At 35.3% G+C, this 71,727-nt stretch overlaps 5 protein-coding genes across 9 annotated transcripts in view; 2 read left to right on the top strand and 3 right to left on the bottom strand.

The window, feature by feature from the left end:
- Positions 1-15,749, bottom strand: part of rnf20 (ring finger protein 20, E3 ubiquitin protein ligase) — a 23,563-nt gene extending 7,814 nt beyond the window's left edge. The window contains exons 1-14 of the mRNA XM_051127930.1: positions 15,629-15,749; positions 14,541-14,725; positions 14,155-14,223; positions 13,609-13,707; positions 13,351-13,498; positions 10,864-11,049; positions 10,633-10,748; positions 10,408-10,554; positions 7,750-7,824; positions 7,234-7,353; positions 3,176-3,355; positions 2,947-3,082; positions 2,748-2,869; positions 2,506-2,662 (exon numbers count right to left, since the gene is read on the bottom strand). Coding sequence (XP_050983887.1) covers positions 2,506-2,662; positions 2,748-2,869; positions 2,947-3,082; positions 3,176-3,355; positions 7,234-7,353; positions 7,750-7,824; positions 10,408-10,554; positions 10,633-10,748; positions 10,864-11,049; positions 13,351-13,498; positions 13,609-13,707; positions 14,155-14,223; positions 14,541-14,702 — 1,717 coding nt within the window. The 5' untranslated portion in view covers positions 14,703-14,725; positions 15,629-15,749. The remainder of the gene's footprint in view (positions 1-2,505; positions 2,663-2,747; positions 2,870-2,946; positions 3,083-3,175; positions 3,356-7,233; positions 7,354-7,749; positions 7,825-10,407; positions 10,555-10,632; positions 10,749-10,863; positions 11,050-13,350; positions 13,499-13,608; positions 13,708-14,154; positions 14,224-14,540; positions 14,726-15,628) is intronic.
- A 4,705-nt stretch (positions 15,750-20,454) lies between these two features.
- aldob (aldolase b, fructose-bisphosphate) lies at positions 20,455-24,159 on the top strand. Its single transcript, XM_051127285.1, has 9 exons — positions 20,455-20,620; positions 21,313-21,425; positions 21,650-21,861; positions 22,015-22,069; positions 22,766-22,926; positions 23,083-23,166; positions 23,252-23,426; positions 23,511-23,710; positions 23,833-24,159. Exons 2-9 carry the CDS (start codon positions 21,314-21,316, stop codon positions 23,926-23,928), a joined length of 1,095 nt encoding a protein of 364 aa, XP_050983242.1. The 5' UTR covers positions 20,455-20,620; position 21,313; the 3' UTR covers positions 23,929-24,159.
- Positions 24,160-24,310: 151 nt separating this feature from the next.
- Positions 24,311-27,495, bottom strand: si:dkey-74k8.4 (L-asparaginase). The gene is made up of 6 exons (XM_051127004.1): positions 27,416-27,495; positions 25,761-25,906; positions 25,585-25,680; positions 25,315-25,475; positions 24,911-25,073; positions 24,311-24,406 (listed from the first exon to the last, which is right to left on the bottom strand). Exons 1-6 carry the CDS (start codon positions 27,420-27,422, stop codon positions 24,311-24,313), a joined length of 669 nt encoding a protein of 222 aa, XP_050982961.1. The 5' UTR covers positions 27,423-27,495.
- Positions 27,496-28,136: 641 nt separating this feature from the next.
- Positions 28,137-38,243, bottom strand: maea (macrophage erythroblast attacher, E3 ubiquitin ligase). 3 transcript variants are annotated; one of them, XM_051127282.1, is made up of 9 exons: positions 38,105-38,243; positions 33,361-33,543; positions 33,071-33,274; positions 32,875-32,997; positions 32,575-32,651; positions 32,341-32,449; positions 31,683-31,816; positions 31,282-31,477; positions 28,137-29,758 (listed from the first exon to the last, which is right to left on the bottom strand). In XM_051127282.1, exons 1-9 carry the CDS (start codon positions 38,171-38,173, stop codon positions 29,663-29,665), a joined length of 1,191 nt encoding a protein of 396 aa, XP_050983239.1. In that variant the 5' UTR covers positions 38,174-38,243; the 3' UTR covers positions 28,137-29,662. The 3 variants fall into 3 exon arrangements, with proteins under 3 accessions (XP_050983239.1, XP_050983240.1, XP_050983241.1); XM_051127283.1 differs by lacking the exon at positions 38,105-38,243 and adding an exon at positions 37,585-38,026; XM_051127284.1 differs by lacking the exon at positions 38,105-38,243 and adding an exon at positions 36,244-36,843.
- Positions 38,244-40,750: 2,507 nt separating this feature from the next.
- LOC127175938 (C-terminal binding protein 1) lies at positions 40,751-71,142 on the top strand. 3 transcript variants are annotated; one of them, XM_051127280.1, is made up of 9 exons: positions 40,751-40,815; positions 54,180-54,334; positions 60,986-61,130; positions 61,229-61,435; positions 63,308-63,522; positions 63,610-63,740; positions 67,279-67,406; positions 67,608-67,722; positions 69,920-71,142. In XM_051127280.1, the coding sequence occupies exons 1-9, from the start codon at positions 40,809-40,811 to the stop codon at positions 70,104-70,106; spliced, it is 1,290 nt and encodes a 429-aa protein (XP_050983237.1). In that variant the 5' UTR covers positions 40,751-40,808; the 3' UTR covers positions 70,107-71,142. The 3 variants fall into 3 exon arrangements, with proteins under 3 accessions (XP_050983237.1, XP_050983236.1, XP_050983235.1); XM_051127279.1 differs by lacking the exon at positions 40,751-40,815 and adding an exon at positions 48,135-48,530; XM_051127278.1 differs by lacking the exon at positions 40,751-40,815 and adding an exon at positions 48,562-49,973.
- Positions 71,143-71,727: the final 585 nt, after the last annotated feature.

Here is a 71,727-nt window from a genome sequence, read left to right as displayed (position 1 = left end):
AACAAATATAGCTTCAAGCTGCGATTACGGGGACAAGCACTAGGCAAGCAAGGCAGCAAGCATCAGAGCAACTGAAGCAATGACTAATTGAAGCCATTTTAAGATGATTTTAGTCAAAATGGGTGAAAAATCATAAAAACAACCACTGGTATTATGATTTAATGGGTTACCACTTTTGACTAATAGATAGCACTGTTATATCGATGTGTGTGTTCAATGTGAGGTGACAAGGTCACACAAAGTTTGCTGTCAATGTAAAAACTTTGCAAAGATAAAGCCACATTTTGGCATCATGGCACAAATTTGTTGCATTTTGTCCATTAACACAAAATCCGTAACTTTGTGTCAGCACAGTCTGAATATGATCTGAATCAGTTTTGGTGAAAATCAGACCAACGGTCTTGGAGGAGTTTGAAAAAGTAGGTTTTCAAAATAAATCAAAATGGCGGACAAGTTGTTTGGCCAAGTATGGCATAATTAGTAGGTATGTTGTTGGCATGACCCAAGGAATATTTTGAGACCAGTTTCATTACAATATGCAAAAGTTATTAGCATTTTTGGAAATTTCACTATTAATGAATGGCTTATCACTCTTGACCAATAGGTGGTGCTATTACCAAATTCATGTGGTGTGGTCAGTGTGAGGTGACAAAGGCACATACAAAGTTTGATATAAATATGTCAAAGCTTTGCACCCAAAATCGCTGACATGGGAATACTGGGTATGGTTCGACTCTTTCGCTCTTCCAAATCTAAAGAGATCAATTTTGTGATTTTTAGCCAAATCATTCAAAAGTTATAAGGAAAAATAACCATTTTTTAAATTTCCTGACCAATAGGTGGCAATGTGCAGAAACTGTGCAGGTAGCCTTAGGTCATGCTTGTTATAACACGCACCAAGTTTGGTCTCAATATGCCAAACTGTTGCAGAAATACAGCCTCATATTCATTTTTGCGTGCTCTTCGTAGAATTCGTTCACACGTTTTCCTTTTAGACCTTATGGTTCAAAAGTTATTAGCATAAACATAAGTGAAACTTTGAACAAGTGGTGGCGCTAGACAGTTTATGTTAATGTTAACGGTTAATGTTGATACTATCCTCTATCAATGTGCCAAATTTAATAATTTTCCCGTAAGCGGTTTATGTGCTGCCATAGACTCCCAGAGCGGAAGAAGAATAATAATAATAATAGGGACATCAACAGATACAATAGGTGCCATTGCACCTTCGGTGCTTGGCCCCTAATAACAACTCTATAATGTAAAACAATATAGCACGTCATTAATGTTGCACCATATGGGAAAATATATACATATATATTTTTTGTTTTTACTTTTTGCTGTCTTTTGCAATATGAAAAATGCAGGAATTTTCTCAAGATGTCTTGATAATGATTAGAGTGATTTTGTTAAAGAGTGCATCTTCATAGAAAATAAAAATCAACTGAAAAAATCTGAAACATGACTCTGAAGGCTTTATTGAAGAACCTACCAGGGTTAAAAACTTGCAATGATATTATGCAGAGCCTGAAAGTGACCGATACTAAGTTTGTGTAGATGCAGAGTTGCAGACGACAGAGTTGACAGCTGCATAATATCATTGCGACTGCTGCACCCATGGTACGGCAGCAAAGTTCCTTGATTATTACGCCCAAATGAGAGTATAGCTCCTAGCCATATCGACCTAGAAAACTGCAACTTTTCATTTTTCGTCCATCTTTGTACATGATGCAACTACACAAGTGTCAAGTTTTAAAGAGGAAAAATACTCTTTGGTTGTTTTTGAGCGAGATGCCAAAAGAGCCTATTTTCAAAAGAAAGTGGAGTGTTCCTTTAATGTGGGGACACATTTCAAGTGAGAACAAGGATACGTCGTGTTACCTTGTAAGATACATCACGTTTCAACGATTTCAGCCTATTTTAGCAATGTTTTACGGTGTGTCTGTGAAACGTTGAGTAATCAACGTAGTAGTTTTGTGCACTTGTGAGCATCAATGTACAACACAAAGTACCTCATGCAGGAAACACTTAACGCGTTAATGCGCGTAACTAACAGAAATCCAGAAAGTTGGTATGCATAGGCCACAAAGTGTTGGCGAAATAACACATTAGTGGACCGGAGAGAATATGGAACTTTTTCCAGAAAACTTCTTATTCAAGAACTTTCAATGACCTGTATTTATGCATGGTTATTTTCAAAAACTTTCCAGGGTCTTGAAATTTTTTTTTTTCAGATTCACAAACTTTCAAGGATTTCAAGGACCTGTGGGAACCCTAAGAGTTTAACAAAAGAAAAATCACTTTCCACTAAGTTTTTACAGGCAACACTCTCACTGTTGTCAAAACATATTACGTATTTTAAACATATAAATTGCTCACATCTGTAACACACATGGTGGAGGATGGAATACGCACATAAGTTTAATACCCTGCAGTTTGTTCACATCCCTAAGCCACAGTAATACCTTAGCAAATGCCATTAGGCAAAGAAAAACAACTGAGTACCAGTGGTGCTGGGTGTGGCGGATCCGCTCTCTGGCTCTGACTTCACAGTAACGTCACCCGTCGGGGCAGGTGTATGTGGGGAGGCGGTCTCTTCCTTCACATCCATCTCTGTACTGGACTGTGATTGGATAGCAGCATTACCTTTGGCAGCACGGAGCTGTGAGAGACAGAAATTTCAGCAACCCCTTATTGTTTGTTGTGTTTAACAACATATTTTAGAGTCTGTAAGTTTGTGCTCTAACCTGGTTGAGCTCTTGCTGAGACTCTCTCAGTCTGAGTTTATATTTAACCACCTCTCCCTTCAGCTGCTGGTTATGAGTCTGCAGTGTACTGATCAAATGTCTCATCTCACGGTTTATTGGGCCTGAGAAAGAACCAAAGAGGCATTTCAAAAGCTAAAAAGAGACTAACACCATTATAAAGAGAGCAGAGGAAAATTACCTGCTTGTTCATTAGCAGCTAATGTCTGCTCAAATTCGATCCTGAGCATCTCGTACTCCTTGCGCACCTGTGCTAACGTGTCTTCCAACTGAATCACTTCAGTACGGACCTTACGCTGCAAGGACACCTCGTCATTCTGAAATAAACACATAAATTATCATTTGACACTTACTATAATGATACTCACGTGATTTAATTCACTGTTCATTGACATTATCATTCCATGTACCTCCATGTGGTCCAGCTGCCGCAGCCGGGCGGTCCTGGTCGTGTTGAGTCGCGCTTTGGTCTCGTCCAGCTGAGATTTCAGCACCAGTGATTCATTATAGAGCACAGAGAACTGAGACTGCAGACAGCGATACTCAGCGCTGTCTCTGGCCACCTCCTCAGCCCTGGACAAAAGCTCCACCTGACAGAGATGACAATGCTTGTTAGTAAATTTGAAAGATTCTAATTCCATTATTTATGTAAAGTGCACTACGATTCAAAATATTTGAGGTCAGTATTTTTTTTTTTTCACAAAGAAGTCTCTTACAGATGCGTTAATATGAGCAAAAATACAGTAAAAACAGTGATATTGTGAAATAATATTACATTTTAAAATAACAGTTTTGCATTTGTTAAATTATGCAGTTTTGTGACATAAAGCTGAATTTTTCAGCATCATTATTTTAGTCTTCAGTGTCACATGGTCCTTCAGAAAGCATTTGAATATGCTGATTTGCGGCTCAAATAACATTATTATTATTAATGTTTAAAACAGCTGTGCTGCTTTATTATTTTGTGTGGAAACCACGATCCTGTTTTCAGGATTATCTGAAGAATAGAAAATCTGAATTTGAAATAGAAATCTTAACATTATAAACATTATAAATGTCTACATTTAATGCATCCTTGCTGAATAAAAGCATTCAAATCTTTAACATTTACTGACCCGAAACATTAACTTTTAAACAGTTTATATGTTTTGGTGGCCTTAAAGTTATAATCCAAGAATGCTCAGAAAAACAGAACACAGAAACCTGTGATATAGGCCATGTCATTATTTTATTACTGCTACCACACCATTTTATAGTATTTTTTAACATTACTGCATTCTTGTTCATTCAACTGCCATTCATTCATTCGAACTGTTTTGATTTATTTTTTAATAATGCTTTGTTATTAATATTCTATGAAAGTCATTCTGTCTCAAAGCAATTTCTCCAACTTTAATTTTTGATTTTGCTAATATTTTTCCTGGAGATAGACATATATAGTGATGAAAGCATCATAATGTTATTTTTACACAGAGATTGGTAGGTCTATTAGTAAAATCTGCTTACTTTAGCTATCTTTGTTGCACTGTGTGCCAATAGTGACCATTCAAAAACGGGGAAATTTTTCCTCCAAAGTTTGCATGCCTGTAACTCAAGAAGTATTAAAGAAATCTTATTACTCTTTAGATATTGGGTCTTAAACTTTCCTTTTGGCATCTTCATTTTTAAGGCCCTATGTGGTTCAGCTCCAATCATTTTGATAGAGGGAAACAAGACGCATTCCTAGTTTCAACTTTACATATTCTTCAGTCATTCTGCTTTAAATAAAATAAGTATCAGCTGTATACAAAGTGACAAACATTTGGTTTTCGACTACTGAAAATGGATAATATTCAATAATCTCGACATGAAGCCTCATTGAGATCCCCATATCTCTGAGACTGAATGATGTAAGGCCTTGAAAATAAAGATTTCAAAAGGAATGTTTATTAAGAGCTAGAATCTAAAATCATATAGTGATATCTGTAGAATATTTATAGCACTCAGACTGGTACGTTCAATGCAGCTGTTTTGACAGAAGGAAACAAGATACATTTCTAGTTTCAACATTATTTGTTCTTCAAACATTCCTCTTTAAAAGAAAGAAGTATCATATTTTTGCAAACGGGCACACATTTGGTTTCTGACCACTGAAAATGTGTACATTTTAATGATTTACTGCTTGAGCCGTATTGAAATTACAACATCTCTGGGACTAAACTATACAGGGCCTTTAAAATGAAGATGCCAAAAGGAAAGTTTGTTTCCCCAATATCTAAAGGGCATTAAGATATCTTAAATACTTCTTGAGTTACAGACATGAAGTGCTGTTTTCCCATTTTTGAACAATCACCACTGGCACATAATGCAACAAAGATTGCTAAAGTCAACAGTTTTTACTAACAGATCTACCAATCTCTGTGTAAAAATAACATGATGCTGCCATCTTTCTGAAGTCATTTTTACCTCCTTGTAACTTGACTCAGAATTTCAGGTGAAAACTGCCATTTTACTACCTCTACAAAATAGTGGATTACTCAGTGAATATTCATCCATGAAATTTAATATTTTGGCTTTCATCACTGTACACATGGGCAACATTAGGGGGGGAGAAGGATGGTTAGTCATCCCCATTGTCAGCCACACTGCTATTGGAGCGGTTAGCCATGCCCATGCCTGGCTGTACGGAGGTACTAGACGGTGCTAAATACCCTCAAACGAAAGCAAAAGCAATTGAAGATTTGGCAAACTATTCTCGGCCCTAGCCCGTCTTTTTTCCCCCATCTCCCAAAACAGCTTAAACTACTATTTCAGCTATTAAAATAGTTTAGTTTTGCATGCAGTGGCAAAGTGATTATATTTTGTTTTTATCAAGTTAATTTAGAAAAAACTTTTTGAAGCTTTTTTTTTTTTTTAATAAGTTTTTTTTTTTAAAGTAATGACAAAGCGGCCAGCAGAAGACTGATTATAGTCTGTTTGATAATTTTTTGCCTTCTCATATCATCACAATGTTAAACCTAGATGTCTCCCATTAGGCACATCTCCAATCGTTTGTGCGGAGAGTGGAAGCTAAAGCCGCTTTGCAGGACATGGAGGCGCCAGCACGATCACTTGCAATTTTTTTCAGTGGAAACAATTTAAAATATTCCGTCATATTTGCTGATGAAGGTAAGAGTAATACATCATTCAGAACTGTAAATGTTCTACTTTTATTTGTGTGCACTCACAATATCAACAAAACGTTGCTAACGGTGCTTCTATAAAAGAAAGAAAACAAACATGATTCACTTTCTGTCGTCTCAAAAGGAGCGCTTCACAAAAATGAACCGAAACTCAGCGAATACATACCTCACAGACATGACAAATGTATCTATAGAAAGCTTTAAATTCTAACTTAATGAAATAAAGCAAATCGAAAACAAAAACTCTTTCATTATGTAATCTGTAAAGATGCATTTCTCTTTAAAGGCGCATCCAAAGAGGTGGCGAGTCAGGATCGGCAACTTCATCCTTGCGACACTGACTCAGAAAACACTAGTTTATTAATAAATAATGCAAAAATCTCCTTTCTATTTCAACCCGACACATTCATGGTAATAACTTTCGCCGGTGCTTTGCGGCAAGCTTTAGCCTATTGCTATCGCTGCTGCTATCAGAGACAAAACGCCATCCGAGCCGGTCTCGAAAGTGAAAGCAATTGTTTCCGCCAACACAGGATTTTTTTTTTTCATCACCGTAATTGGTGGACGTCTAAAATATAGGCTAAAAATAGGGAGAAGCCTAAAACAGGCCCGAAGCCCTGCACGCTTCAGAATTATGATGTGAAAATTGGCCCGAAGCCCGGCCCTATAGGGGCATTAAAATGTCGAGGCCCGTTGGGCTCGGCCTGAAATGCAGAGCTGTACCAGGACATATCAATTTTATTGCCAGTAATGGACGGTAAAATTCTAAAGTTATTCTTGACTGCACTGTATTGCTTTCGTGCGTGGCAATACAGTAGGGCATTGTTTTGATGCTTATCCGAAAAATATTTTTTCTTTCGCTTTTTTTTTTTACCCATTTTTTTTCTTGGCCCCCCTGACTCAAGAGTCAAATGTCGCCCATGACTATACATGTCCATTTCTTCAGAAAAAAAAATAGCAAAATCATTAGCAAAATTTGAGCCAGGAAACTTCAACATTTTGTTGATTTGACACAGAATGACCCATCATTATTTTTTCATTTAGGAAAGTGGCAGTAAATTCCACTCATATTAAAGGAGTGTTTTACTCTGTTCCAGAGTATCTGCGTTTTCAAGGTTAAACTGATAAGGAGCTTTCTTTCAAGGACAAGATATGAGTGTGTGGGGTTTGTAATTTTCCACTCCAAAGAGCTGAACAGTTCACTGCCTCTAAATATCAGATTTAATCTGGTATTGCCTGAACATGAAGCAATGCTCACAATAAACATAAGATGGATCTAATGGTGTATGTGGTCTCATGGGCTTTACCTTCATGTTATTGTTCTCCTGGTAAACTGTCTGCAGGTCCTGCTGGAGTTTCTGGAGCTCACTAAGCCGATTCTCCGCCAGCTCCCTGTTCTCCTCCAACTCACTGTTCATCTCCTCAAACTAACAAGAGACGAAAAATGATTTAATGGTTTATTATGATTCAATGTTAAGTGTTCAGGTACCTTTATATGACAAATAAAAAATATTCTGTAACAGAATCATTTTACCAAGGCTTTACCAATATATGTGTAAGCAGGCTAGCAAATATTAAACACACTAACATTACCATTCATACATGTGGGTTAAAGATACTAATTTATTTATTGACAGAAATTAACACTTTTGTTCAAGAAGGATGCACTAAATTAATCAAAGGAGACAGAAAAGACAAAAAGTGTTCAACTGAAAGATTCTATAGTGTGCAAATAGCTGCTTGCTTCATGTTTCATTCCTTCAAGATTCATTGACACCAAGTGCAAATATTGACACAAAATTTTAATATGACTGGTCATTTACCTTTCTTTTGTTGATTGTGATGGTTCCACATACACTGCTTGCTTCACCATACACCTTATAACCTTTACTGTTCACCTGGTTATGATAGAAGAGGAGGCAAAAGTTCTGCCACATTGTAAAACAATAAAAAATACTACATCTCAAGTTTACTATTACAAATGTCTGTCAGAGTCAACATAAAGCAGAATACAAGTTCATCCTCAAGAGCATCTTGATATATGGCAGTGGCTTTTTTTTAATCCACTGTCATTTGCTATTATTGCAGTAACCTACAATAATGGTAACTGACAATAAATTACCAGTTACTAAAGAAAGCCTGCATTACCCATAACAGACATTCACTATTACTGACTATTATCCATAATCATCCACTGCAACGCCACTCTCTCGTGAACACTAGAGACGCACCGATCAATCAGCCAGGGTTTGGAATTAGCAGGTTTTACATATGATCGATCCAGACAGGTGACCGGCCGGTCAGTCTGCCGATGTGGAGCTGATCCGTTTTGACGTCACACTTACGCCGACTAATAATGTATTTATGTTGTGACAGATGAAGCTTGCACGGCTTAAAATGAGTATGTGAGAGAGACTCGTGCAGAAATCAAAACAATTGAGCACAGCAGAACTGTTGCATGTCTCCGAGCAACACAGCGGTGTTTTGTTAATGAATCCATGTTTTTGAATGATTCAGAAACCCATTCATAAAGACTAAATAACTGACTCACTCATTGAAACAGTCTTTTGCCACCACCTACTGGTGGTTTGGTTTCATATTTAACAGTATAATTGCATTTTTCACATTTCTTATTTGCAAGTTTAAAAAATATTTAAAGGCGAAGTCCAAAACAAAGATTCACATATAATGTACTTACCCCCTTGTCATCCAAGACGTTCATATTATTGTTTCTTCAGTCGTAAAGAAATTATGTTTTTGGGGAAAACCTCTCAGGATTTTTCTCCATATAATGGACTGATATGGTGCCCCAATTGTGAGCTTCCAAAAGGCAGTTTTAGAAAGAAGGGTCTTATCTAGCGAAACGATTGGTTATTGTAAGAAAAATAATACAATTTATGTACTTTTTAATGCCAAACGCTCGTCTTGTCTTACTCTGCCTGGGCTGTTTTTGTTCCGGTTCATGACAGTTAGGGTTTGTCGAAAAACTCCCATCTCATGTTCTCCCTCAACTTCAAAATCATCCTATATCGTTGTTTTACCATTTTTGTTAAGGTTGCTTGATGATCTTTGCATGTTCACTTTGCAAAGACTGTGTCCGTACTTCTGCAGTGATGTAGGATGATTTTGAAATGATTTTTAAAGTTGAGAGAGAAAATACGATTGGAGTTTTTCAACATAACTGTCTTGAGCCAGAATACACAGAGAGAAAGGCAAGACGAGCGTTTGAGATTAAGAAGTATTTAAACTGTATTTTTAAAAGGAAAACAATATATCGTTACGCTAGATAAGACCCTTCTTCCTCGCCTGGGATTGTTTACATCTGCATTTGGGATCGTTTAAAGGCGCATTTAAACTGCACTTTGGAAGTTCAAAATCGGGGCACCATGTCAGTCCATTATATGGAGAAAAATGCTGAAATGTTTTCCTTTATGACTGAAGAAAGAAAGACATGAACATCTTGGATGACAAGGGGGTGAGTACATTATATGTCAACCTTTGTTCTGGAAGTGGACTTCTCCTTTAAAACATGAATTTTATAAAATTATTTATGCATTTGAAATTTTGCAGTGTAAATGCATTTTTTAGAGAATATCTGTAATTTCGTCCAGATCGGGGGGAATTTTAATGGTTATTTTTTTATGATGTAAATTTTTTGCCATTGGGAAAAACAATATATTTTTATATTTTTTTCAATTATACTTTTTAGAAAGAAAATCGGAATCAGCAAAAATTGCTATCGGCAGGTCATGCTTACAAAAAAAAAATCGGCCAAGAAAATTGCAATCGGTGCATTTCTAAGAAAACACACGTATGACAGTTAGCAGAAGCTTGAGATTACACTTGATAAAGTTTTAAATATTAATATTTTTCTTATATAAATGCATCAATTCACTTCAGAAGGCCTGAATTAACCCCCTGGAAGCATGTGGAGTATCTTTTATGATGAATGGACAATGTTTTTTGGGCTTCAAAATCTCAACACCCATTTACTGCCATTATAAAGAAAATTTACATTGCTCACGTCGCTGCACCAAATCTGGTCGTAGCCACTCTAGCTTATGTTTATACCAGCCATGCCGCGCACGTTTCAGAAGAGGCTCTCAACAGTCCAATTATGTAAAGATACAAGCATATGCCTCGTTTGATTAAATATGATCAAATATAAAATCAAAATCAAAAGTCGAATCACACCAAAACCCGTTGCCACGAAAAAATAATGTTTAGTCGCATAACACTGGTTAATGGAAATGCCATCATTTTGCAATACTTTTTTTTTTAAATAGACAGCGATATAGGCGATAATTTATAACTAATCTGTAATTAAAACATGCCTGTATATACCTAGGATGACTTGAGGGTGAGTATATTATGGGGTAATTTTCATTTTTGGATGAACTACTCCTATAACACTCACTTAAAGATGCTAAAAAGGGTATATTATAATTTTACATTGACTTCGTAAGGCAAAAACCGCTTACCCTTTCCAGCACTTCTACAAGGTGCGCGTTGAGACGATTCTCTCTTCGTCTGATTTTCTCCATGTCCCACTGCAGCTCCTCAATGAGACTTTGCAGCTCACTGATTCTGTTATCAGCACGATTAGCCGCACGGCCCAGCGATCGAGACTAAACACACGCATACATTGTGAGCACTCAATAACGACAAGGTTACCAGATAAACATGTCAACAAATCAACCACCAACCTCGCTGGTCATGTGACTATGCTTCTGCTGGAGGCTGTCGGTCAGCTGGCGGAGGCGTTCGTTCTCATTGGTCAGGAGGGTGTTGAGGCTGACAGCGACATCCCAGAGGCTGCCATCTGAACGAAGTTACAAGAACATACATATTAAATGCTAAATGAACTGAAATCTAAAACATGTTTTGTTTTTTAGTTTATTTGATGGATTGACCCACTTGAGTAGCGTTTGTCTCACCTGTTCCAGACTCTGTATCTTTCTTTAGCTGGTCTACTGTGTTCTTCAGGTTGTCGTAGATTTCTACCACACGTTTGGCCTGCTTGCAGCTGGACTCCAATCGCTCCTGCAGATCTGCGTCTATCTCCTCACTGCTGCTGCTGGCCAACATGGCCAGAAAAGAGCTTGCTCCCTCCCCCTGTTGACCTGTATGAAACATGACAACAATGAACATATTTCTATCTGGGTTAGAGGCCAGATTAAACCCATACCGAGACCAAAAAGACCTGAGAGATCTGAGACAAAGAATAAATCCTGAATTTATTAAAGCATTCAAACACTGTGAGACTTTACTGGGTATCTGCAGTTTCTAAAACAGGGTTTCTGCAGATATGAACGAGTAAAATGTAACACTTTTTAAGACCTTTTTAATACCACCGTATATGAAATTTCAGACCTAAACATGTAATGGAAATGCACATTATATTACATACATATATGTAATATTAAATGTGCTTAATGTAAAAAGTAAATTGTAAATTTTCATCGCTGTCATAGATTATATTTATTACTACGATATACAGCAAACTTTTCATATCAGCAGATGATATTCCACACAAAATATCCGCATTACCACATCACTGAGATTTTTGGTGGTGTAAACAATTTATTCTGAAGCAATATTTTCATTATTGTTCTATCAGCTTTTACATACTTAAATCTGCATATTTTTATTTCCCTTTTAAAGGCCTATTTTTTTAACTTTTGAAATGTATGCATCACCTTTCACGTCAAATTATTAAAATTTATCAATAAATACTATAGGGCTGTTCCCGGTCAGATTAAATAATTAAGAAATGTTGGGGGGAAAATGCATACTTTTAAACATATTAAACTACCAGTAGGTGGCGGTGAGTTACTTAATGAGTGAGTCATTGAGTTATTTAAACTGATTAGTTCAAAACACTGAATCATTTAGTAGCAAAACACCACCGAGTGCTGCTTGGAGAATGTGCCATACTTCTGCTGTGATCCTTGTTTGAAACTATTTTCGTTGGTGAAACAGAACAAAACGGTAAATATTGTGTCTAAAATGTCTAAAACCTAATAACTACTTGACTACTTTGTTTACTCTGAAATATGTCACAATACGTAAGTCAGCCATAACTTATGTTACATGACTTTAAGTTTGCTAAGCAGATTAGGGCACAGATTATGAGATGTTGTGAAATCAAAAATCAAAATGGCAAGATCCAATAGAGGTTTGCTTTTCATACATTTCAACTGACATTGCGTTTTTTCTAGTTGTAAATGTTAAAAACAGGGGTGCCCAAACTCGGTCCTGGTCCTTGGTTTAGCTCCAACTTGCCTCAACACACCTGCCAGAGGGTTTCTAGTATGCCTAGTAAAAGCTTGATTAGCTGGTTCAGGTGTGTCTAATTGGGGCTGGAGCTAAACAGGCCCTCCATGACCGAGTTTGGGCACCCCTGGGTTAAAACAATGTTAAGATACTGACAAACAGTAGTGTTTCCTTGGACTCGGACTTGCCTCGGACTCGACTTATGTGGACTCGAATGCAACACTAACAATGTAATTGAAAGCTAACAATTTGAACATTTATTAGACTTTAAAAAAAAATAACAATTTCTAATTTAAGTGAACTTAAAACAATCTACACATCAACCCATTATAATAAATGTCATATTTAGCTACCTGTGCCCTTCGGCAAGTAGGAAATATACAGAAACTGAAAGTTATCAAACACTAAATACTAAATATAGATGAATCCTTAAAGCTATAAAAGTTATTGATTCCCTATTTTTTCTTTTGTTCTTTAATTAATAGACATCACACCAGCTGGGTTATTAGATTGGCCTGCTATTGCTTTAAAAGCTGCCGCTGCTGAACATGATGCAGATTTGACACACGTAATATTCTCTCACAACTCTCTTTACCTTTTCTGACTCACTCCACGTCTGAAAGTCTCTACTAATGAACTGACGAGTTGAACCAGGTGTGTTAGATGAGGGAGACAGTGCTGGGGTGCTTCAGGACAGTTTTGAAAACCATTTCAGAGACATGTTCTGAAATGTGACTCATATATAAGAAATATGACATGCATGGACAGTTTTAAGGCAGCTTTAAACGTCTTTTTGGTAACTTCATGACTTCACTGATGACATAACTATGATAATGCACGTACGTAGTTTGTTTCGCACTTTGATATGAAATGATACAGGCTACAGCTTATTTGTGCATGCAATTGAAGCGCACACGCTACAAGCACAGTACATTTCCCGCACTCGTTTGACGAGTTAACTTCGTCAGTTTTTAACTTCGTTAAATATATTTAATGCCGCTAAACTGGAAAAATTAATTGCCTGCATTAACCCGCTAATTTTAACAGCACTAGTTTTGAGACATTGAGCTTTTTTTCTCCAAAATAGTAAGAAGCGTCTTACAGATTTGCAGAATCCAATGATTTCCAACTACAACAGTTTTTGGTACCTCTGTCTTTTGCTCTCTCCTGGTTTGAGTCTCCATCTGGTTCTGGTGTTCCAGGTTTTAAGCTGCGTCCTTCGGGAGGTTGGCTTTCCACAGGCTCACTGCCTGACTGGTCATAGCGGTGCACGATTAATCGCACATTTTCATCAAACTGGAAAAGAACAGTGAGATAAAAAACATCAGGATTAAAAATGGTAAAATTTGAGAGAAAAGTAACATCAATGTATATAGATTGTGAATACACGAAATGAAAAAATTTACCTGGTTCCAGTATCTGTTTAGAATCAACAAACTTGCATCATCTGTCGCTTGACGAGTCTCCAACCTCTCAACTCTCTCCCTCAGTTCATCCTCAATCACCTACAGCAACACAACAACAACAGTCTGTTGTATCAGTGTTTCCTGTACCAATTTTTAGTGGAAAATCACCATGTATTGCAATAATAGCATAATGAAATATTATATATATCGGTGGGGGTGATAAGATTTCTGAGAAAAAAAACGTAGAAATCTCTTTCGCTCAGAAAGGCTGCATTTATTTGACCAAAAATATAGCAAAAAGTAATATTATGAAATATTATTACGATTTAAAATAACTGTTTTCTACTTGAATTTATTTAAAAATGCAGTTAATTCCTGTGATTGTAAAGCTGAATTTTCAGCAGAATTAAAAAAGCAACAGTTTTCACTTTCAACATGCTGATTTGCTGCTCAAAAAAAAACTTTTCCTATTATCAACTCTTAAAAAAAAACAAACAAACTTTCATAATATTATACATAAATATAAATACAAAGGCGTGTATCTACCTGTCTTTGGTCAAGGGATTCTCCAAGTTTCCTGTTTTTGATCTGCAGAGCTTTAATATCTTGTTCTTCCTGCAAGAGCGAAACACAGTGTCAGTGGGAACCAAATGATAAGGGTCCAGATTCAGAAATCAGTTAAGATAGTTAAGATTCAAAATTCAGAAATGAAAAGACTTAGAAATCATTTTATCATAATATCACACATTCATACAACAGAAACACACAAAACGATTAACAAAGACAGGCTCAGGACATCAGCAGTGCAATCAACATATCTGAACATAAAATGTAAGATGTTAGACATTATATCAAAACAAACAAAAAACATTGGGGCAACACAAACAACAGAAAGCTCAAATCACACATAAAGATCTCAGAAAGCATCTGACCTGGTTTGACCCTCCTCCCAGTTTAATGACCGTTTCTACAGCAGTGCTTCCTCCAGATCCAGTGCTCATACCCTCTCCATCCTCACCGCCCTTCTTCTTCTCTGGAGGAGCGCCGAGGGTGCCAGAGCTGCTGGGATCACTGGGGCGCTTCTGACCTGACATCTCAAACCAGAGACAGGACCTCACTGTGGAAGAGGGTGAGAGCCAGACACCATCACAGTCAATACAAAATCATAAATCATCACAAAAGTACTGAATGATTATAAAGTGCATCTGTATCGTTACTAAATTTTGTTAAAATAAATCGCCTTTACATAGTCAACGTAAACTCCCTAATAATTACGAGAATCTTGGAATCAGGGGATAATTCCTTAGAGAAATGCTCACATCCTTAAGTTAATAATAGCTAATAAAATAATAATAATTATATCAATGTTGTTTTTTTTTATTATTATTCATGTTGCATAACAAATATAACAGTTGTTCAGTTATTATTGTAATCAATAGCAACAAAAACAATATTTTAACCCCCTAAGTTAATATTATTAATATGTTTAACCCTAATATTTACAATTAAATACGCCTGATAAAAGGAGCTACACATTTCAGATTTTAGTTTGACGTTTTTTCTTTGTGTGCTAATAACAATAAACACTTTTCATTATTATGTTTTGTAGTAGTAGTGATAGAACAGAACTAAACATTTCACTAAACCTAAACAGATTGGTACAGAAGTACTAGTAGCATGGTATACTGATCATATGATCATGGTATCATATGGTAATACCATGGTACTGAATGGTATACATATACCACGGTATTAGCATGGCATTCCAGGGTATTTTAGAGAATATTATTGTTAGTGGACACATTAACACACTTGTAGCCGTTATAAATACATTATACAGTTATGCGAACGTAAGGAAATATATTAATAGTCAAACTGCGGCGAGCCGGTGTATTCCCGATCACTACATTGATCTATGAAAACATTGCGAAATACGACGCCTCTCAACCCTGAAAACTTACTGTGCATTATTTAACAACGCTCTAACAATGTATGCTTTGCACTTGTGTTATTTTCTTACCTAATTTTGATTTTTATTGATTCTGAAATGGTTTTGTGGATGTAGCTGTTGCGCTTCATCCATCGGCCGAGCCTCCTCCCGGAAACACAGCGCTGCTTCTCTTCTACTGCTGATGGTGTCATCAGAACTGCAGCGCCACCCCGCGGCGGTAGGACTGACAACAGGTGTTTTTTTTTTGTTGTTGTTGTTTTTTTATTAAAACACACTTATTTACAAAACACAATTTACAAACTCTCTCGTTAGGAGACTTCTGTGCAGAACATAGTTAAACATACTTGAATGGAACAAATTTTACTAAAAAAAAACAAACAAAAAAAACAACGTAAAATAAATAAAGTAAGCAAAGGCACTTCAGTCCATAAGGCAAGTCAAAGTTGTTCACATAAATATATTGTCCTCAATCGTCATATATTCTTAAAATAAAGTTACATGGAAGCTTAACAAGTTACAATAACAAATATTTTGAGACATCTTCACATAGAGAGTAAATGTTGTCACTGGAGTCTTTCAGAAGTTTCAAAGAAGCAAAGTATTCCCTCAGTTCAGTTTTAAACACCATTAGTGAAGGATTTTTGTTTTGCCATTTACATTTATGAATATGGTATTTACCCATAATTGTTATGATATTGTACATTCTAAAAAGTTCCTTCGGAAGGTTTTCATTACCAAAAAGAATTTGCTCTAACTTTAATTGTGTAATTCTCTCCATTTTTATTTCCAACCAACTCATGACATCTGACAACAGGTGTAGCGCTTGCAAAAACTGCACAATACAAATCAACAACTTCCTTTCCTTTTTTTAGCTCTTAAGTTGTCTTTAACAACTTAACTCTATATGGTATTTTAGCGATTACATTTTGAGGCATACAAAATATATAGAGATATGGCTTGCAGTTGCAGTGTAGTATAAGTTGTGTTCATAACCAGAGTTGAGGAAAGTTACTTTTAAAAGTAATGCATTACAATTTTGCGTTACTCCCTGAAAAAGTAATTACGTTAATTAGTTACTTTTTATGGAAAGCAATGCGTTACGTTTCTTTTGCGTTACTTTTTATATCTGGGCAGGGCTTGCTTCTTTGTTTATAATATGAAACAATTCTAATATAAAAGTCCTTTTACACCAAAAGTGAAATGAATTCACCTCAGGCTGAAAGAAAAGTACATTTATGAGGGAGATCACTCTTCAGCTATAAAAAAAAATGAAGCACAAATGTTAGTTTATCTAAAGTAATTTTTGCTTATTAGTATGGTTGAATTGCATCATCGAAGGTCAGCAGTAAAGACACTGGTTAATAAAATAGGATTAAATACATAAAAGATATTTGTTTTATTTAACATTTAATTATTGCAAGGTTGCGTCATATTCTGAGTTTGCATTTCACTCAGAAATTTGTATTCATTTTGAGGAATACTGAATCTGTTTTTAGTGAGTGAGATGAATTAATGCATGTTCACGTTTAGTCTAGAATACAGTAACATCATGTTTACTCCCAAATTTCCAGACAGGAGACTTGTCAATCAATAAATGGGGGAAAAAAGTAACTGGCATTACTTATTTGAAGAAGTAACCCAGATATGTTCTTAGAAATTCAAAAGTAATGCGTTACTTTACTAGTTACTTGAAAAAAGTAATATTATTATTATTACTTGTAATGCGTTACTCCCAACACTGTTCATAACTACTGCAACAAAGTAGTTCAAACAGCAAACATCAATATTCCTTGATAAACTGTTTCCAAAAAAAAAAAAAAAAAAAAAAGTCACAAAGCCAACCTCCACGAAAGAGCTGTGCTAAAACTTTAATCACTGATATCAGTGCTAAAATGCCAATATGGTGTCATGCTCATAAAACCTGTACAACTGGCGCAGAGTGAGAATCTCCTTTAAAATCTCTAAAACAACTGGCAAATTTTCTGATAGACAGCATTCGAATGGAGGAATTTAAAAGCTATTTACTGAGAGTCTACATTATTTGGCCCAAACTCTATTTTTAAAAACTGTAAATCAATCAACAAAGTAATTATTATTGTATTTAACCGAAAGAAGTTGATCGAGTGTTTTGTTGGATATTTATGTGTTTAATCACTTGACACAGGTAAATATGACACACTGTATTGTTTTTTATTTACTGTAGCAGCCTTTTCTTAATGTTTGTTTGTGTGTTTGCCCGTTTGACCTACATTATGTAACCAAAAATGTAAGAAATCCTGATAACATTTACTGAAAATATAAAATAGCAGAAAGGTTTCCAGGAGGACTGGGAGATAGACAATATCATTAGCTCAATATAAAAACCATAAAGTCAATAGAAACTCTTGATAATGTAGGGCTACCCTTATTTGTGTGTGTGTGTGTTTTGAATCAAAGACTTACTTTAGTGCAGGTATTATGTGTGCCACGCTCTGTGCACGAACTATTATTTGGACTCTGTCCTTGAGCGTGCATTTGACACTCTTGCCTTTGAATACAGAGTTCATGTTGTGAAATCCCTTGATTTTTGTTCTCCTGGTTCAAAGTGTCTGTGCATCAGTGCACGTCTTTGTCTTCATCATGCAGTAACTTTGTCAATGGCCTGACCCAATGCTCAAACCCTTTTATCAGACCGTGTCTGTCTGCCAAAATGATTTCATCAACTGCCGTTGACGTAATTCTCCCCCACCAGCACTCACTCTCTGTGCTCGTGATTGATATCAATGGCAATCAGACAAGTTTGTTAAGTACACTCATTCAGCACACAAACACCACATGCACACTGGTTTCTGTTTTCCGAGGCATAATTGTTTTTATACTGTACAAACTGTATTTTCTATTCCCTGACCCTACATCTATCCCTCACATAAAACTTTCAGCATTCTTAGATTTACAAAAACTTAACTCTGTATGATTTATAAGCTGTTTTCCTCATAAGAACTTGCAGAATTTGCCAAATGTCAATTAAAAGATGTTTACATATAGTCCACAAGAGAAAATAATAGTTGAATTTATAAAAATGACCATGTTCAAAAATTTACATACACTTGATTCTTAATACCGTGTTGTTACCTGAATGATCCACAGCTGTGTGTGTGCGTTTTTTCAGGGCTGGCAAACGATTAATCGCAATTAATCGCAAAATAAATGTTTGAGTTTGCCTAATATATGTGTGTGTACTGTGTGTAATTATTATGCATATATAAATACAAGCACATTCATGTATATATTTAAGAAATATTTACAAGTACATGTACTTACTATACTTTTTATAGAATTTATATTATATATAAATAAAAATATTTTGTACATAACATATTTCTCCTAAATATATACATTAATTTGTGTGTATGTATATACACATAATAATTACACACAGTGCACACATATATATTAGGCAAACTCAAACTTTTATTTTGTATGCGATTAATCACGATTAATCGTTTGACAGCCCTAGTTTTTTTGTTTAGTGATAGTTATTCATGAGTTCCTTGTTTGTCCTGAACAGTTAAACTGCTGCTGTTCTTCAGAAAAATCCTTGAGGAACAACTGAGGGACTCATATGCAGCTATTACAGAAGGTTTAAACACTCACTGATGCTCCAGAAGGAAACACGATGCATTAACAGCCGGGGGGTGAAAACTTTATTAATTTGAAGATCAGAGTGAATTTAACTTATTTTGTCTTCTGGGAAACATGTAAATATCTTCTGTAGCTTCTGAAGGGCAGTACTAAATGAAAACAAAATGACATTTAGGTAAAATACGAAAAATGTACACATCTTCAGTCTGTTCAAAAGTTTACACCCCCGGCTCTTAATGCATTGTGTTTCCTTCTGGACCATCAGTGAACGTTTAAACCTTCTGTAATAGTTGCATATGAGTGCCTCAGTTGTCCTCAGTGTGAAAAGATGGATCTCAAAATCATACAGTCATTGTTGGAAAGGGTTCAAATACACAAAAATGCTAAAAAAAACAAAAAACAAAGAATTTGAACAACTACCACTAAAAAACAAACAAACAAATAGCTGTGGATCATTCAGGTAACAACACAGTATCAGAATCAAGTGCATGTAAACTTTTGAACATGGTAATTTTTATAAATTCAGCTATTTTCTCTTGTGGACTATATGTAAACGTCTTTATGTGAAATATCTTATTTAGGTAAGTACTAAACGAAAAATAATATGCATTTTGTATGATCTCTCTTTTCTTGGTAAAATAATTAACATTTTGCAGATTGTGGAAGGTGTAGGCCTATGTAAATGTGTGATCTCAACTGTATGTTAAAACAAAACAAAATGCATTTTATAGTTTAAAAGCGTCACATGAAAGATTTCACCTATATTCCCCACTGCAGGCTTCTTTGCACATCCAAACACAGTTAATAGAACACCCTGTGTCAACCTCACAACTGTTGGCCTTGTATGTTGTCACATCTCTGTCGTCAGGATCTACAATAGCTAATTTTTTCATAAGAAGAATTATTGTCACTGTGCTTTCTTTCACGTTCATGTATCACATTGCAATAGGGAATTACACCTCTCGTACCAGACTATACAACACATAGTGTGGCTTTCACAGAAAGCTGGCAGACAGGACATACTTGAGTGGGACAATGCGGAAACTTAAGAAACCTGAAAATCAACTCTGTTATCTAAGATATCACGCTTCCAGCTTAGATCTGCAAACTCGATTCGTTGTTTTTCAAAGATTTTTTGAAGTAATTTTAAATAAGTGTAACACTGAGTTCAGTATTATGGGACTTTTGGAGTTAAAACTCTTCATCCAAAGTCCACATACGCAGATATTCTCACACACCCGTACAATATCCCAGCCAATGACGATCCCGGAGGTTAAGCACGCCCGTTCGCATCACTGTTGTCCAACCTCTGCGCTCGAATAAATACCGACTTGTTCGAATCGCTCGGTCCCGATTCACAAAAACCCATCGGCGTCATTGAGGAGAAAGCCACCTCATCTATACTGTATACATAGTGCTACTCGCCTTCAGACCATTCAAGTAAGCATGGCTGTTCAAGTTTTTCATTGTTTTTCATTATTTCATTATCATCGCATTTACCAAAGTAATATTAATATCTGTTTCATTTTTAAGTCAATGTAGTATAAGTGTAGACTAATGCATAAACGTAAGTGTTTAAAAACGTGAACACGCAGCTGAATTCATAAACTGCAGATGCGTGCAATGATATAGCTAAATATTCAGGTCCTGCTCTTTAATGCAAATCATAAATCACTGTAAGAATATTCCAAAGATTTCTTTAAAACTTCTTAAGAACTGCTTGGTTGTTTGTTTTTATATTGCATTTTGCAAATTGTATAGGGGATGAGCAGGCACTTCATTTAGCAGTTTTTATATACGTAGGCAAATGGCATTTTCGTTTACTGCGGGAAAAAAGTAGAGAGGCAGCCTTCTTTCATAAATACACGATGCAGAAAAGACACTTCTGTACAGTTCTTAACGATATTGTACGAATGTGTTAAAGATTTTGCACATAATCGTAAGGAAAACAGCAAAATGCTCATATCTAGCAGTTGCATGAACCCTGGACTTGTTTGTTCAGTGGGAGGAGCCAGTGTGTTTCTAGACTAAAGTTCAACAGTCAGGCCAAATATTTACAGATAGCAGTGAATAACCCAGTGATCCGAATAATAAAAGTTCTGCAAATAATTTGATTTCTGCTCTTTTCCCAGCATGACACATCAGTTTCCAGCTCTCTCTACGGAGCAGAAGAAGGAGCTTGCCACAATTGCCCAGCGCATTGTGGCTACAGGAAAAGGCATTTTGGCTGCAGATGAGTCCACAGGTAAGAATGTGTGGTGTGTTGCATGGGATAACAAGATAACAATATGAACAATAAGCAATGAAAATGCCTCAGATGTTGTGGAATAGCTACTATAAATGTTTTAACAGTCTTGTCTTATTGTTACCTCTATCAGCTTTATGGTTGTAGTAATAATTAATTGTATTTTCGAAGATGTGACGTAAGCTGCATTCCAGATGTTCTTAAATGTGTACTTCCTATTCTAGGCACCATGGCAAAGCGCTTTCAGAAGATAAATGTGGAGAACATTGAAGAGAACCGTCGCAGCTATCGTGACATCATCTTCTCTGTAGACAATTCGGTCTCTGAATATATTGGTGGCGTCATCTTTTTCCATGAAACACTGTACCAGAAATCAGACCAGGGAGTTCTGTTTCCAAAAGTCATCAAGGACAAGGGCATCGTAGTTGGTATCAAGGTGAGGTTTCAGTGAACTCTTTAAAATTTTTTCTATAACTTAATATAAATATGATTATGCATTTATTTGCTTGATATAGCCCTATAGAAGACCAAAGGACTGCTATAATATGATTTAAAAAAAAAAGTATTAATTGTGCTTTTATGTCTGAAGGTGGACAAAGGCACAGCAGGACTGGCTGGTACAGATGGAGAGACAACCACACAAGGTAAATTTTTTAACTCAAATATGTCTTAAAGGGATAATTCAGCCAAAAATGAAAATTCTGTCATTAATTACTCATTCTCATGTCGTTCCAAACCTGTAAGACTACCTGTAGATTTCATCTTTGGAACACAGATGAATATATTTTAGATGAAATCCGAGAGCTTTCTGACCCTGCATGGACAGCAAGGGTTCTACCACTATTGAGGTCCAGAAAGGTACCAAGAACATCGACAAAATAGTCCATGTGACATCAGTGGTTCAACCGTATTTTTATGAAGCTACGAGAATACTTTCTGTGCACAAAAACACTAAAACAACTCTATTAAACAATTCTTCTCCTCTGTGTCACCCTAGCACCATGTTGGAGGGTAGTTTATTTTAGTTTTAATATTACTGTTATAGGTTTTTTTGAGCAACAAAAAGTATTCTTGTAGCTTCATAACATTTTGGCAGAACCTCTGACGTCACATGGACTATTGTCGATGTTCTTGGTACCTTCTGGAAGGCTGTCAGATTTCATAAAAAAATATCTTAATTTGTGGCCTCAGGACAAATAAAAGTCTTGCGGGTTTAGAATGACATGAGGGTGAGTAATTAATGACATTTTTTTTTTTTTATCCCTTTAACATGACAGTAATCTATCCGGTCTTGTATCCATTTTAAAAGAAGCTATTTTTGCCTAATCCATTTCACTCAGGATTGGACGGTCTGTCTGAACGCTGTGCCCAGTACAAGAAGGATGGTTGTGACTTTGCCAAGTGGCGTTGCGTGCTTAAGATCTCTGACAGCTGCCCCTCTTCTCTCGCAATTGCTGAAAACGCCAATGTTCTTGCCAGATATGCCAGCATTTGTCAACAGGTATGTCTTGGTTCATGCCACCCTATTAATTGTCTATAAACAGCTTTTCACATGACTCTAAACAGTTAATAGCATGCCAGTAATTATTTGTTCTTCTTCACAAACTGCCTACAAAATCCATTTTTTTTTCTCATTAACTCTTCCTCATTCCTGTAGAATGGCTTGGTGCCTATTGTAGAGCCTGAGATCCTCCCTGATGGCGATCATGATCTGCAACGGTGCCAGTATGCCACTGAGAAGGTAAGCTTCCTCCAGAATAACCAATAAAAGCAGAGCAAAGCCAAATTATCCATCAAAAATAACTCCAAACAAAATGTATCCAAAGGTCCTGGCGGCTGTGTACAAGGCTCTCTCTGACCACCATGTGTATCTGGAGGGAACTCTGCTTAAACCAAACATGGTCACCGCTGGACACTCCTGTACCAAGAAGTACACCCCTCAGGAGGTTGCCATGGCAACAGTTACTGCTCTCAGACGCACCGTGCCAGCTGCCGTACCGGGTAAGAAGTCCTCCGCTGGTCCTCAGAGGACGGTCTCCGTTTGAGTGCTCTTCAAACGTTTAACATCTCTATTCTGATTCTCAGGCATCTGCTTCCTCTCTGGTGGTCAAAGTGAGGAGGAGGCCTCTGTGAATCTGAACGCCATGAACCAGCTACCTCTGCAAAGACCCTGGAAGCTGAGCTTCTCTTATGGCCGAGCTCTCCAGGCCTCGGCTCTTGCTGCATGGAAGGGACAAGCAGCAAACAAGAAGGCAGCACAGGATGCCTTCATGACACGTGCCAAGGTAATCAATGACAATATGACTCAAACTTAAAATACTGCATGCTGGCAGTCAAGTCACAACAGTAGCCTAAAATATTGATTGAGGCTGCATATATTGATAACTTTTGTTTTTTCCCCCTTCAGATCAATAGTCTTGCATCAAAAGGTGAATACAAACCCTCAGGTCAGGCTGACCAAGCATCTACACAGTCCCTCTTTACCGCCAGCTATGTCTATTAAACTCAACAAGAAACGACAGCAACTTGTGCTGGACAGTGCAAAATTTTCATGCAAAGAATATTCAAGATGACATGACAACATGTTCATGTGTATACATGTTAATTGTACAAATTATGTATATTCATCATGCAGTTCTACCAAAAATCACTCAACTAGACCGAAGATTAGTTTCGGTTTTCATGCATGTGAACCATGCTTTTCATTTTGAAATAAATGTGAAATGCCTACTTATTAGAGTTGATTTCTTGTGTTAACGTTAGGGGTAGAGTTGAGTTTTGTCGACCGATTTGTAGCACCTGTCTTAACTAAGATTTGACTTTATCAAGGTATAAAATTTAAAAGTAATATGCTTTTGTATCTGATATCATCCGTCTGACTGGAGTTACAATAAGGAAGGCTGATGGAAGAGCACCAAAATGTCATGCAGATTTTTCTGTCTTGCTTCATCTTCTGCTGTCCTTCCCCACATATTCTTATTCTGATAGGGACAAGACAAATTATACACATTACAGGATGTCAGTTATGGCTTATTAAACATTCGACGTGTCAATGCAATCAATCAGAAAAGTAAACAGCAGAGTATGTTTTCATAGTAAACAATATGTTGACAAAAATATGACCCTGGACCACAAAACCAATCTTAAGTAGCACAGGTATATTTGTAGCAATAGCCAACAATACATTGTATGGGTCAAAATAATTGTCTTTTCTTTTATGCCAAAAATCATTAGGATATTAAGTAAATATCATGTTCCATGAAGATATTTTGTAAATTTTCTTACCATAAATATATCAAAACTTAATTTTTGATTAATTATATGCATTGCTAAGAACTTTATTTGGACAACTTTAAAGGTGATTTTTGCACCCTCTGATTACTGATTTTCAAATAGTTGTTTCTTGACCAAATATCGTCCTATCATAACAAACAATGACCCTTATTGATTTGTGGTCCAGGGTCACAAATCTCCTTTTATTATACCTCTGGCCTGGTGCCATATTTAAGAAGTTTGGACACCATGTTTTTGTCCCTCTTTTCCACTGCTGCATGTAAAGCGGTCTGTCCATTATAATCACCCTGGTTCATGTTTGCACCAGCTAAGTACCATGCATCCAAAAGTTGACCATCTTTAGTCTGAACCGCCCTAGATTAGAAAGGACAGCTGAATGCAAATGTCCACAACAGACTGACAAGTTAATTTGTAGTTTGAAAGACTAACTTGATGAGTTCTATGCCAATTTGCACAGGATGTAGACTCACAGTGGCTCCCTCCACTATCAAAATCTTGATCACGTCAAAGTGCCTGGCATATGTAAGGCGTATGTTGTAAACAATAAATTACAAATATTCAAACAGGCTAATTAAATCTGCTTAAAATCACTCACTTGTTTTTTATGGCAAGATGCAGAGGTGTGCATCCAAAGCGGTTTGTCAGCTGGCATGTTGCTCCAATAGACAGTAGATATTTAACCATATCAGTTCTACCCTTTTCACAAGCTCTATGCATGACAGTGTTGCCATCATAGTCTCCAGCATTTATATCCATCTGAAGAAAGCATAAGGTATTTAAAGCATGGATTAGGAATTATGTAACTGGCCGCATGAAAGAGAAAAACAGTCAAATGCATTTCACATATATCCATCATCATTCATACCGTGACAAGAATCTCCTGCAAAGACAGAAAGTCGTTGTTGTCTATGCATCTGCAGGCAAAGGAAGGCAGCAACAAGGCCACAGCTGAATTAATGTCCTGGGTAAAAATGTCACATTTGAAGTTGAAACGAAATTTAAAAAAACATAAAATATAGGATGCCAAACTTGTAAGCTTACTTCAGAGGTCTTGTATTTGAGCCAGCTGAGACTGAGCACCTCACCCACGATGTGGAGGAACTTTCGGTCACGTGTTTTAGCGCCCAGTTTCGTTAACGGGAGAAACAATGGGTCGTACTGTTCTTCTCGTTTCTCCTTTGTCTCATCTATTAATGTATAGTTTTACATGAAGGGTTAAAGATTAAAAAAAAACACTGCATCAAAAAAACAGCATCATGACTTTTTAATAGATTCTAACTATAGGATATTTTATATAGTTGCAATCAAAATTATTCAGCCCTCTTGACCTCCAAGATATTTTGCTGCAGAGAACAATTTTTTGTGAAAACAATTCAACAAAGGCATCAGTACAATATTAGAGAAAATGTATTAATACACATTTAAGTAATTCTGAAAATGTAAGTTGATGAACAATAAAAAAAAAATCTAATTGGCTCTAAACGTTCATGTTCAAAATTATTTAAAAAGTCAAATTTGGTGCAGAGTCTTTTAAGCTTTAAAACCACCAATAAACGCTGCTTGGAAGTGCTTAGAAGCTTCTGTCATCTCTGAAATCTTGGCCCATTCCTCACCTGAAAAAGCTTTCAGCCACTGCCACTGATTTCTTCAAATTCAACCAAATATTTTCAATGAGAATTAAATATGGAGACTGAACAGGCCACTTAAGAACATTCTATGACTGATCCCTGAACTAAGCATAAGTAGATTTATATTTTGTATATTTTGGAATGATTGACCTGCAGGAAAGTCCATTGATCATTAGCGTCAGTCTTTGTACCAAAGGCATCACAGTTGTTGGCCTGATACTTCAAAGAATCCATGATGTCAATCATACAGTCAAGATTTTCCCTTCCTGCAACAGTAAAACACCCTTGTAACAAGACTAGTTCACCTCAATGTTTAATGATGGAGATAGTGTTCTTCTATATTTTGCTTTTTTTGCACCAAACATAATGCTGATCTTTAGGTCCAAAAAGTTCCAGTTTGGACACATCAGTCCATAAAACATTCTTCCAGAAAAGAGTTAAATGTTCTTCCGGGTCAAGAGTGGCATTTGGCAAGATGCCTCAAACATGAAATCTTGAAAGTCTTTGGCTGTACATTGCAGGTTTTTCCTCAGCTGTTCTGATAAAACATTTTATAATATTGTGTTTTTTCTTCATCACCCTCAAAGTTTTTTCTGGTACAACACATTTTAAGTTAAGGCTGCCAGTTGTGTCTCTAGTCAGTTTTAATGTCTTGGAAATATTTTTATAGCATTAGACTTTCTAAAGTAGTAAAAGTATTTATTCTCTAAAGCTTTTGTGAGAGCTGTGTTGTGTCATTTTAGCTACTCAAACTATGTATGTGTAACAGCTCAAGCTAATTCTGTTTTCCAATAAAGTTTGTAAAGGTTTAATTTTGTTTTAAGACAATTTTGTTGCCCACCATACAATAATAAACAACAATGTTGAATAGGGGTTGAATAATTACGCTTTTAATCCTAGAGCTAAAACACATTGCATTATATACTGACATTATCTCTAATAAAACAGTAATCTGTTATAGATGCGAAGTCCCGGATCTTTGGAAAAGCTTGTAAAGTACAGTGTTGAATAATTTCGATTGCAACGGTATGTTGGTGATATGTTAAATGGTGATAAATTTTTACTTACAGTACATTTTTTGAAGATATATTTATCTCGTTAAACAACGCCGAAGGGAAATGACCGTTCAAAGTTTCCTTAAAGTTCCCGCTCCTGTGCTGACGCGCGCGTTTAGTTGCGCATGCGCAGGCAGTCACGTCGAGAGACGAATGGCGGCGAAGAAAAGTTTCCAACAATAAGCCACATTTTCAGGTGTTTTTTTTAGAGTTGCAACGTTTTGAAACGGTTTGTTTTGAAAAATACTAAGGTGAGTTGTTGTGCTTTTTTTCAGAATTCCCATTACTTTGTATTTATGTATTTCTTTGTTTACCTGATATTTTTATTATATAGATTTTTTTTCCTATATGTTTATTATTTATTATCCTTATTTAGGTTAAAATTGAGTTTTCCTTTCTCTGGCTGTTATCTTTGTTCTATTTTCTATATCTATTCTATAAATCTTTTTTTGATGTTCTGTTATATTGTATTTAATTCATTAGATTAATAAAGGGGGGAAAATGCTGCATATTATCGTTATTTTTGGAGCATGTTATTTAAATAGTAAGGCTAGTTATATGACAATATATCTGCAAAACCATAAAGCTTCTATATTACTATACTCACCACAGCTTCTCATAAGTAATAAGTAACAGCAATACTTCACGTTTACTAAAATATAAACTTGTAAGAAATCTTCATTTTCTACACTGGGTGTTAAAACCGTATTTTTCAGGCAGACAATGACAATACGTAATCAAATCAATCTTTATTGGCAATTGGACATGAACAACCCATCTACCCTACCAAAATACACATGCATGCGCAGTTTCTAAGCAAGTCTTTCCACAATTACAGTTAAACACATACTTGGAGAATCATTTCCAACAGGAACGGATGTTTGTGTACTTTAAAGTGAAACTAAAAGACCAGAGGGCCTTTCAAAGATCCCACTCATTGGTTACCTGCTGTTGATCCTGTGAAACCTGAGACTTTCTAGTGATGTGTGCATGGGGAACATTATCAAAACGTACTTTAAACAGTTTTCTGCTTTGAAAATTGTGCTCAAAACAACTCTATACACATTACTTACAATGAATTTGGAAATTCTAATAATGTAAAACTAGCCTATATATATGAAAGATCCATATTAATCCATTTTGCAGCAGAACAAAACTCACAGAAGACATTTACATCACAAAATGAGGGTATCAAGGCTGGATAATTACAAATTTAAATGATGGAGGACAAAAAACAAAACTCCAGTCCATGTAATAAAACTGTGAGATTGGAATCTACCCTGAGATCCAAAGCAACAAAAACTACTTTAAGTTTGCTATTGAAACCTTCAGTCACAAAACAGCACTAAATGCAGTATGAAGTTATTAATTACAACATATGATATTGTTTTATATAACACAATATACTATTAGTTTAAAAAAATCCTCCAAATTTAGGCATATCCATCAAAAGTCAGTCTTGCATACTTGTCCTAAAAAGGACTTTGGTCATACACAGAATGTTTTATTTGATGAATGTTGATGATATAAGAAATCTACAATAAGTCAGTATAGTGTTTACTGTTAAAGTGTAAACTAAGTGTAACTAACACCAGCCTGACACCAAAGAACACCTCCATGTTTTTCTAAATCTGCACATCCACAGAGTTGGGATAAAGAGCAGTATTGCTATAAATGCTACAACTTTTAACATGTTGCCTCAAACTGAGGATGTCAGTTTAAAAAAAAAAAAAAAAAAAACTTCAACATAAATGCATGTTGTCGCAGATTTCACAGGTGCAAAAGCAAGGCATCAGAGTGTTCTCTACAACTACCTACTCACAATCTATCTAAAAATAATGACCTAAATGGGTGCCCTTGTTCAAAAAACCAACAATGAATAATTCATTTTGTTAACACACTACAAGGCAGAAGCTCCTTTGAGACTGATATGGAGTCGTGTTGGTTTGTTTTACACTACAGAAAAGAAACCAGTTAAATAAATGCCAAACTATCAACCCTTTTAAAAACATCAACAAAAAAATCCCTCATCACAACAGTCCGTTTAGCGCAGGTCGACTCCATTGTGATTTTTCTACCATCAGTTCAGTGAAGGTCTTGTAGGCCGGTTGAGGGCGAAGACATACTGTTGATGAAATTCACTTGCATGGAACAAGGGCTGAAGGATTGGACGCCCTTTGACAAATGGTGTCAATGTGAGATTCGCCCAGCCTACAGTGGCGCCACAACTTAACGTCCCAAAGCTTATGTGGAGCTCCCATCACATGATGTAAACCTTCTCAGCCTGGGAAAAGTTGAAAACCTCTTTGGTCCTGGGGCATACCACCTTGTCATCTTGACGAATGGACAAGAGAGACTGAAAACCAGAGGCAAGGGAATGTTAATCACTATATATACACAGGAAACATACAGCATTTCAAATGACGTTCACTGGTGGTAGTATACAGTCGAAAGTTTACATAATCTGCAAAATGTTAATTATTTTACCAAAATAAGAAGGATCGTACAAATGTGTTTTTTTTATTTAGTACTTGCCTGAATAAGATATTTTACATAAAGAATGTTCACATACAGTCCACAAAAATAATAGTTGAATTTATAAAAATGACCCCGTTCAAATGTTTACATACACTTGTTTGTTTAATACTATGTTGTTACCTGAATGATCCACAGCTGTTTTTTTTTTGTTTAGTGATAGTTGTTCATGAGTCCCTTGTTTGTCCTGAACAGTTAAACTGCCTGCTGTTCTTCAGAAAAATCCTTCACGTCCTACAAATTCTGTTTTTCAGCATTTTTGTGTATTTGAACCCTTTCCTACAATTACTTAATGATTTTGAGATCCATCTTTTCACACTGAGGGACTCATATGCAACTAAGGTTCAAACACTCACTGATGCTTAAGGAGGAAACACAATGCTTTAAGAGCCAAAGGGTGAACACTTCTGAACAGAATACATGTGTAAATTTTTCTTATTTTGCCTAAATATATTTTTTCATGTAGTACTGCCTTGTAAAAGCTACAAGAGATACTTGTGTTTCCCACAAAACAAAATTAGTTAAATTTACCCTGATCTTCAAATTCAAAATTTTTCACCCCTGGGTCTTAATGCATTATGTTTCCTTTATGTTTCCTCAGTTGTCCTCAGTATGAAAAGATGGATCTCAAAATCATACAGTCATAGCTAAAAAATGGTTCAAATACACAAAAATGCTGGAAAACCAAAGAATTTGTGGGAAGTTTAAAGGAGAAGTTCACTTCCAGAACAAAAGTTTACAGATGTGCTCACCCCCTTGTCATGTCTTTCTTTCTTCAGTCGTAAAGAAATCATGTTTGTTGAGGAAAACATTTCAGGATTTTTCTCCATATAATGGACTGCTATGGTGCCCTGAGATTGAACTTCCAAAATGCAGTTTAAATGCGGCTTCAAACGATCCCAAATGTGGTTGTAAACAATCCCAGCTGAGGAAGAAGGGTCTTATCTAGCGAAACGATGGGTTATTTTCATAAATACAATTTAAATACTTTTTAACCTCAAATGCTTGTCTTGTCGTGCTCTGCCTGAACTCTGTGTATTCTGGTTCAAGACAGTTAGGGTATGTCGAAAAACTCCCATCGTATTTTCTCGCTCAACTTCAAAAATAATTTCAAAATCATCCTACATCACTACAGAAGTACCGACCCAGTCTTGGAATGAACATGCAAAGAAGATCAAACATATGGACTATATGTAAACATCTTTATGTAGTAAAAGTAAATAAAAAATAACATGCACATGATTATTTTGGTAAAATAATGAACATTTTGCAGATTCTGGAAAGTGTATGTAAATCAACCATATGCACTTGAGAGCAGAACACAAAACTAGCTTTGAAACTCACATTGTATCCATAAACATAGCCGTTAGGCAGCATCATGGGTGGGTTGTTCTCATTCATGACCTCACCGGAGATTTTGCACACCAGCCTTGAGTTTGCACAGTGGGCCATGGGAAGAGGTTGAGCCAATTTGTTCAGCGACTTACTGCAGACAGGGCAGTCTGGGTTTTTGGAAGTGCCATCCTCTTTATAACACTGCCTGTAAACTTGGAATTAAGGTCAACATCTTGATTTAAGGACCATTTACAGTCATTTAAAATAATAGCTCTTCTATTGTCTTCCTGGAAAAACATTATGTTGAAATCACCCAATATTATTTAAAACCCTGACTTTCATAAACAATCTGCTGGACATGCAAATTGAAAACCCGAAGGATGATAAATGTTTTTCTGCAGAGAGGATACGGGGTTTTGATGGCAGACAGCCCTGCCTGCAGGGTAATGGTAAACACGGAGTTGTTCCCCAGCTGGTGTAATCTGTAGTTGTCATATCTGAACTGCTGGATCAGCATTTTCCAGCGAGCTGGATCCAAAAGATCCTGCGAGGAAAGACAAGAAATGTTACCGACCACTGAACTTGCACTTGCTGTGACGGCTTATTCAGAAGCAATTAAAGGGTTAGTCCACCCAAAAATAAAAAGTGTGTCATTAGTTACTCACCCTCACGTCATTCCAAATTTGTAATACCGTCGAAACACAAAGTAAGATATCCAAGAACTTTCTGACCCTACATCAACACCTTCATAAGATTACGGCTGACCCACTAATGTCACATGGACTACTTTAACAATGTCCTTACTACCTTTCTGGGCCTTAAAATTGGTAGTTGCATTGCTTTCTATGCAGAGTCAGAAAGCTCTTGGATTTCATCAAAAATATCTTAATTTGCATTCTGAAGATGAACGAAGGTCTTACGGGTTTGGAATGATATGACATTGAGTATTTAATGACAGAATTGTATCTCTTTTTATCCCAATCCCTTTAATGATCAATATCAAAATTCTTGGGAGTGGTTGATTATGCATTTCAGATAATATAGAAATAATACAGAAATGTAATATACCTTATACGGTGAAATGTGCGTGTCTGAAGGAAACGCCAGCATGCCCATCACTTGCCGTACCTCATCCAACTGCCCTCCTTCTGCTTGGCTGAAGTGTTTGCGTGCATGTCTAAAAGACATTTGTTTTGATTTAATAATACCAACTATGATTTGTTTAACAGTAAATTCAAGTTATTCCGATAAACTTGTAACGTCCAGCCATGAAGACCTAGGATTAAAAAAATCATCTCATACCTTACTGCGTCCATTCGTTTGTTTTGTCGAATAAGTTCAATAAATTCCTGGATCCTTAAACTGAACTCCAAACAGCTCTGGGAAGAGACACATATTTCAACATAACTAAATAAACTTTACCTTTCAAATTGCTTAATTCTCAGGCAACATGACAAACTGAAAAATGAAGTGTAAGCCAATGAAAACCCAGACCGCAAGGAATATAACCACAATGTGGCTTCATAATGACAGTTAAAACTCGAGTACATATTTAAATACAACAATTTAGAAAAACAAACCCAGCTAAACCCAGCGCCTTACTTTCATTTTCCGTAAGCGAGACTTGTTATCGTGGCACCAAGCCAGACAGGTAGCCGTTTCCTGACGCTCGAGAGATTCTTCAACTTCTTTTGCAGTAAGAAACATTTCTATGTTGACCAAATCCTACAAAGAAAAAACATCATATGAGAAACAGCGCAAGCATCTTACCTGCTGCACAGAAAAAGCGGAGACGCACCTCAATCCCGCTTTGTCTGGCTAGCTTGACTGCGGTGTTGTAATAGCCGCAGCGTAGTAAATGCTCCACCATCATGCGGTCCATACGCTTCTTCTTCCAAACGTTGACGCTGGCTGGCTGATCACTGCTGTGTTCCTTCAGGTGCTCTATGCGCCGCTTGCATAATTTGGCGCTCTCGTCTTCTGCTTGGATGGACTCAGCTGCCTATCAGATACGAAACCATTTCACTCTTTAGTGCAAGTGGTACAAATGTAGTAATATTTAATCTATTTAAGATGATATTAGCATACCTTTCTCTTGAGGGCGCTGAGCTTCTCAACCACCCCATCCAGGAGAGATACTACGGTATCCACCACTGGAAAGCTACTAAGCGTTTTCTCTAGCTCCGCCACCACCATCGTCACGTGACTGGTCTCCCGGTCTATATTCTTTTGAGCTGCTCGGAAGCGCTTGTTCAAGGTTTCATAAGGAACCTGTTGGGATAAAAACAAATGTGTTTCATTACTAGGCTCAGTTTTGGTTAGCTCAGTAATATCATTCTTCATGGCGTGGGTTCACAAAGCACTTCATCCATCATTACATTCTCTCATGAGTTAGTGCACCCTAAAATGAAAATTTTGTCATTAATTACTCTCACTCATGTCGTTCCAAACCCATAAGACCTTTGTTTTTTTTAATTCTGGAACACAAATTACGATACTTTTGACGAAATTCGAGAGCTCTCGTAGCTTCATAAAATTCTTGGTACCTTTCTGGGCCTTGAACGTGGTAGGACCCTTGCTGTCTATGGAGGGTCAGAGAGCTCTCGGATTTCAACAAAAATATCTTAATTTGCATTCCGCAGATGAACGAAGGTCTTACGGGTTTAAAACAAAAGAAGGGTGACAAACTAATGACAAAATTTTTATTTTTGGGTGAACTATCCCTTTGAAGAATTAGTTCAACCTAAAATAAAAATTCCATCATTTACTAACCTCTCTTTTTTAAAGACATTTGTTCATTTTGAAACATGCATGAAAACATTTTTATGAAACCTGAGATTTCTGTCCATCCACAAAAAGTGCATTCATCCAAAACTTCAACAGTTTCATCCAAGTTTTCTGAAGAGTAGTGATTGCGTTAAACAATAAACAGATTACTCACATATAAATGATGATCAATGCCAATACATAGCTCATCAAATATGGTAAACATTAAAATATAACTGCCTGACGCATGAGAACCAGTGAGGTTTGTTCTTGTGTGTTAAGCAGGTACAGTTAAGCTTCCAATGGTCATATTTGATTTGCTCCATATATGTGAACCTGGCCCACAAAACCAGTTGTAAGTAGCATGGGTATGTTTGTAGCAATAGCCACTGTATGGATCAAAATGATCGATTTTACTTTTATGCCAAAAATCATTAGGATATTAAGTAAAGATGATGTTCCATAAAGATATCTGGTAAATGTCCTACATATCAAAACTTAATTTTTGATTAGTAATATGCATTGCTAAGAACTTAATTTGGACAATTTTAAAGGTGATTTTCTCAATATTTAGATTTTTTTTTGCACCCTCAGATTTCAGATTTTTAAATAGTTGTATCTCAACCAAATACCGTCCTATCCTAACAAACCATACATCAACGGAAAGCGTATTTATAAATCTCAATGTATAAATTGACCCTTATGACTGGTTTTGTGGTCCAGGGTCACATATATGCATTTATCATTGTTTATATATGAATACAAGCCTAAATTAAATCTGCTTATAATAGTGACTGTGTCTCTTCAGAAGACTTGAATTTAACTGATGATTCATATGGATTCGTTTTACCATATCTTTTGGTCATTTTTAACGGATGAAAGTCAAAGACTATAGAATACCCAAGACTTGTCACTCCTATAGTTTTAAATAGGGAAAGATGCAACGCTCATTATGGCCGCAAAGCCCCACCTTTCTTAATAAAACAGCAACAAATCGTTGACTTGTAAAGTCAACGCGCCACTACAGCTGCCGTTATAAGTCCTGGTTGATATATAAACAGTCATCGTTCTGATACGTGCGCTCAGTACTGCGCATACGCACTGGCTAATCTAGCCTGAAAAATAAGCTTTTTTTAACACTTTTGGAGCATAGGAACAATATTTGTGAGGCAGTTCGTGTCAGATTTCATTGGTGATTTCAAATATGAAATCTAATCGTAAGCTTGGTGAACAGTTTTGGAGAATTGAATGTTTCCCCATTCAAAGAGATTGAAGCTGCACTTGCATGCCTGAAAGGCATTTCAAAGATGGTCACTGAGTGAAATGTCTCAAAGGGACTTTGTGAAAGTGTTGTGGATGGACAAAAATGATGTAAGAATATAAAAATACCTTCTTTTTTGGTACAAAGAGGAACGAAAGTTCTGAAAGACATGAGGGTGAGTTAATAATGTTATTTTTCTGTGTACTATGCCTTTAAGCATTCAGAATAAATTAAAAAGTAACTGAAGAGTCACTATTTCAATCTCATTCTAACAGTCCATCACATTACTTATTTCAGTGCCACTGTACTGATTTGTTACAGCATTAATGCCTTCTTGGTGACACTGAACGTAAACATGCCAAAGGCCCAAATGAAATGCATATTTTGCTGATTATTGCTGCTGAAAATGGTCAATTATTGTCATGTTTTGGCCTGTATTAATCAGTCAAACTGGGGAAAACATTTGGAGTACTATAGACTACCAAAAGTTTTAACAAATCAACGAGAAGAGTGCAAAAGACTGTCTGAGGAACAAAAGGCGTTTGTGGTTGCCATACTGAACCAGGATATCCAGGGCAAGAATCTTGACAACATTCATGTTTCTTATCATTTCCAGTCAGGTGGGTAAAATATTAGGCTAATATCTTAATTAAGACTGCTTGTACGTATCTTTACCACCCATTAACTTCAGTCAAAATACTGTGACTTCTCCTACTTACTAACTCCTTCTCCATGTGATTTAGCAGCTTCCACATGTTTTTTTTCCCAGGGTTTAGACAATATAAATTAGCAGAACGACATATTTAGTAGTACATTAACCATGCAATCCATGCTGTTGTTTAAATCCGAGTATAGCCAATATGGCCGCGTATTTGGGTAACTGACCATATCATGATGCAAGTGCAAACCCTCTATTAATTGTAATGTATTGATGTACTACTTACAATTATCAATTACTTCCGTGTTTGACATATTGTCCTCATTCATGTCCTGTGAAACAAGCATTTAAACGTTCAGTGGACCCTCAGTATACAATAATCAAATATTATTGACTAAAGATTCCCCAGTTAGTTTTTATCCTTCAAATAGCGTTAGTAAATAAAGTATGACATTAGTAAGTAGTAAGAGTTCCAGACTTCTGTGTTCTTTTAGGTCATAAAGGTGGACATGATCATTAGGCGAGGACGAGTGGCTGTATCGCAGCTGTGGAAGAGGCAGAGATGCATAAACCTTCAAACTTATCTCTCAGCATCCTGCCAGTTTATTTTGATCAGGCCATCTGTCACCTTGCAACCAGGGCAGATAAGTAGTATCAACATTTGCAATGCTCTATTCACGTACAGATGTTTTAGAGCAGATAAACACCCGGCATCAGTCAATGCTATTATTGCAGCTTTAACCTTTGTTGGATTACAAGGTGCAACCTAATTTGGCAGGGAGAAGTGAAAGGTCCTCAACGCGAGCCAGAATATATGCAAACAACTGAAAAATGCAATGATGCATAGACGAGCAGACGACTAAGCCAAAATCATACTGTATCTAATACTTCTTTTATTATCAATCAATAGAAGATACATTTATATTTATCCATGCCTGTACACATAACTTAAACTTATATTTACATTAGAAAATGTCAAAACCTGACACTAGCTGTACACTGTTAAACAATCTGCTTGTGTAAATAATTGTCAGTTTTAATGATTTATGTCCTTCTAAAATGTTTTTCTTTATAGTTCATTAACCGATACGCTTTAAGATTTTGCACAAAAAGAAAATAGTGACTAGTTTATTTGGTTAGGTCATGATGCAATGATCAAGAAGGTACTGGAAATCATTCCCAATGCTGCAAGACAAGCTGAGATGCAACATGCCCTTGACACAGCAGTGAAGACCATATATTATTGACATTCAGTGTGCGTGTACATAAACAGGCGTCATTTTACAGGAGATCCGTGAGCTAATCAGGTTACAAAGCATGCAACTCATCATCAAACAGTCAAAGCAATCGATTCACGTCAGGATTCGACCAAATCGACGCTAGCAATCGGGAAAAATCTGTGACGCAGAGAACAAAGGTGCTGTATGCCAACCATTAAATAATAAGCCCCTCATCGAGAACCCACACCTGAGCTATAAACGTGCTAACAGCTGCCACTGATCAACACAACATGATGCAATATGATCCTAACATGGTGCATAAAATGCATGCATGCCGAGCTGTGGTCATGTGTGTATTCTTCCAGCATTTATCTAGACACAGGAAAATCATGCTGTCTGGATCATACCTTTAGGCGACAGCGTTCAAAACGAAATCACACCAGTCTAAGCAGAATTCGATTATAAAGTAGCTTTATGTCCGATACGATTCGTGTCACTATCCGCCTCGTTAATGATGCTCGTCAATCTGCCTTAAACTGCATTGCTCGCTGGTTACACTAGTGGACAAACCTGTGATGGGATAAAACAGCGCCTAATAAAACAACACTGTCGGAACGCAAGGGTGACATGCATCGGATTGACGTTATTCGACTTATTGCTCTCGTTTACACATCCGTCGATATATAACTGTACGGCCGATGTCACCGCTCGACAGTTTGCGATCACTTCGGTGAGATCTGTTTGTGTGAGACTTGTTTTGCTAAGTTATCTAGCCCTAGAGCTAACCAGTTAACTGTCTAAATGCACTCACATACTTTCCATCTGATCGATCGTTTCCGTTAGACGGTCTGTTATGACGGTTATATAACGCAAGCAGAATCTGTTCAACTGTACGTTTGGAAAATGGAGAGAAAAGGCTTGACAGACCTTTAAAGTTGGGTATTCTTGCACCTTTAGGGCCATAGAGAGTTGAGCTGCTGTCTCCTGCACCGCCATCTTGCTTTGGGGAAACTGTGGAGCGTTTGTTCGTCTTCTTCTCGACTTTGGTCTTCATGTGGCAGTGAGACTACAGTGCTCATTACTGACACCTAGTGTCACGGTGCGGTTTCGAATCTTCACACATCTACAACTATGTTTTTGCTTTAAATATTGAAAATATACTTTTTTTGTGTGTTACACGCGTGTAGCATTTTCGTGATTAAAATTAAATGTGTGCCTTTAATTTTAAATTACTACAGATTCTTTTTTTGTATAAGTGATGCTCCACCATGTGCATATAATGCATATACTGCAAGTGGATAATAACTTTGAAAAAGCTGACGCTTCAAAAGGTGGAGTGTGTCTTTAAATATTTCTCATAATGTTGTAGTATCAGATGACCATACATAGGCCTATGATAGTAGCTAGTGATTAACGTATTTATGAACCATGGATTCCTTATTGCAGTTATAGGCAATATTATGGTTTGTAGCATAACCGGACTGCAGATTCACTTTGTGTTTAATTTTTTTTAATATTCAGCTAAAAAAAAATTAATGTTGAAAAAATGTTGGTGTGAGAACATACCTGTCAAGCTGAAACACCTCAGTGATTCCTAAATACAAAGCAAAAGGCAAAACATATGTCACGTTTATGGAAGCCCATGTTCGACACGTAGAAAAAAAAAAATCATGCCTTAAAAAGTCGACGTTATGACATACTTAAGTCATAATTACGAGATAAGAAGTTGAAATTAAGACTTAGTCTTATGACTTTAAAATTATGACTTTAAAATTCATAATTACGAGATAAAAAAAAGTCAAAATTATGACTTTTAAAGTCAAAATTATGAGATAAAAAGTCAAAATTATGACTTTTTTTATGAAAATGAAAAATATAAAATCTGGTATACAGTTTATTAATAGCCTATACTTAAGTGATTAATAATTTAGACTTTGTAAACCATAATTTTGACTTTATAAGTCAGTAAAAGGAGAATCAGAATTTAAAAAAAGGAATGATTGAAATAAGAGATACATAATTTTGACTTTTTAAGTCATAATTTTGACTTTTTATCTAATAATTATGACCTAAGTCGAAATTATGACTTTAAAAAATCGTAATTACGAGATAAAAAAGGTCAAAATTATGACTTATAAAGTCTAAATTATGAGATAAAAAGTCAAAATTATGACAGTGAAATGAATTAAAATAAAAACTACCAAATCTGGCATACAGTTTATTAATAGCTTTATACTTAAGTGATGCATAATTCAGATTTATCTCATAATTTTGACTTTGTAAATCATAATTTCGACTTTATAAGTCATAATTTAGAATTTCCTTACTGTATTTATACATTTTCAAGTATTACAACATTTTCAAAAACATTTTAAAAATACAGTTTAAATAACTTTTTACCAAGACTATATATATTATGAAAGGGGATCAGAAGTAAAAAAAAGAAATTATCGAAATAAGAGATACATAATTTTGACTTTTTAAGTCATAATTTCGACTTTTTATCTAATAATTATGACCTAAATCGAAATTACGAGATAAAAAATTCAAAATTATGACTTATAAAGTCTAAATTATGAGATAAAAAGTCAAAATTATGACAGTGAAATTTATTAAAATAAAAACTACCAAATCTGGCATACAGTTTATTAATATTTATATAGGCCTATACTTAAGACATAATTCAGACTTATCTCATAATTTTGACTCTTTAAGTCATAATTTTGACTTTTTTTTTATCTCGTAATTATGACTTTTAAAGTCATAATTTCGACTTTTTATTTTGTAATTATGACTTATGTCATAATTTTGACTTTTTAAGGCTTTTTTTTCTTACATTGTGGAAATGGGCTTCCCTTCACGTTAGAAAATACATAAGAACATTTTTCTGACACAGAAAATTTAAGCCTGTATATCTGCAAGTATAAGTCATTAATTTTTTTTTTTTATAAAACTCACCACCAGGAGTGTGTGTGTGAACCTACTGACCTCATAGCAGCTTTCAATACATAAAGCATTTCAAGGTTTTTTTTTTTTTTTTTTTTTTTTTTTTTTTTTTTTGACTGTACTGAGAAGTACAGTACAGCTGTGTATTTAAAAATGTTAAAGTTTAATATTTATTACAAGTACATGTATAGTTCATCAAAAAAATGAAAATTAATTTTCTCATTCTCCACCTGTATACATTTCTTTTTTCTGCTGAACACAAAAGAACATATTTTGAAGAATGTGTAGAATGTAATCAAACTATTGAAGTCAGTTAATTAAAGCTGAAGTTGTGGTTCGTGTTTTGCTCATTGTCTCAAGAATCATGGATCTCAGTACGTTTTTTTTATAAGAAGTTATTTTTCCCTCCTTAACCATCCCCCCTCACCCTTCACCTCCTCCACCCTCACGTTCACCCCACATCGCGCTCACATTTCTGTTTCCTGCACGAGCATGCGAGCGAACCCTCCCCCACCCCTCTGTGTCCGCATGAGCAATGAGCCTTGATATGATTGGCTCTCGTCCAAGCGTAGCCTGTCCCGATTGGCTGCCTCACCGGTCACACGGCTCTGATTGGTCACATTTTCGTTGCATGTTTTACCCGAATCCCGGGCACATTCAGGGACTTTAGCCTTCAAAGCGGGTGATGCAAGGTTTGTGATTGTTTTGCTTTTCCCTTTGAGCTGGGTGTGTGCTTGTCAGTAGAGGCCAAACCGCGCTGATAGAGCCCTCTTTTCATTTGCTCCTTTTATTTCTGTCAGGCAGATGAAGGCGCCTGTGGAGCGGCTTCGGAGGGGCTGTCTTTCTTAGCTAACACACTTGCATTTAAGGGCACTTAGTTGTCAACACTGTGGCAGAATTCGGGTTACTATGAGTAAGTGGGATCACAGTCACTCGATATGATCAATTCATCATTAGTCCTTAAATAGCGATGAGATATTAGCAAGAAAGCGTTTCCTGAGGACATGGTAAATAAAACCCCGACAATAGCTTTAAAAGTTTAACGATTTTTTTTAGGGATTTAGTGGTGGAGATGCAGAATATTGAAAAAATAAGTAAATATATATGTGTGTTTCTTTAATAACGTAAAGAATTGAAGATTATCTTTAAGTTAATATATACAAATCGAATTGGACTGCGAATGAGTTGAGATTTACATGACTGAATGTCAAACTGCAGCTCATTCTTTATAAATTATCTGTATTTTATACCTACATAGTTATACCATATATTTATTTTAATAAAAATTGTTTGCTTATAAAAAAATGCCCATGTTTTTCCTCAGTATTCAAGGGCAATCTGAAGTGTAGTAGAAATAACGTTCATAAACTTTTAATTCAATATGTATGTATAATAGAAAGTGTGTGAATGAAAGTGTTTTTAATCATTCTAATAATTTTTAATCGTTTTTGGACGGTACGATTTTTTATGTTTTTTAAGAAGTCTCTTATGCTCAGCAAGGCTGCCTTTATTTGATCAAAATACAGAGAATAAAAAAAAAGCAGTAATATTGTGAAATTTCTGTTTTAATATACTTCAAAATATACTTCATCATTATAAATATGCTTCATCATTACTCCAGTCTTCACACAACCCTTCAGAAATCAGAAATATGCTGATTTATTATCAATGTTGGAAACAGTTGTGATGCTTTTTATGTTTTTGGAAACTGATATGTTTTTTCAGAATTCTTTGATAATTAAGGAGCTAAAAAAATAACAGTATTTAATTCAAAATATAAATATTTTGTTTTGTTAATTTTGGGGTCAGTAATTTTTTTTTTTTTTTAAGAAATTAATATTTTTATTCAGCAAGCATGTGTTAAATTGATACAGAGTGATAGTAAATATTTTTTATATTGTTAAAAAATATTTCTTTTTTCTTTTTTTTAGTTCTTATTCATTAAAAAAATCCTGCAAAATTATCACACGTTACAAAAAAAATATGAAGCATCACAACTGTTTCCAACATTGATAATAAAGCATTTTATAATGATTTCTGAAGGATCATGTGACGATGAAGACTGGAGTAATAGTGCTGAAAATTCAGCTTTGCATCACAGAAATAAATTATAATTTAAAGTACATTACAATAGAAAACCGGAATTTTAAATTGCAATAATGTTTCACAATATTACATTTTTTTCTGTATTTTTGATCAGAGAAATACAGCCTTGATGAGCATTAGAGACCTCTTTAAAAAATAAAAAATAAAAATCATATTGATCCCAAACTTTTGAACGGCAGTGTAGAATGTAGATCGTTCTGTTCTATCAAGACCTGTGGTGTGACTTTATTTTTATTTTTTTTAAATTACAAATATTCCATAGTCTCAGTTATTATGAGGTCATTATAATGTCATGAATAATACTATTACAAAAGTTAGAAAAACACTATAGTTTTAGAGGAAATCTATCATGTTACACCAACATGTCAACTTCCTCAAGTATTAAATGTCACCTAACCTAATAGGTGCCCAGTTAGTCTAATCTGCTTTCATTGTTAGACAGTTTCCTTTGTATATATTCATTTACCCAGTAATATGATGTGTGCCGTTTTATGTCTAGTTGAGCAGAACGTCGAGTGCTTTCATAGGATCCTGTTGAATTTTGTCTGTTGTTGAGAACACGGTTGACTGGAATCGCAGCACGAGCTGTGCCAAGACTGAGAAATCTTGATCGAATCACTGCCTGTTCTCTGGCATTCACCATCTAGATATTCCTTAGATACAATCTGTTAATGGACTTTGATCTAACGATGGACTCTTAGGTCTCAGCGGGTGTTTTAATGAAAATTTCTTGCGTCTGCACTCCCCGTTTGCAGCCAAGTTTAATAGGATGCATTCAGTCACACTGAATTTATTTAGGGAAATGTTATCCGCGCACCCTCTTCCCTTCAAGATAGGCGATGTGAGGGAGTTTACCCATTCGCCACGCTGCAGTGTGTGTGTGTGTGTGTGTGCTGGCAGGGAGGCGGCAGCAGAAGTGTGTGTCTGAGGCGGCGTAATCTTTCTCAGGGGCATCTTTCTTATGCTCTTTGCCTCTCCTCACTTCTATTTTTCCCTCTTTCATTGTCTTTTTCAATGGGTTTTTGAGGTTTTCACCGGTGCCAGTTGCGATATTCCTCATTCATCATAGATTGTGTTCTCTGACAGGCTCTTTTCCCAGCTGTCCTCTTACCATGGCTCAGAATTGATTTGACTGTGGTGGATGTGCGGTCTGGTGTTGAGATGGTTTTCACCTTGTTATGTCCTTGCGGTGGAAATATGCCTAGTCGGTTTTAGAGAAAATATTCCTACTAGGATTTTGCATTGACCAGCTTTTTATGAACGTTACGCCAAAATGATTTTGACTTGCTGGAACACAAGAAAGAATGTTTTAGAGAACAAGTTGTACCGCAAGTTTGTGTGGCATGACGATTATTGTTATTACAGATTTGAGGGTGTGTTAGATAGCATTTTCTGTCGTCTGCTGTCTGGAATGGTATAATAAGTAATAAAACTAGTTACTTTAGGTTTAATGATTAGGTGCAAGCTAGACTTCCTGAACCGATCATGGATTTTCCATTAATCTTTCTTTTGGATCAATGCACGAGCGGCCGTTTTATGGCACAGGCGTGATTAGCCAGCTTATTCAGTGTGGCCGAAGCGCTCGGATCACATACGTGACGCATACTTTGTGCTTCACTTGCCAAAACCAGCGCTCCCCTGAGGTCCTGACCAGCGCTAATGAATTCACAAAGAACGGGGCTCTTCTGCTTGAGTGCCAATCCGTCTGATTTCTCCACTGGAGCGCACACACGCAAGATACAGTATGTTTGTGTTCCCAGACTGGACTTGCTATTCACGTACTGTAGTAGAGGCGTAGCAGATAATAGAAATGCCGTACAGTACGTCACATGACGTCCTGTACTTGGCCTTCAGCCTTTAAATGTAGTGTGAGTTAACTGACAAATGCTTTGTGAAAACTATATATGAGAATAGGATTTAAACAGCATGGTTTAGGGGTGGGAATCTGATTCTTAAATGATTCTTGATCTATTTTTGACTGTTTTCTTATTAATGAGTGAGTTTACCAACTTTGAGTCATTTTAAAATAATTACAAATTAATAATTAAACAAAACAATTGTACATTAAAGGGATACTGAACTTAAAAATGTAAATTCTGTCATCATTTACATGTCATTCCAAACTTGTATGAATTTCTTTCTTCTGTTAAGCATGAAAGAAGATATTTTGAAGAATGTGGGTAACAAAAGAATTGACTTCCAAAGTATTTTTTCTATTCTATGGAAGTTAAATGCTACTGTCAACTGTTTGGTTATCAACATTTTTCAAAATGTCTTCATTTCTAAAAGAAACAACTTGAGGGTGAGTAAATGATGACTTTTAGAATCTCTTTTATTTTATTGGATTTTTATTTTATACATTTTATTTTATTATTTATATTTGAGTGACCTATCCCTGTAAGTACAGTGGGTGAAATATGGTCAAACCCAGCGTTGTTTTGACGCAACAGTTGGGTTAAACTTTTAACCCAACCTTCTGGGTAGTTTTAACTCAACTATGGCTTAAAAATCACTGTATGACTGGCTTAAAATGAACCCAAAATAAGTTGTAAATGTAAAAATGTGAAAATCAGACACATAATTACTAGAGGCAATAATCAAAAGGTGAATATTTATTAATAAACAATTTAAAAAATGTTTACTATTCATTATTTATTCAACTTATTAATAAATGTTAATTTATTCATTTCCAACCAATGTTGGGTTCATTTGAAGTATGATTATTTTTAAGCAATAAAACTACCTAGAAGGTTGAATTAAACATTTGACCCAACTGCTGGGTCGAAACAACCAAATTGCTGGGTTTGTCCATATTTTACCCAGCACTGGGTTATTTTTAACCCAGCATTTTAAAGTGTGTTACTGAATAACTAAATATAACTTCAGAACATACAAACAAATATAATGTAATTGAACACGTTGATCGGCAGCTTTTTTAATTTCCACAGAAAATAATTTTGACTTATTACACTCCAAAAAAATGCTGGGTTAAATGTTAAACCCAGTTCTCTGGGTAGTTTTATTCAACTCAACTGTTGTTTAAAAATTATTACAAGGCTTAAAACCTATTTTGTGTTCATTTTAAGCAAGAAATACAGTCATTTTTAAGCAATAGAGTTAGAGTTAAATAAAACTACCCAGAAGACTAGGTTAACCCAACATTTTTTAGAGTGTACTCGGTTTGTAAAATCAAAAGTGAACATTTTCATGTAGTAATGCACTTGCAGTTGAAGTCTTTGGGGCAAGATAAATGTTCAAATAAAAATGGTTTGGAAATATATCCAATATGTGGTTGTATACTGTGACAGTCGGTAGAAATTAAGCTGTACCATTACTGCGGTTTATGTGTGGTTTAATAAATAATTAATTCCCACACTGAGCAGAAAACAATTCTGTAAAAGTAGGTGGCTACTTCCAAGGTAGACAGCTTTGTTGGTTTTATTGGGAGGGGTGTAATTTTGAGTAGCTGTGCTACACATTTCCAAAGTGATGATGATGTAATGGTTGGTTACAGTTGCCGAGCAGCTCCACGACTTGTTGCATTAGTTCGGAATTCAGCAGATGAGTGGTCAACCCCCAACACTGCTCATTTAGTCATAATGTGTTACTGTTTTTAGGTCGACTAAAGTGTTGTTGCCAGAATTATCATTCAATTGTTAGGAATAATAGTATCTGAAATATGAAAATGTTAACATAGTTATTATTACATGGTTATGCTGCATGCATACTGTACAGTTTAGGATTTAATTTCCATTAAATAACTATTACAGTCATTGCGCCCACTCCTATAAAAACGTAAGCATGCTACTTGTAAAATGAGACTAATGTGCTAAAACTGGTTACTGATTATTGAAAGAAGTTTCTTATGCTATAAAAAAAAGAAGCAGTGTATTATTAAGCATTAAATATTATTACAGTTTAAAACAACCATTTTTCTATTCAAATATATTTTAAAATATAATTTATTCCTGTGATCAAAGCTGAATTTTCAGCATCATTACTCCAGTCTTCAGTGTCACATGATCCTTCAGAAATCATACCAGTATGCTGATTTGCAGCTCAAGAAACATTGCTTATTATTATCAGTGTTGAACATAGTGAAGCTGCTTAATATTTTAGTGGAAACTATAATACATTTCTTTAGGATTCTTTAAAAATATGAATATTTATAAAAGAAAGTTTAAAAGAACAGTATGCATTTAAAATGGAAATATTTAACAAATTGAAATGTAATACTGTCACTTTTGAAGAACTTAACGTGTCTTTGTTGAACACAAGTGATAATTTCTTTGGGGCTATAGCGTTTTAGTGCCACGAAAATGTAAGATTGTGAGATTAGTCATAATATTTTGAGAAAAACGTCAAAATTACAAGAATAAAGTTGTAGAAATCTGAGAATAAAGTTGAAATATTTAGTGAATAAAATCGAAATATTTTGAGAAAAAGGTTGAAATATTTTGAGAATAAAGTCAAAATATTTTGTAATATTTTGTAAATGAAGACAAAATATTTTGACAATAAAGTCGAAATATTTTTAGAATAAAGCCGAAATATTTTGAGAATAAAGTCAAAATATTTTGAGAATAAAGTCGAAATATTTTGAGAAAAAGGTTGAAATATTTTGAGAATAAAATCGAAATTAAGAGAATAAAGTTGAAATATTTTGACAATGAAGTCGAAATATTTAAAGTCAAAGTTCCGAAAATAAAGTCAAATTTTGGGAATAAAGTCAAAATAGTAAATGACGTAAATGAATTTGAAATGTTTTCAGAACAAATTCGAAATTACGAGAATAAGGTCTAAATATTTAGTGAATAAAGTCGAAATATTTTGAGAATTAAATTGTAGCAATTACGAGATGAAAAGTTATAGCCTAAGAGAATATTTGGGTTTGGGAGCACCGAACTTTATTCTCGTATTGCTACGATTTCATTCTCGTAATTTTTCTCAAATGACCACTTCAGTACCGTAATCTTAGATCACTAAAGCGCTGTTGTATTTAAACAGTAATGTAAGTGCTTTAACAAAACTTCAAGCACCTAACTTCTGCTTTAAAGCCTCCAAAATGTCTCGACTTTCATGCTAAGTTCTCTATAGTAAATGTAATTTTTGCTTGTTTACATACCGAGTTAATGTGGTAATCAGCAGCAGTAGATGGTGTCAGTAGCGCATAAGATGTATCAATGGCATAACATTTTTCGACAAATTATATTTGAGCACATTTGCACAAGATTGGATCATCAGTTATGTGGCCTGTGTCAACGGATGCTTTTGATTTGTGTGTTTATCTAGATGAATCAGCTGAATTTGCCAGTTGCTGAGTAAAAGACACTGAACAGTTTCTGTCTTACCACTGAAAGCAAATGACTCATAAAGCAAAAGGCCAAAATGACTTGATAAAACGTGAGAAGAGCTGTGAATTTAAATGTTTAATTTAAAAAGTGTTGTAACACACACCTACGTTTTGTCTGTTTTTAACACAGAGTGGCCCGTGTGAGCGGCCCCCGACCCTGTTCGTACTTATTTTATACCTACTTATTTTTGGAGACGTCTCCGAGCTGCCCATCAAGGCTGTAGGTTTCAGTAATTGGTTTTCTGAGAACTAAATAACCCAGAACCATCACTGTCAGAGGCGTTTAATTAACTCTCTCTCAGCACGAGCGTTCATCTGGAGTTGGAAGTGGTCAGAAAAACTCCCTGTTTGCCTGTGACTTAATCATTTTAGTCTGTGTGTTTTTCTTTTTCTAAATAGTCTAAAAGACTATCCTGAAATGTTAATAATAGGAAAGGCACAGCCAGATTTCCTTCCCCCGTTCTTGTTTTTCTTTCGCAATTTTCCATTATCTTTTTTCTCTTTGCCCCCTCTCAGGAAACAAAAGATCAATTTTGTGAGAGCACAGGCTCCACCCCATTCCTCTTCAGTCTTTCTTGTAGCCACCTCGCACTCGTTTCTCTCTCTCTCGCTCGCTCTCGCTCTCCCACTCCCATAAATGCAGTGACACTTGCATTCTGTGTGTGCATGCGTGTTTGTCCGAGCGAGAGAGTCGAAATAGAAAGTGAGGGAGCGGGGGGGAGAGAGGGAGTTAGAGAGAAAGAGAAAGACAAGGAGGGGTGGGAGCGCGAGCGTGAGCGCGTGTGTGCTTAAGCTAGCTACTCACAGAAAAGAAGGAATAAGAAAATTGAAGTAGCCGCCATATGCTGAGGATTTTGGTGAATGCCTTGCTGAGGAGACACGCTCGCTTTTCCGGCGGATCCTAAGAGATGGGAAGCTCGCATTTGCTGAACAAAGGCTTGCCACTAGGTAAACGTTTACCTTTCCTTCTGCATGGGGCCACACGTGAAAGTGTTGTACGGAAATCTGCGGCAATATTTGAGCGTTCGTTCGTCTGTCGTACAGTACTCTGGCTTCCCCTCCCCCTCTTCCTTTCCTCCTCCCCTCCTCTGTGCTCCGCTTTTCCCTCTTTCCTATTATCTTTCATCTGAACCGTTCATCCACATACAATCGCCTGCTTTCTGCTTTCTCTCTCCCGTGAGAAGGCAGCCTTCGTCCGAGAGCCGGGGCCACGGAGCTCTGATTCCTCCCTTATTAACTGCATTAATCTTTCCGAGCTCGAACGATAAAAAAACCACACGCTATCCCCTCTGGAAAATTTGAGGGGTTGGCAAGGACATGACTCTCTCTCCTATGGCCCTCCCGCACATTGTGCAGTGGAAATGTGGCTTCCAGTTCCGGCCTTGACTTACTTCCTAATTTCAGTCTCTTCGAAGGAAATTCTCATTCTAGAAGAGTCCAAAAGCATGAACACTTGAGTGGGGCTTTTCAGGGATTGCATGGAAATACTTACGCCAGTGCATTCAGCAACTGTGTAAACATATATTCGATTTGGCTTAAGATATTTCAGATGTGACGGAATAATTCTTATTTTCAGGAGGAGATTGACTAATGAAAGTTTAAATACGTATAAATATCCTTGCAAAATTCAAACTTTCTTTCTGCCTTTAAAAAAAAAAATCCCAAGTGTACATTTCCAGGAAACCTGGGTTGAGAACAATGCACTGGCTTTCCACGAATGACAAAAAACAAGATTTACTTCAGCTCGCTCTGTGACGAGCAAAAGCGTGTTGTTAAAAAACAGGTTTTGTGCTTTTCGCATGGCGAACGTGAGGCTGGGATTTGAAATTGGCTTTCATTTTCACCAGAAGACAACAAAGGGGGGATGTCAGCTTGAATTATCGCCCGTGGGCAGTCGAGGTCTTTAGACGCCGTGTGCGATTGACCCTGTTGGTTCTTGTTGCTATGAACTAGCTAATTCAAACAGATCCAGCTCACCCTCGGGGCAGGGCAATATGAACAGAGCGCCGAGGGATTTTGACAGAACGGTGTGGTGCGAGAAACTACCATGTGTTTTTTTCCAGCGCAGGCGTCTTGATTTACCTAGCTGTGATCTTACATGCAAAGACGGGGAGGCTCAAAGATCGAGTGCTTTTTTTTTATCATAACATTTGAGCGTACGGCTTTTATGCGTGCTTGAATGCATCTATTGCATGTTCTTAGCAGTTTGTCCTAATCAGACAAAAAAAAAAGAGATAACAGTAGCTGTGTTGCAAGATAACCGGATCCTGCTGGGATGGTTTAGACGTCACATAATTTACGGTTGTAAAAGTTCACCTTCATTACAAATGGAGAAAACAGCTGGTTCTGTGTGGGAACGGATGCGTGAAATCCAGGGATCTCTTCACAGAGGTAAAGAGCTCTTGTTTGTGCATAAACGTGTGTATTGTGTGTGTGTGTGAGAGTGTAAAAGACTATCCTGAGAGCAAGAGTGGGTGGTGCTGGTATAGAGGTGGGTGTGTCGGTGTCTTATGGGCATGATTACACCATGTCTGCACTTGCCAAGCTGTGTATGGTAAAATTGGGAGAGGTCACAGGTGCACACATTGTACTTTTGTTGCTATATCATTAACAAATAGCTAAATATTTTGATCTGAAAGATACTGATGTAATCTGTGTGTGTGTGTGTTTATCTTTTGAACTTTCTATTCATCAGAGAATCCTGAAAAAAAAAGAATGTGTCACAGTTTCCACCAAAATAACATAATTTTCAACATAATAAATGTTTCTTGAACAGCAAATCAGCATTTTAGAATGTTTTCTGAAGGATCATGTGACGCTGAAGACTAGAGTAATGATGCTGAAAATTCCGCTTTGCGTCGCAGGAATAAATTGCATTTTAAAATGTATTCAAATAGCAAACAGCTATTTTAATAAAATGTCATAATATTAGTGTATTTACTATATTTTCGGTTCAGATAAGCGCAGCTCCAGTGAACATAAGAAAATCATTAGAAAATCTTACTGAACTTTCAAACAGAATTTTTCACATATACTTGGACTTTCCATTGACAAGTCCATTGGTAGATGTTTTTTTAACTGACGCTGGGCAGAATGCCAGCTTCTGCTACTCAGCCAAGCAGCGCACAATGTCGCCAATGTCAATAAAGAGCAACAGTCACTGCCCACCTTTTCAGCAGCCTGGTTCCGGAAGTATTTTTCCCATTCATTTTCTCCATGGGGACTGTTGATGAATCAACATTACAGACACTGACTAAAAGCAAAAAATATGTGAAAACCAGAGACAAAGGCAAGACTGTGCTTAAATGAGACGTTTACTTCTGGAATGAAAATTTCCTGTTTACTCACCCTCATGTCATCCAAGATGTTCATGTCTTTCTTTCTTTTTTGAGGAAAACATTCCAGCATTTTTCTCCATATAGTGGACTTCGAACGGGTTGAAGGTCCAGATTTCAGGGGTTTAAGGGGCTCTACATGATCCTAGCTGAGGAATAGGGGTGTTAGCAAAACGATCGGTCAGAGTGAAAAACTCCATCTTATTTTCTCCTCCAACTTGTTGTTTTACTTTTTTTTGTAAAGGGCATTTGACTCTTTTTGCATGTTCGCTTTGTAAACACTGGGTCGGTAATTCCGCCTCCATCATGATTACGTAATGCGTGAGGCTGAGCTAGTGCAAGACAAGCATTTGTGGTTAAAAAGTATAGAAATTTGTATTTTTTGAGTTCGCTAGATAAGACCCTTATTCCTCGGCAGGGATCGTGTAGAGCCCAGGGTTCGTACAAGGTGCTTAAAATGCTTGAAGTATTTGAATTGGAGTTTTTGAAATTTAAGCCCTGGAAAACCCTTGAAAACAGCAATATTCCTGAAGACGTACTTGAAAAATGCTTGAATTATTGAAAGACAATGTATCTATGAAATAAGATTTAATATTGTCAGTTAGCACATATTTTTTTATGCAATTCAAAAAACAGACCTTTTTAGCTTATTTTAGTTATTGTCAGAAAACAACGTAGCTAAGCAAGTAGTAGTACTGACAGTGTCATGTAAACATGGCTGAAGACTCGGAAAGAATAACAGATGAACTGAATTAACTGAGTCATTTATGCTGGAACTGCTCTGATTGATTCAGACTCATGACTTCAATCATTCATTTCAAGGGATTAACTAGAAAATTTCGACATCGCTTGTAACGGTTTTAAAAAGCACATTGTGCCGCAAAATTATTCACAGTTTCAAAGTGCTCCAATCAGATTGCGTATCATGAATCATTTGTTTTAGATGGGGACTTCAAATTGCATATTGTGAATCATTTGATTCAGATCGGGACGCGTATCGTGAATTGTTTGATTTAGATCGCACTGTGTTTATGAATCATTTTGCGAATTGAATGATCAAAATGATTTGATCAAATTATACACGATTTGAAGTCCAGATCTAAATCAAATGATTCGCGATCCGTGGTCTGTGCTCCAAGTCCTGATCTGAATTGATGGTTCAAAAATCATCATTCAGATCGGGACTTCAGAGCGTGGATCGTGAATCATTTAATTTAGATCGGAAATTTGTAGCGGGTTCATAAATCTTTGCTTTTGATCGTAACTTCGGGGCAGATCGTGAATCATTTGTTTCAGATCAGGATTTTGGAGAATCTTTTTTTTTTTTCAGAATTTTTTCTTAGTGTTTTTCTTAGTTTCTCAGTAGAAAACATCAAACCATTAAGGCTTTACAGTTATTAAAACAAAAAGAAAAAAGAAAGAAAGTATACACAAATACAAATTCCTTAAAGGAGTCATCGGATTTTAAGTTCACTTTTTCATGTTGTTTGAACATTAATGTGTGTTGGCAGTGTATGTACAAATCTACCCTATAATGATAAAAATCCATGCAGTGGTTTTTAATGAATCTGTAAAAATAATATCCCCTTTTTCAAATCGAGCCGTTCTCAGATGCCTGTCGGTGTGCCGTCACACCCACAGAGGCCGCTCCCACGATAGTTGATTGACATGAGCTCTTACCTTAGACCAGCTGTCACAGTCCAGTAACTTTCCATGTTTCGATGCTGAAGCAGGGACGTAAGTTACGTAAGGACGTTTAGCAGCTAAACGGCTAAAAGTAAACAAGATCGTCTCTCCACAGAGAGAAGAGAGGGGCGGGGTGAGCAGAGCTCATTTGCATTTAAAGGAACAACCCCTTAGAATGAGATGATTTTTGCAGAGATGATTTTGCCAAGGTAAAAAGGGTGTTGTTTTACACAACCATTGAGAATTTTTAATCAAAGTATATTAGAGACTTTTCATTAAGACCCTAAAGAATCATATCAACTTGTGGAAAATGGGCATCCGATGACCCCTTTAAGAAAATTAACCGTGGCTTTACCATAGTAAAAATGTAGCATACTTTGTAATATTTTAGTGATAATACTTTGCAAGTGCTTCTGTTTATTTTTATTAGTATATTTTTATCTATTTCACTTCTTTTTTTGAATTTGAATTAGACATTATTCGATAAGTGAGATCTCTGACTGAAGTCCTTGAAATCAAAAAAGTAGTGCTTGAAAAGTCTTTGAAAGTCCTGGAATTTAATTTAAGAGAGCCTTTTGAAGCTGCATTGAAACTGCAGTTTGGACCTTCAACCCGTTGGCTCCCATTGTAATGTTTTTATAAGCGAATGAACTACAGTCCCATGAAATGCAGAAAATGCTGTAATTAATAAAAACAATGGTTTAGCAGTGGAACTGCCTCAATTACATTATTCTCAGTGATTTATGAGAGCGAGCTGCCGTTGACAAGCATTTATGAAGTGGATTTGTGTGGTAGGATGAACATATTTTGTTGGTCTTCAGTTTATGCCTGAAAATGTTGGTGGTCTTAGATTAGTAATTGTTGAGGAGCCTAAAACAGCACAGTTTGAGGTCCTAAGTCCCATGTGTTCATGACTTTATTAATACACATCATCTGTGTTACATCAGCTGTGGTTACATTAAAATCATTCATTCGTTGATTTTTCTTTTTCCCCTTAAAACAGATTCTCTGTGTATTTCATCAGGATGTCGTCAGTCCTCATATAAAGGGATTGATGTCAAGAGTCTGGATGATTATATATTTATACGCAGTTCTGTTATCATACAACCATTTCATTCAGCTAAATGTTACTGACTAGTAATTGACATTCTGTCATCATGTTCTTAACACTCAATCTACATTTATTTGCAAGAAAGGTCTTGTTATCAGTAAAATAAAAGCATCTGTTTGATGTCTTTTATGAGTGGTTATAAAACCTACAACTTGTCTCTGTTTTACAGTTGCAGCAGTTGCAAAAAGATTTTTCAAACTGAGCTGTAAAGCCAGGAATCAAGTGACTGATAATACACACCGTTGTCTTTTTCTGTTTATGAGTCACTTTATTTTAAGAGTCGTTCCAATGTAACTAACCTTGGCATTCGGTGTCTGTGTGTATCCTTGAGCCAAATCCAGTATTGAGTTCATCATTTGGCGTGAGGAGTCGTGCAATAAGAGCGAATTCCCTGAACTTCACAGTTAACGCTCACACTAAAAATATTCAAGATGTGTAACGTATGTGATTTATGTCTCTCCGCAGGCATCAGGCCTCCCATAATGAACGGCCCCATGCACCCTCGTCCTCTGGTGGCGCTGCTGGATGGCCGGGACTGTACGGTGGAGATGCCCATCTTGAAGGACGTGGCCACCGTGGCCTTCTGTGACGCCCAGTCCACCCAGGAGATCCACGAGAAGGTAACTAGCACTTAACTTCACTTGCTGTTTTGGTACGGTTGCACTATTCGCTTTTGAATTTTGAATGAATGTTCTAAATTCAGAACAAAGCCAAAAATGTTCAAATGTAACAATCTTCATCTTTCAAATGTTTCTTTTCCGTTGGCGTAACCAAGACTGTGTGGGCAGAGAGAAAAAACATAAACCAATAATATCCCAGCCTCCTTTTTCGCCAATCCAATCCAGATGGATAAAACAAACTCCTGCTTATTAATTCCCACTATTTCACTAAGGAATATGTCAAGTCAGAATTAAAATGCATTGTGAATGCAGTTCATGTGTTTCAGATTTATTACGACTGTGTGGAGTGGTATTTTTTCATCACTGGTTCGTGCAGATTAATATATCATGTAATATATGTTAGAGTATGGTTCTGCAATACATCATAGATCCCACTGGCTCGACGTGATGGAGCCTCTTTGGCTTTGTTACATGGAAAAAGCACTTCATCTCATGGGCTAAAAAAGTAGATTGCACAATGGGGTAATATTTATGAGGCTGTGAGCGTTTTTGCCAGAAATGAGTAGAATGATTCATTAGATGAATTCACTGGGTAGCGTGATGAAATCTTACAGCCATCCTTCCCGCTGTACTACATGTGATTTATTTATTTCGGTCTCAATCTCACTCGCTTGCAGCTATTGATCAATCATTTTCTTTAGCATTTGTTAAAGCTAGATGGGCGGAATCAGATCTGTCATGTCGTGGTGTTTCATTGTGAAAGAACTCATTGCTCTTCGTCAGTCGTTAAGAATAATGTGTTTCTCAGCAATGAACTTTATCTGACTCTAGTGTCAGAAATAAACTTTTAGAATGTGATTTATAATGACATTTAGAATATTACTACATCTCTCTCTCTATTTATCTATTAAATTATTATATATTAAATATATTCAACTATTATAAAAACTATTATTACTACAAACTAATAACTACTGTTATTAAAAACTATTTAAAAAACTGTTATATATTAAATATATTCAACTGTTATAAACTAATATTATTATTAATACTATTACTAAGAACTAATAACTATTATTAATAAAAACTATTTTAAAAACTGTTATATATTAAATATATTCAGATAGAAAAGTTTTGTTTTTTTTTTTTTTTTTTTTTTTAATCAATAAAATTATATATTGATTTATATTATATTTTCTTCTGAGGAAAAACTATCATTATATCATATACAAACAGAAACTTAAAGGTCTTCACAGCAACCCATCAAAATAAAAGTTTAACTTGAAGAAAGTGTGACAGAAATATATTACTTAATGTAATGATAGTACTACTACTTATTAAAGTTATTATTAAAACATTATTTTTAAGGAATATTTACCAGAATACAATGTTTACCAGAATTTATTTATCAGAAAAATAAATAAATAAATAATAAAATCAATTACAGATGCATTTTAGCACTGTGCAGCGATTAATTGCGATTAATCACATCCAGAATAAGTTTTTGTTTACATAATATATGTGTGTACTGTGTGTATTTATTATGTATATGTAAATGCACACACATATTATTATTATTATTATAAATAAATACAAATATTCATGTATATATTTAAGAAATATTTACAAGCATATGAATATTTTTATATAATTTGTATTATAAGTAAATACAAATATTTTGTACATAAATAGCATATTTCTCTTAAAATATATGTTAATTTATGTGTATTTATTTATGTAAATATTTAAGAAATATTTACCTTTTTATATAATTTATATTATAAATAAATACAAATATTTTGTACATAAATAACAGGTTTCTTTAAAATATATACATTAATTTGTGTGTATTTATTCATGTATATATTTAAGAAATATTTACAAGCATATGTATTTTTGAAAATTTTTATATAATTTATATTATAAATAAATACAAATATTTTGTACATAAATAATATTTATCTTAAATATATATGTTAATTTGTGTGTATTTATTTATGCATATATTTAAGAAATATTGACAAGCATATGTATTTATTAACTTTTTTATATAATTTATTTTGTACATAACCTATTTCTCTTAAAATATGCATTAATTTGTGTGTATTTATTCATATATATATTTAAAAAATATTTACCTTTTTATATAATTTATATTATAAATAAATACAAATATTTTGTACATAAATAACAGGTTTCTTTAAAATATATACATTAATTTGTGTGTATTTATTCATGTATATATTTAAGAAATATTTACAAGCATATGTATTTTAGAAAAAAAAAAATATAATTTATATTATAAATAAATACAAATATCTTGTACATAAATAACATATTTCTCTTAAATATATACATTCATTTATGTGTACTGATATATACATAATAATTACACACAGTACAAACACATATATATTAGGCAAACTCAAACTTTTATTTTATATGTGAATAATCGCGATTAATCGTTTGACAGCCCTAATAAAAACAGAAATTTCTGTACATAAAATATATATAAAATAAAAGGTAGTTAACAGTTGAATACTTTGTAATCTTGCGTAGACAATTACTATTTCACTTAGAAGAAATACATCCTGGTATTATTCGCTTGCAGTATGCCAAATCTCAAGGATACAATAAAAACTGCTGATTTTGGCCAGCAGTGAGGAAAAAAAGCACTAATGACCCATACAGGTGTATGTGGATTAAATACAACTGGCTGGAAAAAGAGCAAATGCCTCATTCATACAGAGGGGAAAGCTGATTTGTAGCTGTCAGTATTATTAAGAGTAACTGTTTTCTCTTTGACCGTACCCATGAACCTAAATGAAACTCATTTGCTCCATTCATTCAGCCGGCTACACGCGAAAGGCCAGCCATCGCAGACTACCATAAATCACTCACTCTCAACACAATTTGCTTAATTCCATGTCATATAAATATTTACTGGCTCTCATTGCATTCGTGCTTATTCAGACGTTTACTGTGGCCGGGGCCCGCACATTTTTTCTGCTGATTTGTCGATTGCTCTTGGCGTGTTTTGTGTGGTTCTGGGTGGCTGCCAGGTTGATTCTCAAAGAACACTCCCCAGGCCTGCACAGACAGATGGCACTCCCTTTCTGCCCCTTCCCACAAACCTACAAAGAGCCTCCTTATTTGACTGCTTTAACCGGCCGCTGTTGAATGGACTGAAACTATAAAGTCTCCTCGCACGGAGAAAAGAGCTTCTGATAAGATAGAAAATCAATTGTCTGTCTGGGAGGGAAATTATTAGCGGATGATAAAGCGACATGAAAGCGGTCTATTAAAAAACGGCTGTAAAAATCTCTGTTGCAGCTCATAAACAACGCTGATTGCTTAATGCGGTGATTCTTCTTGATGGGTGTCAAACCAAATGATGTTTTTCATCATCAACCAGAGTTATAATGTGATAGATCTGTTTATGTTGTGTGTTACTCCAGAACTTGATAGTTTATTAGATTATGTCAAGTGTTTTCAAGTAAACTGATTAATCACAAACTCTTTGTTACACAGTGACGTTTTTGTTTTCGGTCATCGGCAGCTAAACTAAACATGTTGGGTCATATTAACTCCGAACCAAAGAGTTTTTCTCTACCTCAGGCTTTTCTAAACAGATTTACAATGTAAAAACAAGATCCCTGAAGCGCATAATTAGCTCTTGACAATGAAACACATCCCCACATTCTCATTACCAGGGTTATTATCACTGAAATAAAATATAAAGAAACATTTCAGCTTGTTTCCAAGGTGACACCAGTTTTAGTAAATTAACTACAACTACAAACTGTCTTAAAAATATAAAACAACAACTATATAGACATTTTTACTGAACAAAAACTCATAACAAATGTCTAAAAGTCTAAACAATATATAAAATAATTAAATAATATGAAAATAAAATCTAATTCAAAACATTAACACAAATTAAAACAATATCATCAGTGATACTAAAATAATAATAATTTCCATAGTTTTAAAAATGTAACAAATTAAATTCAGCACCACAAATACCACAATGATGTTTAAAAAAATCAACAAATTAAATATATTGTTGTTTTAGAACTTTACAACAGGTGTTAAAATAAAATACTAACAACATTTATAAAACTAAATAATAATATAATATAAAAATAACAGTGTTTTCCCTAGGATTCTGGTTTGGGGGGTGGGGGTATCAACGGTACGGTGCGGTACTTTTTTCGGTAACATTTACTTTACTCTTTACTCTCTGTACATTTATTTCAGTGAAAAAATAAGCCCAAAAATCTCAGTTTCTCATTTTGAACAATAAGGCCCCACAATCGCCACCCCCCTAATATAATGGCAATATAATAATATTGCCTAATATAATATAATATAATAATTTTTGGAGTGGAATATAACCTGGGCATGTTTGACAGAGTGATCTTTAAATGACAGTTGAATGATCTTCATGTCTGAGTGTGATTTTGTAGGACTGGGATTGAGCCCAAGCCAGTTTTTAAAATGAATGAAATCTTTGAAATCTTGTAATGAACTCAATTCATCTGGTTTAATGTCCAACCATATAAGGGGATAGTAGTATCTTGAGTCTTGAAAATAATTTCATTGCATAGCTGAATCTTCTTGATCAGGGTGAAATTGGCTCAAGCCTGCAATGCTGTGCACTCACGAAAACTTCAAAATCTTAAATATTTTTATTTTTAAATATTGTTTTTAATTAATATACACTACCAGTCAGAAGTTTTTGAACAGCAAGATTAATGTTTTTAAAGAAGTCTCTTCTGCTCACCAAGGCTGCATTTATATATTTATATATTAAAGTACAGCAAAAACAGTACAATTTTGGAATATTTTTACTATTAAATATAACTGTTTTCTATTTGAATATATTTTAAAATGTAATTTATTCCTGTGATTTCAAAGCTGAATTATCAGCATCATTACTCCAGTCACATGATCCTTCAGAAATCATTTTAATATTCTGATTTGCTGTTCAAAAAACATTTATTATTATTATTATTATTATTATGTTAAAAAAACAGTATTTTTCAGGTTTCTTTGATGAATAGAAAGTTCAGGAGAACAGCATTTATCTGAAATAGAAATCTTTTGTAACATTATAAATGTCTTTATCATCACTTTTGATCAATTTAAAGTATCCTTGCTAAATAAAAGTATTAATTTCTATAATAAAAAAATATACTGACTCCAAGCATTTGAATGGTATAATGTTTAACCCTTTAACTGTTGCCGTCCCCTCTGTGGGACGACTAAGTTTACTTCACTATATTACAAATAAATTCTAATCTAATCATGACAAACTATACATCGTTGGAAAGGTCTAAGACTCCTAAATATATATTTTACCGTATTTTTGTGTTACAAATTATGTAGGAAAAGTAATAGATTAATATATGTCAAGAGTGCAACTTAAAAAAAATCTGACCTTTGTCACAGAAGACTTTCTTTGTCACCTTTTTCCCTATCACGGTTTAGAAATCATAAGAAATGACATATCACTTCAAAATTTAAAATCTCAAAAGTCATCCTTTGAAAGGCATTTTAAAATCAGACATTGCATTACCATGGAAAATGTCAATTAAAATCATATTACAAAATGTTTTCATTCATGAATTATAAAAATTTAAGCTTGGATTTTTATGTGTCTGTGTTCAAAAATGGGGAGTGACGGTTAAAAGGATAAGTTACAAAAGCTTTTTATTTCAGATAAATGCTGATCTTTGGCTCTTTCTATTCATCAAAGAATCCTGAAAAAATGTACTCAATTGTCTTAAGTATTGATAATGATAAAAATGTTTCTTGAACAGCAAATCACCATATTCTAATGATTTCTGAAGGATCATGTGACACTGAAGACTGGAGTAATGATGCTGAAAATTCAGCTTTGATCACAGGAATAAATTACATTTTAAAATGTATTCAAATAGAAAACAGTTATTTTAAATAGTAAAAAATATTTCACAATTTTACAGTGCAGGAATGGTGAGCAGAAGAGACTTGCAGACTGGTAGTGTATAATAAAGAAAGTAATGACACATAACGTGTAGGAAAAACGTGTATATATAGTAGCCACAAAACGGGAAATCATTAGCATGACTTATTAATTTATTCTCTCGTTTTAGTTGAATTGTTACCACAAATTAAGAATTTGTTACCTTGTTTAGAAAATCTAGGGTATTTTGTACCAATTTGTTCTCTAAAACAAGGGAACAAATATTTAAAGGGATAGTTCACCCAAAAATGAAACTTCTGTGATTATTACTCACCCTTATGTTGGTCCAAACCCGTAAGACCTTTTTTCAAAGTCGTTATTTTTGTTTTCTTTGCGCACAGAAAGTATTCTCTTATCTTCACAAAATTACGGTTGAACCACTGGTGTCACATGGACTATTTTAACTATTTGAACAAAGGTCTTACAGGTTTGGAACGACATGAGGGTGAGTAATTAATGTCAGAATTTTTATTTTTGGGTGAACTGTCCCTTTAAGTCATGGCCTGTGATAAATATATTTTGTGTTTTATGTCATGTGCTTGGCTCTGGGATTTTTGACTCACTGTACTTGAGAGTTGTTATACTTGTGACCATCTTCTTTGCACAGACTGACCGTAGTTTTGTGTCCACTCTCTCAGGTATTAAATGAAGCAGTGGGTGCTCTCATGTACCACACCATCACCCTGATGAGGGAGGACCTGGAAAAGTTCAAAGCACTTCGTATAATTGTCCGCATTGGGAGCGGCTTTGATAATATCGACATAAAGTCTGCTGGAGACTTAGGTAATGGTTGAGAAGGTTTTCCATTACATCCCACACGATGCACAACAGTATATGTTTGCTGCATGAAGAGCCTGACCTAAACCTTTCCACACCCGCAGGAATAGCAGTCTGCAACATGCCAGCAGCTTCAGTAGAGGAGACCGCAGACTCCACCATGTGTCACATCCTAAACCTGTACCGACGCACCACCTGGCTGCACCAGGCTCTCCGGGAGGGCACGCGGGTCCAGAGCGTGGAACAAATACGGGAGGTCGCGTCTGGGGCCGCCCGGATCAGAGGAGAGACGCTGGGGATCATTGGCCTAGGTGTGTTGTCTCGCATGTGGCGCTTTTGACTCTTGACATGATGTTTGATTCACTTCGCTGTGTATTCTGGTCAACGAACACCCACTTAGACAGAACGAGATCCTCGGAATGAGATATAAAGTAGCCAGCTGCTGTTTGTTTTGTTTTTATGTGTTGTTTAGGGGTGAGTAAATCTGAATACACTGCTGCAGGCAGGGAAAAAAATGTAATTATGGAGCCACCATAAAGATAACAGGAAACTAATGTGTGTAGACTATTTGATCTTCATTTCTGTCCATCCAAAAGTCATTTTTTTCACAGAGCAAGAATAGTGAAGTATACAGTTTCTCATTTCAGCACTTACCGATAAGGGTCTTTATTTGTTTATTTTAAAATCATACTTAAAATGTTTATTTTCTTTAAAATAATTTACTTTACAAAGAAAATTGTATATATACACTACCAGTCAAAAGTTTTTGGACAGTAAGATTTTTTTATGTTTTTAAAGAAGTCTCTTTTGCTCACCAAGCCTGCATTTATTTGTTCCAAAGTACAGAAAAAATTGTAAAAATTAGATTTTTTTTTACTATTTAATATAACTGTTTTCTATTTGAATATATTTTAAAATGTAATTTATTCCTGTGATTTCAAAGCTGAATTTTTAGCATCATTACTCCAGTCACATGATCCTTCAGAAATCATTCTAATATTCTGATTTGCTGCTCAAGTATTATTATTCAAGTATTAGTATTATAATTATGTTGAAATATACATCTTTTGTAACATTATAAATGTCTTTATCATCACTTTTGATCAATTTAAAGTATCCTTGCTAAATAAAAGTATTAACAATTTTTTTTTTTTTTTTTTTTTTTTTTTTCAAAAAAACTGACTCCAGGCTTTTGAATGGTACAGCGTATGATGCTACAAAAGCATTTTATTTCAGATAAATGCTGATCTTTGGATCTTTCTATTCATTATAGAATCCTGAAAAAAATGTACTCAGTTGTTTTAAATATTGATAATAATATTGACAATAATATTAAATGTTTCTTGAACAGCAAATCAGCATATTACATTGATTTCTGAAGGATCATGTGAAACAAGACAGGAGTAATGAAGCTGAAAATTTACATTTAAATAGTTAAAATATTTCACCATTTTACTGTTTTTGCTGTACTTCGGATCAAATAAATGCAGTCTTGGTGAGCAGAAGAGTCTTCTTTAAAAAAAAAACATTAAAATCTTGTAGTGTATGTAAAAAAAACTGGTAATGTAATACACAGGTTCCAAAATATTTACTTATAAAATATATATGCTTAAAATATTAAGCATCACAACTGATAATAATTAATTTCAATACTGATAAAATTTCTAAAGGATCATTTGACAAGACTGGAGTACTGAAATTCAGTTTTGAATCATGGGAATAAATTACATTTTTAAAATGAATTCAAATAGAAAACATTATTTTAAATGATACTAATATTTTACAGTATTACTGTTTTTACTGTGTATTTTATGCAGTCTCGGTGAGCAGAAGAGTTTTATTTCTAAAATAAAATCTTACCTACCCCAAACTTTTAAAGAGTAATACATAAAATAAGCTCAATGAAATCCTAAACACTTTTTGCTGAAATTCAAAGTAGCTCACAGAGGCTCATAAGGACTATCAGGCCGATACATTTTAAATACAATTTTCTACTGTTTTTTCTTTATCTATGTTGGCAGACTGCAGGAAAAGTAGCTCTTTTTGAATGAAACCTGTTTTGTTGTAATGTTGTCAATTTGCCATGTCTGTCATTGCCATGACAGCAACAGGCATTATACTGAATTACTGTAATACAAAAAAATAATTCATTCCTTTTATTCATGGCTTATGTCTCCTCTCAGGGCGTGTTGGACAGGCAGTGGCACTCAGGGCCAAAGCATTCGGCTTTAACGTGATCTTCTACGACCCGTACCTGTCTGACGGGATGGAGCGAGCCCTGGGGCTGCAGAGAGTCAACACCCTACAGGACCTGCTCTTCCACAGCGACTGCGTCACGTTACACTGCAGCCTCAATGAGCACAACCACCATCTCATCAACGACTTCACCATCAAACAGGTGTCGCCTACAGCCGTTCACAAGCACAAGAGCACCAATGCGCTGGTGCCACATTTGTGTGTCATCAATATTCTGTGTTGATCGTAGATGCGGCAGGGCGCCTTCCTAGTGAACACGGCGCGTGGTGGTCTGGTGGATGAGAAGGCTTTGGCCCAGGCTCTGAAAGAGGGCAGAATACGGGGAGCGGCCCTGGACGTCCATGAGACAGAGCCCTTCAGGTGATTAACAACCACAATTGATGACGAAAAGTCATGTTGTTTTGACATTTGGATGGATTGCTTGCTCCAAACCCCATTTCTGTTCCACACCCTGCCTCTGCAGGTCTTTTTGTGTTGTTATTTGGCTTCAAACCCCACAAAACATGCATCTGTTTGCTACAAATGCATTACAAGGGATGCAAAGAATGTGAGCTGTTTCCTGAAGGCAGTTTTAAAGAAAACAAGCAGCAATAAGAAATTAAGGCATAAATAGTCTGTTCACTTTTGTGAAAGTCAATGTTATTTTAGTGTGTGTCTGTGTATATATATATATATAGTTTTTTAATACTATACACATATTTTCATTATAGTTTTTTTTTTTTTTTCATTTTGGTCACACTTTACAATATGGTACATTAGTTAACATGAACTAAGAATGAACAATACTTCTACAGCATTTATTAATGTTAATTTCAGCATTTACTAATGCATTATTAAAATCACAAGTTGTGTTTGTTAACATTAGTTAATGCACTGTGAACTAACATTAACAATGAACAATGAAAAACTATTTTTGACTAACATTACCAAAGTTTAAGCACTGTAATAAATACACTGTTCATTGTTTGTTCATGTTAGTTAATACATTAACAAATGACACCTTGTTGTAAAGTGTTACCAATATTTTTAGATATTTTTTCATTTTTGTTGTGATTTTAAATTAATTTTTAAGTATTTTTATGTGCTTTTGTCTTTTTTATTATATTTAAATACTAAAAAATACTATTTAGCTTTAGTTTATTTTTCATTTCGATTTGTTTTAGTTGTTTAATTTTTATTTACAGTTTATTTTACAATTTCGGCTTATTTTAGTTAATTGCCAAGGCAATATTTCGTCGTTTATTTCGTTACAGTTACATCTAGTATTTATATTTTATTTCCACTTTATTTCAATTAGCAAAAATGTTTTAGTTTTAGTTTCAGATAAGTTACAGAAGCCAGTATTAATTATGATCTTTACTGTATATAATGAAATATAATGAAATGAAATTAGACACAGAATTGCTCATATGCTCATATTTTATGAGAAAAAGAATCAGAATAATCAAGAAATTGAAACAGAAATCGATAACAAAAGTTGACAGTTATTATTGAAACATTATTTCTGAAACAGACATACAGGGGATTTAAATGTTTGTTTTTTTATTATTTATTTATTTATTTTTAGATTTTTTTATTTTTTGCCTTTATTGTGATAGGACAGATCATTAGCTGACAGGAAGCAAAGTGGGAGAGAGAGAAGGGGGCGGGATCGGGAAAGGTCCTTCATTATTAAGTACTTCATTACTTTTCATTACATTACTTGTTTGTTACTTTTACATGGTTTATAGAAAAAAAACTATTTTATACTCACACAAGTTATAACATTAGGGCTGTCAAGCGATTAAAATTACATGACATGCCAATTAATGAATCTGATTAATCACAAAAAGTAATTATTGTGTTAAATGAGACATTATCATTATTTTGTTAATTAGTGTAATGTTAAATAGTAATGTGGAAGAAATGCAAGAAACATTTTGAGTCAACATGAAAAGAAGGAATATTAATATATGATAAATATGATACAAACTAAAACCGTTATTCATTCAGTTGATTGTTTCAAACAGCTGATTTGTTCAGAAATTAATCAAGTGACTGTTTTTATGAATGGCTCACTGAATCATTGGCTCAGTTGATTCATTTAAAATGATGGATTCATCCAGTAATGAAACTGCTGTGTAATGCACAACAGTTTCGCTTTGGCTTTGTTTGGAACTATTTTAGTTGGGAAATTGCACAAAGGCAGATAAACAGTGTTTGAAATGTAACAATGTTAATTTCTTGTTTGTTGTACTGTTGTATGAAATCATATCACATTTGCAATCACCCAGATATTCTGATAAAAATGGTACTCTTGCTCATGTGTGAAAATGCTAAACTATATCATATGATATAAATATAAAAGAAAAACCCATATTGTTAATTTTTTGCCCTAATATGTTACATTTTAGGGGCATTTAAAGGAGAAGTCCACTTCCAGAACTACAATTCACAAATAATTTACTCACCCCCTTGTCATCCAAGATGTTCATGTCTTTCTTTCTTCAGTTGTAAAGAAATTATGGTTTTTGAGGAAAACATTTCAGGATTTTTCTTCATATAATGGACTTCAATTGTGCCCCCGATTTTGAACTTCCAAAATGTAGTTTAAATGCAGCTTCAAAAGGCTCTAAACGATCCCAGCTGAGGAAGAACGGTCTTATCTTTCGGAAAATAAAAATGTGTATACTTTTTAAGAACAAAAGCTGTGTGTAGCACAGGTTCTGGCATGCGCGTCCACAACGCTACGTACTATTGAATCATGTCAAAAGGTCACGCGGAACTACAGACCTAGTGTTTACAAAGCGAACACGCAAAGACTAAGAAAGTGTAAGTAAGTCAAACGCTGTTTACAAACAAAAAGGTACAACGATGTTGGACGATTCTGAAGTTGTAGGAGAAAATAACATGGAGTTTTTGACATACTCTACCATTTTTAGCCGGAGTACACAGACACTGAACTTAAACGTGATTCGTAGTAGTGATGGGAAGTTCGGATCATTTTACCGACTCTGATCTTTGAGTCTCGTTCAGCAAAATGAACAAATCTTTTTTCAAGTCATTTCGTTAATTTGAGCAAAATCAGCGTCACATGACAGCCCCATAAGATGAACGAACGACTCCAAAAACCCGAAGACTCGAAATAGGTGAACTAATTCCAGTACAGAATTTAATAGGATGTTGCGCATGCGTGACTGAACGAATCACTTCCCGAGACGACTCGTTCTTTGCGAGTCACTTTAAAGATTTGCTCAAAATGAACGAATCATTCAAGAACAACCCGTGGACGCACATCCCAGAGCCTGTGCTACGCGAGCTTTTGTGCTTAAAAAGTATACAAATTTTTATAAAAAAAAAAAAAAGGCCAATCGTTTCGCTAGATAAGACCCTTCTTCCTCGACTAAATTTTGGAAGTTCAAAATCAGGGCACCAATCAAGTCCATTATATGGAGAAAAATCCTGAAATGCTTTCCTCAAAAACCATAATTTCTTTACAACTGAAGACAGAAAGACATGAACATCTTGGATGACAAGGGGGTGAGTAAATTATTTGTAAATTGTTGTTCTGGAAGTGGACTTCTCCTTTAACTGCATCCTAATAGACTACATCGTGCAGTCAGTCATCCTGCATCACGTTCAGAATGCATTAAATGCATTAATTTTAATCTGTTGTCAAGCAGAATTTAAAAATTGCAATTTCCAGGGCTAGAAAAGTCATAGAAACATATTTAAAAATTCTCAGTTCTAAAAAATGTCATTGTTTTAATTTTGCTGTCTAGAAAATGATTTTTCCTCATCCAGTAATCACAAAGAACTGAAAAGTTCATAAAAATGTATTGGTCACCTTGTGAAATGCCCTTACACTGAAGTCACTCAATGAGTGCATCAGACCCTTATACAGCTGTTTTTGTGTCAGTTTCAGCCAAGGTCCTCTTAAAGACGCACCCAACCTGATCTGCACTCCTCACGCGGCGTGGTACAGCGAGCAGGCCTCCATTGAGATGCGCGAGGAGGCCGCACGGGAGATCCGTCGAGCTATTACCGGTACGTCGCCACATGACGCTATCAGTAGCACTCTTTACTGCCTCAGAGCTGGCATTTGTCAAATGATTTGAGAGCGCTGGGTGCCTGACCTCTTTCATCAGCCGAGGGAAAACCTCGTTCTTTAATTGCAGCTCTGCAGGCTTGATGTGCCGTGATCAATGACTCAGGGTTTGCTGTAATGAAGCTGTTTTCCTCCTCCAGGTCGCATTCCAGACAGCCTGAAGAACTGCGTCAACAAAGAGTTCCTCACACAGACCACGCATTGGGCCGGCATGGACCCTGCTGTTGTTCATCCAGAACTCAATGGAGCCTACAGGTACAGCAAACTACTGACAAATCCATATTCATATAGGTGATGGCTGTTGTTTTGTGTTTGCACAGATATTTTTACCAGAACTACCAAACTGGCCATATAAGAATAATTTTACCATAGTTCAAATCAATACTTTGTTTATGTTCCTGGTCTTATTGCATGTTATTAGAAAATTCTTCTCATCTTTCTTCAATAATGTCAACTTGTAAACCGCCTCTGAAAAGCCTATGCCACGTGTGGGGGAAATAATTAGTGATTGATTGATATGGGTTTATTGCCCATTATGATATCTAGAGCAGAACAGGAGCCAATATTAATTATGATAGGGACTGTATATAATAAAATTTAATGACAGCAGATGAGATGAGGCACAGAGAATACAATTCTGAATAATAATAAAGAAATTGAAAACAGAAATTCATGTGTACTGACAAAGTTAGTAATTTTTGAAACAGACATAAAGGGCTTTTTTTTGCAGTTTTGCATTTTTCTGGATAGGACAGTGGAGATATGACAGGAAGCAAGTGGGAGAGAGAGATAGGGGTGGGATCAGGAAAGGTCCACAAGGCAAGATTCGAACTCGGGACGCCCTAAGCGCAACAGCGCCATGTGTCGGTGTGCTGCTCACAAGGCTATCAGCACCAACACATAGAGGGCATTTAAAGGGATCCCTCTTTTTTATTTATTTATTTTTTCTATAATTTAAAGTGAATTTCTGTGACCTTTCCAATCTTTATGATTACTAGATAAGAATTTTGGAAATAGTTTTGATTCAGACTGATTCACTAATGAATCATTCAGACTCACATACTCACAGAATCATATAATTAGTATGACTATATCACCGTTATATATGTTGTATAACTATAATGTATATTCATTACTTTTACATGGTTTTCTAGAAAAAAAATTATATTTGAAAATTTAAAAATTCACTGATATTTTCCTTTTTTTTCATGCCATGATAAAATCACTATGACACAGCTTATAACACATCTTATAAAAGACACAAATTTAAAAATAAATAAATAAATAAAATAATGTATTTATTTATTAAAATAATTAATTATAAAATGTTATTATAAAACATTATATTATTAGAATATAATATATATATAATGTAGTAATAATAATCAAAATTATTATTAATAATAATAATAATACACAATCCTATAGTCTGGGTTAAGTAATATGGTTCATTAGCTTAACTGTAGGATGTTTACAGTTAGTGTGCGAGTTGTTATATTAATATAAACATTCAGAAGTTTGCAGTAAGATTTTTTCATATTTATGTTTTTGAAAGACATCTCTTATGCTCACCAAGTCTACATTTATTTAATCCAAAATACCATAAAAAAACACTGAAATTGTGAAATATTATAACTGTAACTGTTTAAAAATAACTGTTGTCTTTTTAATATATTTTAAAATAAAATTTTATCCTGTGATGGCCTAGCTTACCCCTTTTTTTAATTTGAAGTGAATTTCTGTGACCTTTCCTATTGTATATGGTTACTGAGTAAGTATTTTTGAAATAAGATTCAGACTAATGATCCAAAAGCAGAATAAATAAGCTTTCCATTGATGTATGGTTTGTTAGGATAGAACAATATTTGGCCGAGATATAACTATTTCAATATATAGAATCTGAGGGTGCAAGAAAATAAAAATATTGAGAAAATCGCCTTTAAAGTTGTCCAAATTAAGTTCATAAAAATGCATATTACTAATCAAAAATTAAGTTTTGATATATTTACAGTAGGTATTTTACAAAATATCTTCATGGAATATGATGTTTACTTAATATCCTAATGATGTTTGGCATAAAAGAAAAATCAATAATGCTTTTTTGGCTATTGCAACAATAAACCCCAGCGACTTAAGACTGATTTTGTGGTCCAGGGTCACATATAAATTTTTGTAACATTATACTTATCTTTACTGTCACTGTTGATCAATTTAATGCATGCTTGCTGAATAAAAAATGAGATTGTGGAATATGATGCATCACATTATATATGTGGTACTTAACCACGTGGTATTTAACCTTGACTCATCCAATCAGATTGCAGAGCTGGAAGTAACTCGTTAGTAAGATCTTTTTAATCCACCATTTTGCAGTAAGATTTTAGTTTAATAGAGACTAGCTGAGCTGCAGGTGTTGCTGACACTGCTGTTTAATTTTCTTCCCTTTCCTCAGGTACCCCGCCAGCGTAGTGAGCCTGGCTTCAGGGGGTCTGCCTCCGCCAGTGGAGGGCATCATGCCAAGCACCGTGCCCATAACCCACAGCCTGCCCACCGTGGCCCACCCTCCGCACGCCCCGTCGCCGGGCCAAACCGGCAAACCCGAACCCGATAGAGAGCAGCATCCCAACGAACAGTTGTAGCCCCCTCTTCGCAGGCTCTCCGTACCACTATAGAACTCTCCTGGTCCTTCTTTACCCCAAAGAAGAGGAGCGGAAACAGGCTCCCGGGCTCAGAACCAGCCACTAAAAACAACCACGACTCCGAAGTAGCCAACTCTTTGACTGAAGGTGGTGGACTGCGCTCTTTGAAGTATCTAGTGGGAAAAAAACAACAACGAGAAAAAAGAGAAAATCTTGTGGATTTCCAACTTCTCCCTGATGCAAAATCCTGCTGTTTTAGATTGTAGTCTGTCCAAGTGCAGTGGGCGATCTTTTATCTGTTATTTTGTCTGTCTAATGGGTTTCATTGTTAAAACAACAGTAGCTATTACATGAATGTAACCTGTTTGTGTACAGTTTTTAGGACATGATCAATGGTTTGTTGATGAGAAAAAAAAACCTGAAACAGCATTAAGGGAGGCATCTTACCACCTTGTTATAGATACGATAACAAAAAGCATACTAGTTTCGCTCGTTTGATTTTAAAAGCCCCGAAAGAGGCGGGATTTGCACACCCTCTCAGGAAAATTTATTTTCCCCCCTCCCTTCCTTTTAAATTAAACCACATAGTGCATTGTTTTTTGTACCCATTTGTCTTTTGTAGTCAAAATTCAGTACAGTACTTTAAAGAACTACACTCAGTATGTTTTTATTTTTGGAGCATGTATTACTTTATGTGTTAAAGGTTCAAAAGAAAACAGTAAACGTTCACGTTTTGAACAGAAAGAAAAAAAAAAAACAAACAAAACAAATTTGTCTTGTGCAAAGCTGGCGTAATGCTTGCCTGTTTGTGTGTGACTTGATTGTACCGTGTTTTTCGAGGATGCCGGGATAGTTGCAGCTCTCCATCGCCTACATAGTTTCCTTCCTGGTAAAGTGGTAGGCTAGCAATATACATACTATATATACTATGAGATATTAATATTTTTTGTTAAACAGAATCCAAAAAGAAATGTTTGTGACTGTATGCATTTGTATGAATTATTTTAAATGAAATAAAAGTCTGAGTTAAACGACACAGCGGCCTTTCTGTGAGATTCTCTCGTGTTGATGTCATGCCAGGACAACAGAAGAAGCGCAGGTTCAGTTCAGGTTTCCTTTGTATTTGAACCCATTTCAGGATATAAACACAATCACTGCGAGCGCCCTCTTGTGGACGTCACTTCTGTAATATGCAGATCAAAAGGTACCAACCAGGCATCATGCTGAAAATACTTCATACAGGGGAATTGGGATTTTACCTCAAAGCTGTGATCTAGCTCGCTCTGACGAATTAGTATTAAAGGGTTTGTTCACCCAAATTTCCTCACCCTCATGTTGTTCAAAACCCATGGGAGAAGCTTTGAAGAACGACTTGAATAAAAAAACAAGTAAAAAAAAACAAAAAAACAATTAGGGCTGTCAAATCGATTAATCGTGATTAATTGCATCCAAATTAAAAGTTTGTGTTTAAATAATATATGTGTGTGTGTACTGTGTACATTTATATGTGTATATGTAAATATATATAATGTTATGCAAACACAAACTTTTATTTTGGATGCAATTAATCACGATTAATCATTTTGACGGTAGAATGTCACGTGATTTCATCTCGGAATTA

The sequence above is a fragment of the Labeo rohita genome, chromosome 14 (genome assembly GCF_022985175.1).
Source record: "Labeo rohita strain BAU-BD-2019 chromosome 14, IGBB_LRoh.1.0, whole genome shotgun sequence".
NCBI classification, from domain to species: domain Eukaryota; kingdom Metazoa; phylum Chordata; class Actinopteri; order Cypriniformes; family Cyprinidae; genus Labeo; species Labeo rohita.
Note: the sequence above shows the minus strand (reverse complement) of the source record. Positions and strands in the feature narration are given on the sequence as shown.

Coding starts and splice junctions, on each gene's coding strand:
- LOC127175938 (XM_051127278.1), top strand. CDS start 49,775: ATGTTCTTAGCAGTTTGTCCTAATCAGACAAAAAAAAAAGAGATAACA. Junction 63,523..63,609: donor ACGACTTCACCATCAAACAG/GTGTCGCCTACA, acceptor TGTTGATCGTAG/ATGCGGCAGGGCGCCTTCCT. Junction 63,741..67,278: donor CATGAGACAGAGCCCTTCAG/GTGATTAACAAC, acceptor TTTTTGTGTCAG/TTTCAGCCAAGGTCCTCTTA.
- aldob (XM_051127285.1), top strand. CDS start 21,314: ATGACACATCAGTTTCCAGCTCTCTCTACGGAGCAGAAGAAGGAGCTT. Junction 21,426..21,649: donor GGCTGCAGATGAGTCCACAG/GTAAGAATGTGT, acceptor TTCCTATTCTAG/GCACCATGGCAAAGCGCTTT. Junction 22,070..22,765: donor TGGAGAGACAACCACACAAG/GTAAATTTTTTA, acceptor CATTTCACTCAG/GATTGGACGGTCTGTCTGAA.
- maea (XM_051127282.1), bottom strand. CDS start 38,173: ATGGCGGTGCAGGAGACAGCAGCTCAACTCTCTATGGCCCTAAAGGTG. Junction 32,450..32,574: donor AAACGAATGGACGCAGTAAG/GTATGAGATGAT, acceptor AATGTCTTTTAG/ACATGCACGCAAACACTTCA. Junction 31,478..31,682: donor CTGTCTGCCATCAAAACCCC/GTATCCTCTCTG, acceptor CCAAGTTTACAG/GCAGTGTTATAAAGAGGATG.
- si:dkey-74k8.4 (XM_051127004.1), bottom strand. Junction 25,681..25,760: donor TCAAATACAAGACCTCTGAA/GTAAGCTTACAA, acceptor ATTTTTACCCAG/GACATTAATTCAGCTGTGGC. Junction 25,074..25,314: donor CATCTTGCCATAAAAAACAA/GTGAGTGATTTT, acceptor TTTCTAATCTAG/GGCGGTTCAGACTAAAGATG.